Genomic DNA, 60139 nt, shown 5'->3' on the forward strand with positions numbered 1-60139 from the left:
AATCACTGCATGTAACTTTAATAAAACTGTAACATGATAAGTGTGCAAAATACTGTGAAGGAAAAGTACAGGGTTCTTCAGGAAATTTCAGCAGGAGAATATGCCCCATTAGCCTAGGTGAAAAGAATTTTTCTCCTAAATTTTCTCTAAGTTTAAGAGAGTAAATTGAGCACAGAACAGAGCTTGGGAGAGCCAGTGGCCCCCATCGGGTCAACAGTGGAATGAAAAACAGAATTAGGGGCACCAGGAGCCATGTGTTCCGTCACATAGTGTGCTTATTCCTTTGGATTTCTGCTTGGTTTATGCCTTAGGAGTTCCTGTGTGGTTCGGCTACAGAAAGCAAAGTGAGAATTGTTGAATTGCTCTTCACCATAGTAAGGGATTCTGGAATTAGGTTTATCTTCTACTTGGTCAAAGACTATAGCAAACACCCTAACACGTCCATGGTGCCAGGAAGCTGCTGGAGACATGGGGCCTGAGATCATTAAACAAAGCAATTATACAACTGACCCACTGTAAGAACAAGTCCACCAACTGAGGTCGTTGATTCCCAGCAGAGAGAAGATAGAAGCCAAGAGAATACAGAGAGCTGATGAGAAATACGTGTGTCCTGCAGACAAAACCTGTTGCTCCTACAATGATAACACATTCTGGAAACAAATAAAAACCAAAGCATCATTGTACCACACATACTTTAGTGGGGACAAGCTAATCTGCTGGAGTCTGAACTACTCACCTCTGAATCAAAAGGGGGCTGGGCTATGCTTAAAGAACTGCCATTTTCCAGCACTAGCAGCAGACATAAACAGGTGCATAATCAATACTAGTTGAATCATTACAGGTTTGTTTCCATTTGTTGCCTGATTCCCCGAAGGATAAGAAAGATACAGAAATATCTAGTGATGAGCAAAAGTAATGTACAAATGATAAGTTAATTTCGAGCTGTGTTAGGATCCAGCCAAAAGGCCAAAAGTGAGTTCTGTGTAGTTCAGCTTCTGCCTATACAAGCAAGAACTCGTTTCTCTGTCCAGAGGAACGACTAGGACCAAAGCTGTATTTCATGTCATCTTCTTAAGTTCAAGAAGGGCTGAAAGTGACGGAAACCGAGAAAATCAGAGAAGGACAAGGCTGGGAGGTTGGGATATAGGCAAGTTATGGCATTAGACCACCTGGCTTCCTGGTCTCAGCTCTGCCACTGACTAGCTGTGATATTTGAGGCAAGTCACTTTGCCTCCATTTTCTGCTCTGTAATATGGGTACATGCCTCACAAGTTGGTTTTTTTTTTTTCCCCCAAAAATGAATCATTTGGTAAGACCTTTATAGAAATATATTCACAAATGAGGAAAAAAAAAATCTTCCTTCTCAGGCCCTGCTTTTGTTTCCGATTGGACGGCACCAGAGCCACACCATGGTCCATTCACTCCGGACGCTCAGAACTGGAAATGCCCTCCTCCTACAATCAGGCTGGCAGGCGTCCATTTCGACAGAAGATTCAGGGTTGGTTCCTTCCTTAAAGACAGCTATGCGTAAATAAACTGCGATACTTTGCTGTAACCCCAGGGTACAAAAAGTCCAAAGAACCTGGGCATTCTGACTTTGCGTATACTTGGTCTCAGGCCTTGATTTGTCTGACAGGCCTTGGAGAGGGAGAGTATATACCGCACTCACCTAGGGCAAAATCAGGTTGAAACAATGAAGATGTTTCATGCTTTGTTGAATTTGCTAAGTGTCACTGCTCTTGGAATAACCGTCTTGCTGAAAAATTGACACACTTTTCCTTCTGGTATGTCTTTGCCTAAATTGTTCCTCCCTGTGCAAGATTAACTAATACCATCTGTGAGTATTCGGGGCCCTCACTCTCAGCCTGGGCTTGAATCTGCCTGATTCTTTTCTGTGCCTCTTTTCAAAGGTGCAGGAATACAAGAGCTACACCTCCCCCACCCCCCCACCCACGCCCCCAGCTAAGGGCCAAACACTGTCAGAGCTCCGGTTCCCAAGCCTGGAAATCCTTTGCTTCCAGCTCTGCATCTGAAGGCAAAAAACAATCCTCCGGAGATTCGGCCCTCCCACTGCCTGTGATAGGCTGCTTGGAATAGCAAGAGCCTGTGTCACCGAAAAGGGCAAAGCTTTCGGAAATAGAAACAAAGTTGGTCACAAATCACATTGGCTTTGCCCGAAGTTTTTTTTTTCACCTTTCTTTAGCATGCGACCATGGGGAAAGTGACCGCTCGTGTCAGTGGGGGAAGTCAGGGTGGTTTAGTGCCCAGGGAACGGCTGTAACTTCTACGTGACCATGGTACCTGTTGAAAACGCAGAGGGCCCCAGTCTGCTGAAACCGAAGGGGCCAGCAGCCGAGACTGATGGCAGCGACAGAGCCAGCGGCGGCCGGCATCCTCCCTGGGCGAGAGGTAAAGCGAGGCTGCAGGGCTCGGGGACCGCGAGAGGAGCGAGCTGGGCGCGTGTCTCACTCGTGTGTGTGTGTGTGTGTGTGTGTGTACACGTGAGCGTGCTAGGTGCCTGGAGGCGAGGGGACAGGATCTGCTGGGAGGAGCGACAAGGAGCTCTAATGTGAAGGTTGAAGTCCCACTACTCATAAGCCGGGCGCCCTCCGCTGTGTTGACGGTATGATGTATAAATCTTTTTCATTTGGAGAAATTGACTGGCAAGATAATCACACGTGTAAACACACCCACACACACCCCCGCATACACACACTTTTTCATTTATTGTCACAAATGGATAATCTGTAACAACTGGACATTATAACCACCATTTCAAAAATGAGCATTTTAAGGAAGCTTCATAAAATTATTAGTTATGTAATCAATAAATACAACTTTCTTTTTAAGTTCCCAGCATCTGTTTGTAATGAATTTGAGCGTTATTTACAGCCTAAAACCTCTGCTTGGTTGCTCCTGCTTTCTTTAAAACTGGCCTTTCAGACTGAGGTTTGTTTAATACTTTTCCTTCCAGAGGTGAAATTTGGAAAAGTTTTAATTCATTTCAGTTATCTTTGCTAAACCAAATGCCTTTCTTCACTCCCGCATTTACAATTTTCACAAACACATTGCACACTTTTAGTTGCCTTTTCCTCTTCAGTTAGTTTATTCTCAAAGGAATAGGAACTAATCGTAATATGAAATGAAATCAAACACAAATAATGCCCTTCTTCCCACTGCTTCCCTCAGCTCTGCTCCCTCTAATCATATAATACATTCCCACGCCATATATTGGAATTTCATACATAACCAAAAACACTAAATGATACGAAAGGCATTTTACATTTCACCTTGGGATGGATCTGTATACTTATGTTTGCATGGCGGGTTTGATGATCTTGGAATTGAATCCACAACCCCTCTCCAGGAGGAACTGAGCGGCCCCTCCTTGGGAACTGAGAAGCTCTCCTTATCCCCTGCCCTCTCCCTGCTCAGCCTTCCTTTGCTTCCCTCCTTCTAGTCAAGAATGAATATCTGGGGTCACCTTACACTATGCCTCAGCCCTCTCTTCAGCAGAGCTGTTCCTTTGTCTAAGTGTGATCTTTGGTTCCTAAGTCTAAGAGCAGACAAAGGAAACTTGTATTCGGGGGTAAAGAGAAAGAGTGGCAAAGTTCTTCACTCTGAATTCTGGCAAGATTGAGCTCTAGGGTGAGCTGAGGTGGTGATATTGACAAAAGGGTTAACTAGATAGAGTCACTGATAAATGTCACAAAGAAGATGAAAAGAAACTTTGTCCTGGAGGGACCTCCATGGTAACACTCAAAAATGGACTATTTAGTTTTGATATGTCTTTGAAAGCACAGTGTACTACTCTTAATAGGTTAAATTGCCCAAGTTCACAGTGATCCCAAAGGAAGGTAACATGTATATGTGCTTGTAAAGGTTGAATACACACACAAAATTCAATTTATAGTGCAACTGTTTATGCCATTGAAAAGAAATGATAAATGAACAAATACCATAAATTATCTTTTACATTTAATTTTAAATGAACCTTTATCATGTAGAAGAGGAAACCTAAATGTTTTTCTTAAATCCTTAATTAATGCAGCTTTGATGGGTGCTATATGTAGTTTATATTTAGACAAATACAAACCTTTTATTATTACTTTTGTAAATTTTCATAAATTGTCTTAAACATTCTTGATACCCAAAGGCAATTATACAGATCTGTGTGTATAATGAATCCATAATACGGACTTGCTCTATGGTTTTGACAAGTTACTTCACCTCTCCAACTTGGATTGTATTTTTGTATGATTTACGAAGATGTTGAGGTTTAATGAAATATTTGACAGATACTCCTTTCAACTTCTTTATTTTTTAAACTTCCATAGTTTCATCCAGGAAATTCTGAGTATTTAAAACATGCTTAAATTATCCTACTTTTCCTGCATTTGAAGGTGGCAAGTTGTTCTATATTCCTAGATGAAAAAATTAACGTGCAAAGAGGAATGAGTTATACAACCCAGGACAAGGTCATTAAAACATTTGAGATATTGAAAAATGAAACAAAACAAAAACCTTAATCTCTTTGATTGCACCCCCTTAATGCTATTGTGTGTAATGAAAAGTGTTGGCAGGTTTTCCTTGGCTAACCCCTCTAAACTGGAAAGAATGCTCTGTTTCAATGGCTAGAAGCTAATGAATTTAAGTTCATTTTCAAAAAGCTATGGCTCGGACTTCCCTGGTGGCACAGTGGTTAAGAATCCGCCTGCCAATGCAGGGTACACGGGTTCGAGCCCTGGTCTGGGAAGATCCCACATGCCGCAGAGCAACTAAACCCATGCGCCACAGCTACTGAGCCTGCGCTCTAGGGCCTGCAAGCCACAACTACTGAGCCCACGTGCCACAACTACTGAAGCCTGTGCGCCTAGAGCCCGTGCTCCGCAACAAAAGAAGCCACCACAATGAGAAGCCCGCACACCGCAATGAAGAGTAGCCCCCGCTCACTGCAACTAGAGGAAGCCTGCGCGCAGCAACGAAGACCCAACGCAGCCAAAAATAAATAAGTAAATAAATAAATAAATTAAAAAAAAAAAAAAAAAAAAAGCTATGGCTCAGGGCTTCCCTGGTGGCGCAGTGGTTGAGAATCTGCCTGCCAACGCAGGGGACACGGGTTTGAGCCCTGGTCTGGGAAGCTCCCACATGCCGCGGAGCAACTAGGCCCGTGAGCCACTATTACTGAGCCTGTGCTCCACAACAAGAGAGGCTGCGACAGTGAGAGGCCCGCGCACCGCGATGAAGAATGGCCCCCGCTCTCCGCAACTAGAGAAAACCCTCACGCACAGAAACGAAGACCCAACACAGCCATAAATTAAATAAATAAATAAAATTAAAAAAAAAAATTTATGGCTCAAAGTGGGTACATTTTAGTAAACCTTTCAGTGTTCATAGACACATTATAATTGACCTTGTAGGGCAGGTTGAGCTCAATTTGAAATCTCGGTACCTTGAGCCAACAACAGATATAGGTGAGGTGAGGAACATGGACTGCTGGGGCATCTTACACAAGGAGAGCATGAGTCCAGAAGATGTGTGGTTGGCCCACGTTCACGCGGTGGCTGATCAAAGCTGACCCTGACGACCTGTGGCCCAGGGGGCCTGCTCCTTCATCTCAGGAGCGGGGTTTCCCAGGCTCTTCTAATTCATGATTCAAACAGCTGGCTAGGAGGAGGGTTTCCTTAAGTCCCCCATTACCCCACCAGCACTGCATTTTCCTCTCAGATCTGCCCAAAAGTCAGAAACCAAGAACAATATTCACGGTATGAGTGTAGGTTCTCCGTGCTGCAGATCCAGCTGCCGAAAGCAGTGGAACCCAGATCGCTAGAACTAGACTCCGAACCAGCTGAAAGGGCTGCGCTTCATCCCCTCCAAGACCCTTCTAAACCTGAGTTGCCACAGTCTGAGATTTAAGAAATGCACACTTCTGCTAATGAGGTGAATACCCTATGGCAGTTGTTCTCAAACTTGTTTAAAGCTGTGAACTCCTTTTTGCAAATGGAAGCTGAGTAGGTGGTCAGTATGTTAAGACAAGTAAACATGGCGCCTCTTTAGTGGAAAGGGGAGAGGTGGGGAAAGAAAGACCTGAAGCCTGGCCGCTTCCCTGCTCCTCTCTCATCCCTGGTGGCCCTGAGCCGGCTCCTGGGTCGGCATCACATTAGCAAACCTCAAGTCCATCACCACTCCGGTTATGCAGGCCATGTTTTTGAGGTTGGGGCATATTTACTGTGCTGCTGCTGTGAGCCTTGGGCTCTCAGGATTAGCCTAAAACAGACCCCCTTGAACTGAGTCAGGTCTGGCTCTCTCAGGCTTCCTCAGGCAGCCCAAGGGGACGTCTGCTTGTAAGACAGACTGAGGAGACTTTGGGGAACAAACTTATCACCGGGGAAGAGAAGGTCAGACTGACCAGCTTGACCTGATAACAGAGCTTTGGCTGTGAGACCAACAGACTGGTCACTTTGGGAAGACCCAGGCCTTGGCCATTCCCATTTTTCCAGGCTTTCCATATATTAAAAAGTGACATCTGAAACTAATATAATATTGTATAAATTGTATAAATCAACTATACCTTAAAAAAAAAAAGCAGAGATAAAATTTTTAATAAAATACATACGGTATGTATCGAAAGAAAAAGTGACAAAACCCTTGACAAAAATTGTGTTCTTAAAAACATGTGTATTTAACAAATTGATGGCAATTACAACAGCAAAAAAAAATGTCGTGTAGCTTGATATTCCCAAGGAAATGACAGAATTTATAGACATTTGAATTTATGAGGGACTATAGACTTTTTTTGACTGGAAATAAGACCAGATTTAAAGATAACCATCTCCCCTTTCTCTTCAGTCAGCTTATCTCTGGGGCTGTACGTTTAACCTCACTTGGAAATCATATCCAAAGTCTAAATTTGAGGCTTTTTGTGACAGTGAGGCATGGGCAAATGGCTTCTCTGGGATCTTAGAAGGGAGAAGGCTCTAAATAAACATGGCGGGAGCTGTTTCACCGCCAACTCTGGGTGGTGTTTGGCTCACGCAGCAGGGCTCTTTTCCCCTTTAATAGCACATCACAGAGAGAGCAGAGAGATTGCCGCTTGTCGCAGACCACCTCTAGGCTGCTGCAGCGGCAGGCATGTATTGTGAGTGCTTGTGTTGGCAGGGCCTGGCACACGAGGCCAGGCCAAGGAGCCACCAACAGTGCCATTGACCCAGAGGGCCTGAAATTAGCCAGCAAACACCAGCATGCCTGAACAGGTTTTATAGCCAACGTCTATTCCGATAGGTCAGTGCCTCTGTCCAGTTGTTAAATACTTTAAACATTACCCTTCTGTCTGGTAACATTGCCAGCAGGACCTGAGCGGCTGCGTTCTTAGGAAACAGACTGGTGGTAGCTGGTAGGAGCCTACCGTGATCCCTCAGGTATGTTTTTTGTGAATTCTCAAGGAGGTACTTTTCAGTGGTCTAGACCTTGTAGAAGCTGATAAAAACAGAACTCAAAATACAGTGAGTCCACCCTGGAACTGCCTGCAGAAACTCCAATTTACATGTATGTATCAGAGGTGAATGTTAAAATGCAGTTTTTAATTGCTGTAGATGTGTGGGATGGTATTTTTCATTCAAGAATATTTAGTTCTTGAATCTGTTTTCATAGCATCATGTCACTAGGAGGAACTGAAGTATAATACTATTTAGCCTCAGGGTTCAAAAAGCTCTAAAAGCTCCAAACAGGCCTCCATGAGTGTGGAATTAGCTTTGGGCTTTTAAAGGTTTGAAGCAGCTTTTTATTCAGATTGTATGAGCAAGAACTGGCTTTATAAGACTCTTAAATTGAACGGAGTTGGGACTCCCAAGTTCAATTTTTTTCTCATGAAGTCTTCCCCAAGAGGATGAGTTAGCGAATAAAATAAGGCAATGAAAGCCACTTAAAAGTACACCAAGTCACGGTGGTAAGAAAGGAGAAAAGCTGAAATGTGCTTCTTCCCAAGGAGCTATTTCACCAAATACCAAATGATGATAATTTCCCATCCCATCTTCCCTCAAAAAGTACCCAATCTCTGGGACTTCCCTGGTGGTCCAGTGGTTAGGACTCTGCGCTTTCACTGCTGAGGGCTTGAGTTCAATCCCTGGTCAGGAAACTAAGATCCCACAAGCTGCGTGGAACAGCCGGAAAAAAAAAAAAAAAAAAAAAAAAAGTCCCGAACCTGAAACCCCTCCAAGTATTTCCCAGCTGAAATGTTAAGTCAAATATATTACTTCCATATTAAATCATAAATTCACATGAGTTTTTTTTCTATTTTATTTTGTTCTGTTTTGGCTCCTTGGTATCATTTTTCTTCCTGCATCGCAGCACATTCATTTATGCATTTGCAAAATGGCTATGCTTCAGTGATATACTAATTTTTCTATACAATTTAAGTAGAAGTAATAAGACTAAAATAATTTATCACATTATTCTCATTTTAGGAGTTTTCATTCTTTTTGAGCATGACTCACTTTATACTGTTGTACCAAAATATCAGGGAGAAAAGCAGTCCTTTGTTTGACTTATAGGAGTATTTTTTTTCTCTTAAGTAAATCAAGTGTTATTAAACTTTAAACTGGTAAATTGTGCTTCCTTTGGAAGTAATTGTTTCTCAGAAACATTCATGACACAGGTCTGCCTGGCATTACTAGGCTCTGGGGCTGTTAGCTACAACCATATTATTTTATTTATATTATTATTATTATTATTTTTATAATGTGTGGCTCCTGCATGCACCTGTTTCCCACACTTTGTGGAATTTGGGAGACATGTGCAATGCTAATTTAGATATGACATCTCAGCCTCAGATGTGCAAGGTTTTTTAAGAATAGGGGAGGGAATTCCCTGGCAGTCCAGTGGTTAAGACTCCGCCCTTCCACTGCAGGGGCAAGGGTTCGATCCCTGGTCGGGGAACTAAAAATCCTGCATGCTGCGTGACGTGGCCAAAAAATAAAAATAAAATAAATAAAATAAAATAGAGAAGTGAAGAAAAAAGAATAGGGGAAAAAGTTGTAATTTTAATCAGTTGGTATCGTGAAAGAACATCCCTAAGCTAATGAATGTTTCATTTCTATTGGGAAACAAAATTGTGGAAAGCCCAAGGCAAAATCACAGGAAGAATTTTTAATGATATAAGCCCAGTTGTGTAGGTATTGCCAAAAACAAAGGAATTCAAGAATTTATGAAAAGGCAGAATTGTTATGCTGGAAACAAGGTATCATTTTACTTCCTTTGCTATCAGTAAGAGACTGTTACAAAGTTTTACTTCAGTGTTATGGAGATTTTCCCCCATAGATTCAGACTAAACAGATCTTTGCTGAATGATTTTTGTGGGCAACCCAATGAGGTAATATTACCCCAAGTTCACAGATAAGCGAACTGAGGCTAAGAGAGCAACAGTTAACATTTACCAAGCACTTACTAGTGTGCACCAGCCACTCGTCTATCTCATTTATTCTCATAACAACTTTATGAGTTATGTAATATTATCTTTATTTTAGGAATGAGGATGCAGAGGAACAGAAAGATTAAGGGACATGTCAGGGTCTAGCTGGTAACTAACCAGACGCTCTGATTCCAGATTGTACCTTCAGCATTAAGACAAGGTACCTCTGGGAGAGAAGCAAAGTGACTTGCTCCATGTAACATGGATAATAGCCCAGAGATCCAAACCTCAGTATCCTAAATCCAAGCCAGGGTTTTGCCCACTTGAATGATAATACCATCCAGCACCAATGTTTCTACTTCCTGGTCTGTTCCGTGATCTGATCTGTGAATTTGGGTACCCAGTATATGCCTTTCAGAACTTTATTGCATTCTGTTTTAGCTATTCTCTAATTTTCCATGTGACATGTCTTTTTCTATAAGATTATAAATTCCCAGATAAAATATATATTCTTGTACCTATCAGAGCTCTGAGCTAACTGCAAGTGTTTAGAAAGTACTGTGTAGCTCATAAGAGGGAGGAGTTATGCCTTTTCCTCTGTATTTCCATCAGGGATCACATGCAAACGGCACAAGTACAGCCATCTTGTAACCTAGGAAATGTGTCCGCACTGTGCTTGGATTGACCACCGTGCTGATTGCACTGTCCATATAGTTGAAACTGTCTGCCATCTGTGTCCAAGACGGTACTGCCATGGAGTACGTGCTTAATTGTTAAATCAGTGAGTGAGTGAAGAAGTGTTTGTTGAGCTGAACTGAAGAGCATTTAATTCTGCAATACTTATTGACCACCTACTGTGTGAGAGGCACAGTGCCGGATACTTCACAGTAAAAAAAAAAAGATATCTAAGACATTATCCAGGTCCATAAGTTTTACCAACTCATCAGAGAGATAAGAGTCTAAATAATGACAAGACAATCATTTAGCAAATATTGAGTGTCACCTAGATGCATCAGACATGATGCTAGACCCTGGGTCCAATGGTGAACCAGTGACATTCATGTGATGCAAATACTTATTAACAGTTGGTGATGAGAGAGAAGAGATCAGGAAACCTACAACGGAGGAGGTGGCCAGACACATAACGCCACAGTAGTGCACAGGGGGCAGCTCAGCCAGTTTTTGAAGGATCCTGGAAGACAGTATGGCTAAGCTGAGTCAAGAAAGTATCACTGAGGCCAATAGATTTACAGAGAGAATTCTAAGCAGAGAAGATAGCTTGTATACAAGTTTGGAAAGGAGAGAATGGCACATTCAGGGAACTACGAATATTTTTGTCTGATGAAAGCACAGAGTTCAAAGCAGGAGAAAGAGGGTTATGAAAGAATCTGAAGGTGTAAGTAGGGACGATGTTATGAAACCTTTGTGTGATAAGTATCATGAGAGGAGGAATTCTTAGGAAGAGATCCTACTGGTTTATAGAAATCCAGAAAAGTTTCTGAAAGTGATGATAGTGGTGAAAGAATTAGGGGGTCTTGGAAAGCTCCACTTGCATGGCTGTAAGTCCTTCAGCTCTATGGGATCACCATTCTTTTAATATTTAAACAAAAGTAGCTCCAGCCCCCATAAAGTTGAATCCACATGCCCTCCACCTTGTTCAAACCCTGCCCTTGCTCCTCTGCCCTCCGCCCATCCTCAAGCACACCCGGTATACCGGTACACCTTAGGAGTCTTGTGGTTTCTGATCACTTTTTGCACCAACTTCCTGTTTCCCCTGGATTTTTGCCCTTCAGTTCCTGCAGCTGGTCTTTTCTCTTATCCCTGCTCCAATCCACGCATGGATTACAGCCCTTTTCCTTCATATACTCAAATCCCATTCACGCAAGTTCTTTGTCGATTCTTACCGACAATTTGAAGAGAGCTGTAGTGCAATTAAATATTAGGTGGGCCCATTCATAAAATTCTCCTGTCAAATCCACCCTAGGGAATTTCTTGTAAACCAACTTTTCTAAAAGCTACAGGCCTCTTGCACTATTGTTCCCTTGTCTTCCCCATCCCCATCCCCCAGAACTTGACAAACTCTCCTGACCTTTTCTTTCATTTCTCTCATTTCTGGGTTCTGTTGGCCATTCTTTCTTGATATCTCTCTCTCTCTCTCTCTCACACACACACACACACACACACACACACACGAAAATTCTTGCTTCTTGGCCTTTTCTCCTGTTCTTCCTCTCTTTCCCATAGCCCACCACTGTATTACCAACATGACCCATGGGCTTTCCCCTTAACCCTGAGGTGGCCGTCTAGGTATTCATTTTTAGTAAATAAAGTGCTCTTCCTAAGAACTTTACATCCACAGGCTTTACAATATTATTTTTTCTGCATTTCATTTCCTTAACTAAAGAATTTTTAAAGCACTGAGGGTGATTCTCAACCATTTTTGAGTACCTGGACTCCGTTTTTAAATTGAAAAACCTGGACTCCTTTATTTATTTATTTATTTATTTATTTATTTATTTATTTTAATTAATTAATTAATTTTTATTTTTGGCTGCGTTGGGTCTTCGTTGCTGCACGCAGGCTTTCTCTAGTTGCGGCGAGCGGGGGCTACTCTTCGTTGCAGTGCGCGGGCTTCTCATTGCGGTGGCTTCTCTTGTTGAGGAGCACCGGCTCTAGGCGCGCGGGCTTCAGTAGTTGTGGCTCGCGGGCTCTAGAGCGCAGGCTCAGCCGTTGTGGCACACGGGCTTAGTTGCTCTGTGGCATGTGGGATCTTCCCAGACCAGGGCTTGAACCCGTGTCCCCTGCATTGGTAGGTGGATCCTTAACCACTGTGGCACCAGGGAAGTCCTGGACTCCTTTTTAAATAGAAAAACAACTTCAAATTCTCACGTAATAGTTTTCACAGTTTTATATTTATTGATTAGAAAATATAGAATGACAGAAAGCTACTCTGCATTCACTGGCACTTTGAATTAAAACCTTTTTTTTCAATCACATCTACATATGTATGAAATCTTGAAGTACAGATATATATGTTACTATTTTTCCCAATGTTTAATAATCATTGATGGGATGAGGATCCTTTTTGAAGACTTTGCCAATTTTCAAAAGTCCCTCGCTCACCACAACTCATACACGTTGAGAATCTCTGGAGACAGCAGAGGCCTCTTGGTAAAATGGCTGCTGGTTTGTTCTCCAGATTCACCCCCTCTTAACTATCTATTGAAAATCCCCTTGAAAAGATGAAAAGAGATGCAAAATTACAATAGTATTAAAGCCAGATATATTCATCAATGAGTTAGAACTTACCCCTAAATAAAATGCAAATATGGGCCTAATGTATAAACAAGGGCAGTAGTATTTTAGCTCTCCACAAAAATCTCACTCAGCACCCCTAATGAGAGAATTTTCATCAGTCAAAGGATGACATCTCCACAGACCCCCACCCCCGGAGCTGCTTTTTTGGAGGGTCAGAAGGTTTTGCTCCATAGTCCAATTCTTCCCACCCTACCCTGTCACCATCACTTCTCTTTCTATATCTCTTAAGGGCTACAATTTTCAAGATTTCAGCAACTCTGGCTGGCTCGTTGCATTCTAGAATGTGAAATCAGTGTTAAGAAGAGACAAAGTCCAAATGAGCCACTGGAATGGTACATTCTAGAAGTTGTAATTTTGCATGTATTGTTTTTGTTTTTTTTTTAAATTTATTTATATTTGGCTGCGTTGGGTCTTCGTTTCTGTGCGAGGGCTTTCTCCAGCTGTGGCAAGCGGGGGCCACTCTTCATCGCGGTGCGCGGGCCTCTCACTGTCGCGGCCTCTCCCGTTGCGGAGCACAGGCTCCAGACGCGCAGGCTCAGCAACTGTGGCTCACGGGCCTAGTTGCTCTGCGGCATGTGGGATCCTCCCAGACCAGGGCTCGAACTCGTGTCCCCTGCATTGGCAGGCAGACTCTCAACCACTGCGCCACCAGGGAAGCCCTGCATGTATTGTTTTTGACAAGCAAAAAATGACAGTCTGTTCATAGTCAGCGTACCAAAAAGTGGAAGAAAAAGAATTCCTTTCTCAGTCCAGTGGGGTCACTCCACAAAAATAACTTCCAGACATCAGAAATTTGGCTAGCAGCTGTGCACATCAACTGCTCCTTCAAGTCTAACTACGAGAGTTTCCAACTGCAACTGGGTGGCTAGACTGAGGTGTGGCAGACACTGAAAACCCAACAGCTTTTCCAACTTCCTTCTTATTTCTTGGTCTTTTCCATCTGGGGAACTAGAAGATTCAGATACTCACTTAGTCTCTCTTGCAGCCAAGTTTGGCTGTGGAACTCTCTAGTTCTGGTCAACGAGACATTAGGGCAAGTCTTTGTAGGGGAGGAAAAAAGTTTTCCTCAACCTTTTTAGGGCCTGTGGCTGAGTCCGAAAATTAAACTGACAAAGACTAACAGAAAAGCATCCATGTTTATTTAATATAAGTCTTATGTGACATGGAAACCTTCATAAGGAAATAAAGACCCAAAGACATGACTAAGCCTGAGTATTTTTATGCTAGATTTGATGAACAGTGGACAGTCATGAAAATATGACAGGTCAAGGAGTATGAGCTAAGTGTAGTGAGCCAGGGGAAACTTAGCAAGGCTGTTTGTTTGAATTCTTCTTGGTGCCCCTTTGTCTTCTGAGATAAGGATGTTCTTTTCCTCTGGGTATAACAGACAGCACCTCTCACATGAGGGTTTTATGACCTGTTTCGGGGGTGGGGGGGAAGGGCAGGGGGAAGGCTAGAGCCACCTTCCTGTATCTGGCATTTTCTCAAATTCCTTCAGCTTAAAATATTCAATATGCCAAGGGGTTGTATTTTGGTGTAGCACGTCCTGAACCCCATCATCTTCCAAGGTGCTTCTGAAAAGTTCCTTCCCTGATAAAAGGAAAGAGGCACATGGGGTTAACCCCTTGCCCTAAGCCTTCTTCCATTGTCTGCTGCCTTTGAGTCTGGTTGTGAAAGCATCTAATATCGAGAGCTGTGACAGCCACCTTGCACATATGGTGACAGATTGGGGACAAAAGCCAACCCTCTGAGGAGGCAGGAACAGAAGGATGCACAGAGTGTGAATCCTTGGAGACACCAAATGCAACTTGGTCTTCTCACAGAGTAAACAATAAATGCCCTTGTTTTTCAGGTTTTTGGTTTCCTGCCGTCAAAAATATCGTAAATGATTTGGGGGCTGGGTAAAGAGAATGTGGCAATCTGGTTATTGTCAAGCACATTTTAAATACAAAGGCAAAGCATGCATTTTAAGATTTCTCTTTACAGGAAACAAATACATTTTGGACAGCATCTGATTTCTGTTCTCTATAATTTAAAAAAAATGGACTCTGTGGAAAAAAGAGATGCAGGACAACATCTGGTGATAAGAGTAGATTGAGGTGAAGATGGAACTAGCTGAGATCAGAGATGCTAATAGACCTAATATGAGATGTGTAAAGTGTCAGAGTCTAAAACTGCAAGAGCAGAATTATTATCTGAAATCTGTGATGCAGAGGAAAATAAGAGAAGCTATTCTAGGAGGCACATAAAAAGAACAATAAGATAGAGATGAGAGGGGAAATGAATATATTTAGCTAACATATAAATAATTATTCCAAAACAAATGGGAAGGAAAAAAACCCCAAAATACTAGAGGAAATCTTTTCTGAGTAGGAGAACTCAACCAGTAGCAAAAAAAATTTAGAAGGAACAAGTACTCTGACTTGTCCTGGTGAAAGTTTCAAATTGAAGGAAAGACGAAAGAGAGGAAGGAAAGAAAGAAAAGAATGAAAGTCCTACAAGGGATCAGGCAGAAAAGAAGTGTTAACAACAGAGCAAAATGCAGGGAAGTGCTCTTATGCCCCCTCTTTATACCTCCCCAGACAATAGAATTTGGAGAAGATTAGTTTCAGAAAAGTGTATCTGTGAAAGTACTACCTGGGCTTGGAAAAATAAAAGGAAGGAAAGTAAAGTTCCTATCTTTTTGTCCTAGAAAGTCCAAACAATAGTAGGTATAGAGGAAGGCCACATTTTCTGTTGTTCTGAGTTTCATTGCATGTTAAAGAGAGGATGGGGGTACGGGGAGAGGTGGGGGGAGAGTGGTTAGATAAAGGATAGTGCCCAATATTTACCATCACAGGGAGCACCACACATGGTCCAAGGCCAAGAGGCAGCATCTGGAACTTTTGACAGCTGTTGGAAACACCATACCACAATACCACACTCTCCTCACACCCTCCATACAAGAGAGCTATCTGATTAAGCCAGCGCTTTCCTTCCTGGGCATCCAATAGCCTCTGCAGAGCTCTGGCATCAGGTCCTGTGTGGGCCCCCCATACAGACTCTACTCTCAAGGAGCTCCCAATCTAAGCAGGAGACAGACTAATCCAGAGCGCTGTAAGGCCCTGGACACAAAGGCAGAAGAGAGAAGAGAGATTAATGCTAACCACAGAGAGGGAGTCTGGAAGATTTTGTAGAGGGGGGATATTTGAGCCGGATCTTCAAAGACTCATGTTTCCCTAGGCTGTGAAGGAGGGAGGCCAGATGTGCCATGTGCCGTAAGTGAGGGACAACAGCATGAAGAGAAGCACAAGTCTGGGAAAGGGCAGGCATTTTCCAGAAACAGCCAGTGGTGCAGAAGGGCTGGAGAATTGTGCCTGGAGACTGTTGTTGGGACCTGAAAACCTGGTCCCCAGAAAGGAGACTGCTAAACATGGAATCTGAGTGACTAGTGAACAAGCCTGTGCATGGGGCTGACATTAAATAAAACATAAATATACGAGTGACAGCGGAACAATTTAGAGTCCCTGCAATGGTGCCATATTAACTGGCTAATAACAGTGCTGAAAGCGCTATAGAAATACTGATTGCATGTTGTTCAGATGCTAAGCATTTATGTAAATATAAAGTTCCAGGTGCTAACCCTTAAGTAATACTAGGTATTAACCTTAGTCTGTTGACCAACCGTGGGGAAGAGAGGACCAAGGATTGGCATTTGCAGTGCTGTTACCATGCATTCATTTATTTATTCACTCAACAGATATTTATTGAGGATTGACCTTGTGCCAAAGACTAGAGGTAAGAATACAGATGTAAAGAAAGCAGGGTTTGGGGACTTCCCTGGTGGTGCAGTGGTTAAAACTCCATGCTCCCAATACAGGGGGCCTGGGTTCGATCCCTGGTCAGGGAACTAGATCCCACGTGCATGCTGCAATTAAGAGTTTGCATGCCACAACTAAGGAGCCCTCGAGCTGCAACTAAGGAGCCCGCCTGCCACAACTAAGGAGCCCGCCTGCAGCAGCTAAGACCCAGCGCAACCAAATAAATAAATAAAAATAAATTAAAAAAAAAAAAAGAAAGTGGGGTTCTTGCCTTCAAGGTCTTTCTGTGTAAGAGGGGAAGACAAACAGGTCAATAAATGAGTGACAGAAGTATGCCTTCATATATCTGAAACCCTGCATTCTGTGCATAGCGGGAGTGCAGAGGGGCTGGGGTGGGACAGCAGAAGGTGGCAGAGCAGCGTAGTCATCATGGGGGAGGTGGCACTTGAAATGACTCTTGCATGATGGGTTGGGATTAAAGGTATTCAGAGGGAAGGAGCAGAGAAAGAGGAGAACACAAATGCAAGGCCATTTGGGGGCCACTGCAAGGTTTTCTTGAGCAAAACATGAAGTAGGAGGTCTTTTAAATGTGTGAAGCCTTCACAGTTGGTCAAGCTGTATAATGACCTGGCTGCCTGCCAGAAAAAGACCTGCGTGTGCACGCTGCTTTCCAGTCTGTTGTAGGATTCAGTCCTCTGGCAAGTGTTTGCTGTGTGTCCATTATGTACCTACGCTATAATAGGCACATGGGGGAGAAAGGAAAGAAGAAAGCGGGCAGAAACTCAAATATTGTGAAAAATGGAGTGTTTCATGTGCTTGCCAGTTAAAGTTGTGGTTCCGTCTGAGTCACCGTGAGCAGGAGACAATGCAGCTATTGTGAAAGCGGCTGCAGCCTCCTAGCCTGTGGGGCTTGCCTGTCCTTTGTGCCCTGGATGTGGGTCTCAGTGCTCATTTGCATAAAGCCTCTGAGTTGTGATCACATCTTCAATGGGAACAGTTTTTCTTTATTATCTTACTAAGGAATTATCATCGCATCAAAAGGAACACGGCTGGTCTAACAAAGCAGCCAGACCCAGAGGGTAGGCATGACCCAGGAGCCTGTGGGTACCAGTTGCAAGTTTCTAGATAGTTTCTACTTCTGTGATGTCCACAAAAGGCTGAGAATTCCCTATGGCATCTTTGGGGGGACACTGGGATGTAAAGAAGGGCCCTCGTGGATCAAGACCCTGAGCCAAATGGCCAGGAATGCTAAACTTCACCATGAACTTTAAGTGCGGACTGACTTCAGGGCTGGATGTCTATTGAAAAGGCTCTAATTATGATTTCTCACCCTCCTCTCTCCTGTAGTGCTGGCTGATTATCCTCAGTCCACCCAGCTGCCCCGACTCTGCCATTCGTGTTTAGGCAGACATTCTCTCTCTTTCCTCCCGTTCTCTGTCAGCTTTCTTGGAAAAGTCATCTCTACTTTCTGGCATCCATAGGATAGCATCCTGCTTCTAACATCATCAACCAAAAAGTAGACACAGAAAAAGAAAAGCCCACTCTATGTCTTTCTTCATTTTATTTGTATGGTAAAATAGCACCAGGAAAATTTCCCATGGTGGAAGTCCTAAGGTGTCACAGGGTTGAGATCCTGGAAGCGCTAGGGTCTAGCCTTCCACACTGAATTAGAATTCCAGATCCTGAATGGGCAGCCTGAGGACTGTAATGGAACCTCAGCAGTAACAAACAGCAGTCATGAGATGAGTGGGGAAGCTAGTTTGGGTCAGTAGCCCTTAAAGCATATAATGGGGAAGATATAACCTTCAAATAAAATTCAAACAGTAAAGACCATAGCTTACTTCTGTAGCATATAACCTGTGTTGGTATCCTCCCCCCAACCTATGTGAGTATAGGGTCATAGAATGTCCTAGTGCAACTGTATAAGCTTTTGAAGGCAAATTGCCTAGATAGGTGACAGATAGATAGATAGGTAGATAATACTGTGATATATAATTTTTAAAAACTTGTAATTTTGCAATGAGAATTTTTTATTAATTCATATGGAGACAATTTTATTATATCTCTAAAGAATTATACTCAGTGCTAGCTGCTGGGTCTGAAGAGGGACACTGACAAACCAGGATGGTTTCCAGACCCTTTGCACACATCCCAGTCTGTCAGTGTCCTGTGAACCCTGAATAAAAGAACTAGGCATATGAAGCTAAGTCCAGAAAGCAGAAGAAAAAGCTGGGTCTCTTTTGTCAGGGGATATCTCCCCAAGACCACAAGAAGCTGGCTTTGGGACATGCACCCCCTCCCCCCATCCCCTTTCCTCCTTAACCCACTGCCTCGACTCTCTCCAGAGTAGGATAATAGAGGGCTTCCCTGGTGGTGCAATGGCTAAGAATCCACCTGCCAATGCAGGGGACACGGGTTCGAGCCCTGGTCTGGGAAGATCCCACATGCCGCAGAGCAACTAAGCCCGTGAGCCACAACTACCGAGCCTGCGCGCCACAACTACTGAAGCCTGCGCGCCTAGAGCCCATGCTCCGCAACAAGAGAAGCCACAGCAATGAGAAGCCCGTGCACCGGAACGAAGAATAGCCCCCACTCACCTCAACTAGAGAAAGCCACGCACAGCAACAAAGACCCAACATAGCCAAAAATAAATAAATAAATAAATTTATTTTAAAAAAGTAAAAATAAAAATAAAGTAGGATAATAGAGCATCAAAGGAAGGAACTCTTGTATCTCAAGGGGTCTTTCTTTTTCTAAGGAAGCACTATTTCCCATCCAACAAAACGGGGAAACTAAGGAAGGCGAAGGAGAAGGGCAAGGTGGCAAAGACCGTCTTCTGCTACTCACACAGCTCTGGCATCTCTTCCCCCGTGTCCTTGACTCAGTACCCCATGCCGCCCTCTGTCCCTCTAAATCTGCTTCTGGGGTGCCTCACTAAACCTGCCTCTCAAGTGCCTCATTCTCCAGAGTCACTTATTTCTCCAACCTGAATACTGGAGACCAACTGCCAGAGCACACACCCTAATCAGCACATCAAACTTAGATATAAAGAACAATGACAAGAAGAGATAAGGAGCAATGTGATATTCTTATCCAAATGTGAGAATCTGACTCAGATCGCCTGTGGTAGAAGAATTTGTTGTTGAGGATTTTAAGATCACGTGGGAAAAAAGAATATGTGGAAATTGAGGGCATGAGAGTACTTCAAAGTCATTTTGCATGTGAAAATTAAAAGAGTACATAATAAATAATAGAAAATAGAGATATCACTAGAATGTTAAGTTTCTTGGGGGGCAAGAACCACATCTGTTTTGTTTCATTGTGATACATATAGAGATATATCTGTACATATACATAGATATCTCCCAGTACCTAGGAAGATGCCTGCTGTGTAATGATGTTAAATATTTGTTTTCTGATTAGCTGGTTAAATTGCTGATGTAATTTCAATTTAATGGTTTGTATTCGCAATGCTCATACATCAACTTTATTTTATTGTGGATTATTGCATTTTTATTTGCTCCTCCATCTAAATATTTGATGCTTTTTAAATTTTATTTTTGGAGTCTCCCATTTTCCACATGCCATCAGGATCCCAGAGATGTAAAATACCTTGGATACTTGTGGGAAGCGATGTCAGATCACCTTTATCTGACCTGCTCCTTTCACCAAAGCTAAATGGCATTTTGAAACCACACCTCCTACTCCAGCAACGGCATAGTTGAGCAGCCTCAGCTCAGCCTGTGATAATTGTGTGTCCAAGCACACGTTTCTAGTCCATTTCACACACATCTCAATCTGCTGCTTCTCCATCGCCTTTGCTTTTGCCTCCTCTTCTAAATGTTGACATTCCCTAGGTCCTCATCCTCGTCTTGCTTCTCTTGTTCCTCTATTCTGTCTCCCTAAGTGATCTCTCCCATCCCTGTGGCTGTAAATACCAAATACACACTGCTGGATCCCAAATACATCTCCCCAGCCTTGACTTACCTCTTCAATTCCAAATCTGTATGCTCAATCCACTGCCTGATATTTTAATCGGAACAGCTTACAGGTAAAACAAGTAAACCGTTTTAGTAAATCTAATGTGGAACTTCTGATTTCCACTTCTCCTTTCACCTCCACCCATAGCCAGGTCCCTTCTGCTTCTTCCCTAGGTCAACCTGTGGCCCATATAGTACATAAGCCTGCAGACCGGGTACTGAATATTGTAAAGCCACCCAACCAACTGCTCAAACCAGGGAGCCATCTTGGGTTCTGACCCACTTCCTTACCCTCCAACACTAATTCATGAGCAAGTGTCATCGTTTTTACCTCCAAATTAACTCTTGAATCTGTCTGCTTGTCATCAGTTCCACTCCTCACACCCAGATGCAAGCTGGCACCGTCTCTTGTCAAGACTAAGGCGACAAACTAGCCCCTACTACCAGCCTTGCCTTTTGACAACTAGTCTCCACACAGCAGCAAGAAGCTCAGAGTGTCTTCCCTCTTACTGGTCAGTGGGCATGGACCCCACTGTATTGCGAATACAATAAAAAGTTGTCACTGTGACCTGCCAGGTCTTGCATGAAGTGTCCCCTCTCTACCTACCCACTTTCACTGATGCCCCCTCCCACCTCCCTCCCCAAGCTCATGCTGTGCCCCCATACATGACATGACGTCCTGGCATTTCACAGTTCCTAAAACAGGACGAGCGATTTTCTGTGCTCCGGCCTTGGAAACTACTGCTTCCTGGACCTGTGATACTCTTCCCTAAGCTTTTGTCTTTTTGTTTTGTCTCCTTTCTGTTATGACAAGTTACAGACATGTAACACACACTTATGTACCTACCACCGAAAATTAATGACTTTTAACATTTCACCATTTTCCCTCAGCTGTTAACCCTAAAAGAATGGAACAATATAAAGCCCCTTTTGTTCTTCTTCCCCCTGTCCCATGCCCCTTCCTCCTTCCTCAGAGTGAGTGATGGATGCTGTCGGGTCCTTTCCCTGCACCTACTTCCGCCTCCTTCTTTCTGACCCAGCCCTGAATTCGTGGAGGCGCTCACATCCTGGCCTCCCCCAACACCCTCAATGTGTTTCAGCAAAAGCCAGCAGTGGCCCAATTGTGGCCAAGGAGACCGGAGGGCAGGTTTCCTGGAGGCTGTGCTTCATTTTGCCCCAGGTTCCACGCTGGGAAGACTGGGGCCCTTCCAGAGGCTGCTTCGCTCTCTGTCCTGCCCTCAAGGGCTTGCCTTAGACAGCGGGACCCGAGGAGCCACGCTCTCTGAACTTCTCATCCAACACCAAGGCAGGAATGAAACCGTGTTCTTTTTTGTTCAGTCCTCGTCATCTGTCATCTGCTTATCTCGCATGTCTGTCTGCTCAAAACGAAAACCAACATCACATCACAAATAGAAGAAATAACTTTCTAAATGTCTCCACCCCTCTCCTCCCCAAAAATGAAAGAAAAAGGATTTTTCCTTTTTTAATCATGTCTTGGTTAGTGTATTATTGGACTATGATTCTATGTGTTTATACTCAGTGCTATGAAAAACGTACTTAGACAAGCTTAAGTCTCCATCAGACACAATTCAGAACTGACCTGTTTCTTCTCTCTGCTCGTAGGTTGCGGTATGTTTACTCTCCTGTCATCTGTCACGGCTGCTGTCAGCGGCTTCCTGGTGGGGTATGAACTTGGCCTCATCTCTGGGGCTCTTCTGCAGATAAGAACCTTGTTAGCCCTGACCTGCCACGAGCAGGAAATGGTTGTGAGCTCCCTCCTCATCGGGGCCCTACTGGCCTCTCTCATCGGAGGAGTCCTGATTGACAGGTGCGGAAGAAGGGCCGCCATCATCCTGTCGTCCTGCCTCCTTGGACTTGGGAGCCTGGTCTTGATCATCAGTTTATCTTATGCGGCTCTCATAGCGGGACGCATTGCTATTGGGGTTTCCATTTCACTCTCTTCCATCGCCACGTGTGTCTACATCGCAGAAATTGCTCCGCAACACAAGAGAGGCCTTCTTGTGTCGCTGAACGAGCTGATGATTGTCATCGGCATCCTTTTTGCCTACATCTCAAATTACGCGTTTGCCAATGTTTCCCACGGCTGGAAATACATGTTCGGCCTTGTTATTCCCTTGGGAGTTTTGCAAGCGATTGCGATGTACTTTCTTCCTCCAAGTCCTCGGTTTCTGGTGATGAAGGGACACGAGGAAGCTGCTAGCAAGGTTCTCGGAAAGCTGAGAGCCATCTCCGATACAACGGAGGAACTCACTGCGATAAAATCTTCCCTGAAAGATGAATATCAGTACAGTTTTGGGGATCTCTTTCGTTCAAAGGACAACATGAGGACCCGAATCATGATAGGCTTAACATTGGTATTTTTTGTACAAATCACTGGCCAGCCAAACATATTATTCTATGCATCCACTGTTTTGAAGTCCGTTGGCTTCCAAAGCAACGAGGCAGCTAGCCTCGCCTCCACAGGGGTTGGGGTTGTCAAGGTCATCAGCACCATCCCGGCCACCCTTCTTGTAGACCATGTCGGGAGCAAAACCCTCCTCTGTGTCGGCTCCTCTGTGATGGCAGCTTCACTGGTAACCATGGGCATCGTGAACCTCAACATCCATATGAACTTCACCAATATCTGCAGAAACCATAGTCCTATCAACCAGTCTTTGGATGAGTCTGTGTTTTATGGACCAGCTAACCTGTCAGCCAGCAATGACACTCTTAGAGAATCCTTTAAAGGGATGGCTTCCCACAGCAGAAGCTCACTAAGGCCCATGAGAAATGACATGGATAAGAGAGGAGAAACGACCTTGGCATCCTTATCGAATGCTGGACTAAGCCAAACTGAATACCAGATCATCACAGACCCTGCGGACGTCCCAGCTTTTTTGAAATGGCTGTCCTTAGCCAGCTTGCTTGTTTATGTTGCTGCATTTTCAATTGGTCTAGGACCAAGTAAGTATCTTATTTTGTATTCCTTCCCTCTCTCCCCTTATGAATGTTATATATTATCTTTGACCTGTCAGAGCATCCTACTGCTATAGTACCTCATACACGGAACTACTAGAAGCAAGATGGGGATGATATTGACCACCTGATGTTTCTGCTAATGAGGAAAGTATGGTTGGCTTATATCTGCCGTGTGAAATGTGCAGGGCTAGTATTCAACCAAGGATTAGTTTCCCATTATCTGTCACATGAGGATACTTTAATATCAGTTGATTAGGAATGAATCAGACCTTGAAAGATATTTGTTGCTCAAGAGAATATATTGTTTTATGAAAACAAAGTTTACTGGGACATTGTCTTCTACATCATTCTCTACTTTCTTCATAGGTGCAAGGAAAAAAAATTGTGTTTAGATTTTCTTAAAGACACAATAGTAGATGCATTCCAGTAATAAAGAAGAAGAAGGGAATTAAGAAGGAATTATTATGGAAAGGATAATGCATTACTGAAGTATATTTGATCGCTAGAGTAACATCCTGGGGCACTTTACTCTGTCTGTTAAACAGGAGAATGGGAGTCAATGCATTCCCATTGAACATAGTACAAACAATCTACAGGGAGGTAGCTACAAGGTTGTTTTATTTGATATAGTCAGTCTATTGCAGTGACAAAGTTTAATCACTTCTCTTGAGCAAACTCTGGAGTTTGCTAGAATAGGTTGTTTGTTACAGTTCTTTCATCTTTTAGCCTCACATCCAAAGTCTAAACCTCTCTGTAGGGAAGTTGTGAAGGATCTTTTTTATGCCTCACTAGAAAATGATGTGCTTAAAAATCAAGGGTAGTCTGTCTCTACCACCATCACCTCCTACCTGTCACCTCTCCCTCCCACTCTCATTCCTCTCCATCTCTCTCCCTTTCTTCCTCCTTCCTTTCCTCTCTTACAGAGTTGATGTTGAAACTTTTGTTTACAATGATCAAGGAGCAGACAAATTTTCTCCCATAAAGGCAAGTGCTGGAGGTTCAAGAATAATGAGAAGACATAGGCTGTGTTGAAGGAGAAGGAATCTCACGAACACGTGCAGGTTTCTGGTGCCAGACGCTGGACAGTGTTTCTGGAGAGGGCTTGTCCTAGTGATCCACTCTTAAGTCTTCATTCAAATGATATGTACTGAGTGACTAATTGTTTTAATAGCCAGGAACTATGCTCAATATTAGGGAAACAGTAATGAACAAGGCAGATACTGTCCCTGTCTTCAAGGAGATTTTGGTTGAATGGATTGAGCTATGCTCCCTGTGTCTGCTTCTTTCTGGTCAGCAACCAGCAGGTTTGGCCTGCTTAATCTCAGTTAATTAATAACTGGACTTGCACATGGCCCATACGGCCTCTCCTTCAACTCTGCTTCCTCATCTTTTAGTTTCTACTCTTACGTCTATGCGAGATCAGTCTCTAGATACTGATTCATTCAGATTCCATAGAGGGAATCTGATGTACACTGCCCTTTGCTGTGCCAGGTCATAAGGGGTTGTTTTAGTCTAAGCAGCTATGGCTAGATTGGACTACATGATCTAAAGCACTGATGTCCAGAAGATGGCCCTTCCTTTCACACTATGAGTAGACAGATTTCCCCATAAGGGACTGTGCATGGGCAGATAGAGGAAATGCTACAATACCATCAACCTCTGCTCTCTCTGACCTGTTCCTGGACCCTGACCCTGCTTCTTAAGACTGAAAATGATAAACATCATTAACGAATAGTTTCCGGGAAACAAGTTTCTACCATTCTTTCAAGATTCAATTATCTTGGGTGTGCACCTGTGAGACACTTGTTTTAATCAGTTTGGGTTGCCATGGCTTAGAGAACAAACATTTATTTCTCACAGTCTGGAGGCTGGGAAGTTCAAGATCAAGGTGCTAAGAGATTCAGTTCTTGGTAGGGCTCTCTTCCTGGTTTATAGAGGCAGACTTTTTGCTGTATGGGACAGAGAGAGAGAGAGAGAGAGAGAGAGAGGAGAAAAGTAACTAGATCTTTTGTGTCTCTTCTCAGAAGGGCACTAATTCCACCATGGAGGCTTCACCCTCATGACCTAATTACTTCCCAAAGGCCCCATCTCTAAATGTCATCACATTGGGTATTAGGGTTTCAACATATGAATTTTGGGGAGCCATAACATGCAGCAATAACAATACTTATGTGGCCACTCTATACATAAAGCTAATAAAATTTGAGTAAGCACCTTTTTAAAGTTGTTATTTTCAGAAACTCTTCAAAGTCTATTAGAAGAGCAAGATATGAGTGCTACCTTGTACCAAGGAATCAACTTAACCTTGTCTGTGAACCTTTCTATATCAATAAGGTTTGCTTACTTGATAAACTTCAGGTGGTATTTATTGTTCCTTTGATTCCCTTTGCTGGCATCTTTTTTTCCCTATATATTCATCATAAAACTAAAAATATTTCTTTTTTGCATCAGTTTTCTTGATCCAATCTCTTGAAATATCACAGATCAATTAAGAAAAGGATGCCCTCTTTGTTTTCATTCAGAGAACCTCTCAGGTTGGCAGAGGTTATGACATGACACACATTATAATAGAGACGTTGATCTTAAACTTCCAGAGCCAAACTATTCATGGTAAGAGTCCTCCCGAGCTCATGATACTCTTCTTCTCTTTAGTTTTTGGGTAACTTTGAAAAGTACAGTAAACCCTCAGTCACTCACATATCATTTGGTACTTTATTATATTAGAGCAAGAGTTCCCCTTTTCAGGAAGCTCAATCTGATTTTGGAAAAAAAATATTGGAGGCTATTTGTTATTTACCTTCTAGAATTCCTTAAATAGTATTCTATACTAATTTTTAAAAATACATAATTTAAGCTTTAGATTCAGCTAATATTTATTGGCACCTATTATGTCAAACACTGCTCTAGGAAGTTTTTACATATTTTGGAATACTTCATTTTACCTTCACAACAAGCCTGGGAAGAAAAGTATTCACCAAATTTTATAAATGAAGACACTGACTCTCAGAGAAGTTAAGTGACTTGCTCTCATGAAAACATCTCTTATCTTCTGAAATGGCCAAGACAAGAATAGGCAGAACTGTGTTGGTCTTGATAGTAACTGTTAATTGTCAGTTCAGTCCTCTCCTTGAAGATATATTAGAAATAAGAATGAATGAAAATAGCATATCATTGTCCATCACATGAGGCTATTAAATGGGCCACTGCATTTTATGCAGGATAGAGACAGTCTCTCTTTTTCTGAAGCTCTGCTAGCTAAGCGAGCGTGTACATTTTTTATAAGGCTGAGCTACAGGATAAAAGAGAAGGAAGATAATGATGAGAATGCAGAAGTTTTTGATGTGCATTTACTTGAATAACTAAACTTGATTAAGATAATGTTTAGTGTGTATATTGGTTGGAATTCAAGCTCAGCTATAACAAAGACCAAAATGACAGTGGCTTAAACAAGATAGCAGTTTCTTTCTTTCTGTTAACAGCTGGAGCTGGGTAGCTCTGGGTGCTGTGAAGGCTTCCAGCCCAGGCACCAGAAGCCTATAGATAGTGTCCCCAGACGCCATGGTTTAATATTGGTTCCCAGTCTATCGTGATGCCTATTTAGAGATATTAAGATCAAGTTTAAAATTTCATCACCCTTTTCTGATAGCTAATGATCCCTTGAGAATAAGTGAAATGCACAAAGTACAGTCAATTAAAGGGAGGCTAGGCATTGAAAGGCCTGGATGAGAAGACAGTGTGAGTAATTCTACCAGAAAAGCAGAACTGCTGTGAGTGATATGAGATAAGGAATTTTCTACAGGGATTAGACATTGCATAATTGTGAGAGCTGCTGAGCAAGCAAAGGTCTGGTAGGGGACGGTTAGAGGCAAAGGAGAAAGTCACTAATCAGGGCCGCAAAGAAAAGCTGGTGGAGTCCGTGAAGCCTGTGGTTTCTGCATCTGGTTGCAGCCTGAAGTCTCTGCAGGTCAGCAGGGCAGGTGGGAGGAAAAGCTGGACGCAGAGCCAGGGGAGCAAAGACAAGGGACCCTGCTGGGGCAAACTGGAATCCATAAGAAGAACCTGGAACCCACATCTGTCTCTCACCATGTCAACTCTGATGACGCAGGCCACCTGCAGAAAAACTGATGTCCTTCTCCACAGAGCCCTGCCCATGTGCCTGGCCTGGTACTTGGAGAAGTTGGAGGAGGAGATCTGGGTGCACTGTCTGCTCCCCATGCCAACAAGGAGAACCAGCAGATCACAACAATGTGTACAACCTGCACTGATGTCCAGGGCACCAACCCCCCAAGCACAGGGCTGAGTGTCACTTTGGCCTTCCAAGTCTCAGGCAAATTTCTCTTCTGGGCAACCCTTACCCAGAACTACACAGGGAAGGAAATGTAGTTCCAGCTTAGCTAAACTGACACAGTACAAAATGGCCAGAGTGATAAACTCGACTAAGGGAATAGATGTGAATCTGGAAAGAAATATTTCAGAAGGTCAAAGGCTCTGTATTCTGTCTTCAGTTTCTGTGATAGACATTTATTTCTTTTAATTAAAACATTACTTGTTAAACTATATGACTAGCTTCCATTCCATCTAGTTCTAAAGAAGCCATGAGGTCATTTCATTACTTTCTCTTGGCTTTTGTTTCTTTAGCTATAAAACCAAAAAACACTCTTTTGCTAATGCATTATAAAAGCTTTCATATTTATTTTCTCAGGAACGTTAATTGTCTCCCTTGAGCTGACGACTGTCACGTAGCTCCAGTTCCATTGCCTCACATGACTTCTTGTTCCCTTTTTCCCAATGAGTGCTGGACTTTTCCATTTTGATGCTTCACTGTCAGCTGAACACAAAGAAGCTGAGGCTGAATTCTTATTCCCCTCACGTCAAGGGGACTTGTCTTTCTTTTCCATGGGGTAGTGACTCTGCTAGTCACTCAGGTCTGACGTTCTGGGCCCGTTTCCCAATCCAGTCAATGAGCAAATGCTCTTGGATTTTCCCTCACAAAGGGTTCCTGTGTTCATTTTTTCCTTCCCATTTCTGCCATCCTAGTCTACCCCTTTCGATCTCATCCCTAGATTACTGGGAGACCCTTCCTGTGGTTCTTTCCCCTTCTAGGCCTTTCCCACACCCAATCATCCTCCATACCAGTATCCCCTAAATAATCATGTTCCCCATGTCACCACAGCTCACAAATCTTCCATGGCTTCCCACTTTCTTCCATATCAGAAGAATCAAATGCCTTTCAAGGTGAAAAGAAGATTAGAAATGATCTAGTCCTACATTTTCCTTTTAGAGAAAAGAAACAAGAAACTCTCAGAGATTGAGATCACACAGATTTAGGACTAGAACTCTGGACATCTGAAGCCTAATTCCATGCTCTTTCTATGACTATATCACTCATCCTAGAGGGAAAAGATGTGTGATTTTCAAGGTTCTCCATCATCCCACCCAACTCCATGAGAGTGTCTGCACAACTCCAAGGGGCACCATTTACATCGTAGTCTGTGGAGTTTTCTTTCAGGGCTACCATTCATATAGAAACACATATAGATTTCACATGGGATATAAAGAGAATGATGCCCCCCTGGCGTTGTGACATGAGGCAATGCTTTGCCTCTCTGGGCATTTTTATTTCCCATTGCTCCCCACCCAGGTCAAGAGACAGAAAGCATTTGTTGTGGCCTCTTTTCCTTCCCCCTGCCTACTCTACCCAAGTCCCTCCTATCTTGAAAGCTCAGTGAAAAGTCTTATGAATTCACTCCATTTCTTCAAGGTCTTTATTTGTATGAACTACTAGTTATTTCTAGTGTAGACTAGTTCAGTTCTGGGCTACAAAGAGCCTGAATTTAAAATCACAAAACCTAGGTTCTAATCTCAGTTCTTCTGCCTACTAGTTATATGTTTTTAAGTCATTTATTTTCTCTGAAGCTCTCTCTAAATCCATGAATTGGGCATAATAATACTTGTCCTATCTCACAGAGTATAGGTGAGCATCAAGGGAACTAATGCATGTGCAAGTGTTTTGGATGTTATAGTGTATGATGTAAATGGAAGTTACCACGCAATAATACAACTTAGTTCTTAATGATATAGTGTACTGCTTTTGTATGCTTGTTTGGTTTATTAACCAGAATGTGGTTACTGGATTTCTTTGAGGGAAGACACGACACCTCACATTTTTTCCTTCTGTCCCTTTAAGTGAACACTGTATATATCTGTTTGAAAACCATTCAGGGGTACATTCATGTTTCTAAGGAGGAGAAGGAAAGAAGAACTTTAAAACTAAGGTGAATATACAGGAAAAATCTCGAAGTGTGCTTCTTTATCTGTGTCAAGCTATCTAGTGGGTAGGCTAAGTACCAGGAAAGCTGGGAACACTAGGTTGCCACAGAAGCTCCTGTTCCTCCTGAAACCATCATGTTTTTGCAAAACAATCCATCACTTTGAAACCACACACCTCAGTTTGGGACTCGAACCCACAATCTTCTAATCTCACTCCTTCAGGTGGGACTTGAATCCAGCTGCACTTCAGTTGGGACTTGAACCCAAAATTTCTGGTTCAGGCGGGGACTTGAACCCACAGTCTCCCAGCTGAAACCACACACCTGGTCACAGGATTTAATGGACCTCAGGTTCTTTACGTCTCAGCACAGAAGGAATTCAGTGAGACGTGAAGTGATAGGCAAGTAGATTTATTAATATAAGACGCTTGTGAAGGATACAAGAGGGCAGGCAAGAGGACTCTGCCCTGAAAGTTAAGTGGGAAAGCAGGTTTATTTAGAGAGATACACACTCCATAGACAGAGCATGGGCCATCTCAGAAGGCGAGAGGCCCCGAAATATGGGGTAGTTAGTTTTTATGAGCTGGGTAATTTCATAGGCTAACAAGTGGGAGGATTATTCCAACTATTTTGGGGAAGGGGCAGAGATTTCCAGGAATTGGGCCACAGCCCACTTTTTGGCCTTTAATGGTTGGCTTTGGAACTGTCATGGTACCTGTGTGTATGTCATTTAGCATATGCTAATGTATTATAATGAGCTTATAATGAGGCTCAAGGTCCTCTGGAAGTCAAATCTTCCACCATCTTGGGCATAATCTGTTCTAACTAGTTTTTGTCATATCCTCAACAGCTTTGTCATTCTTTTAAAGGTTGTGCCTTGCCGCCTTCCCTCCTGTCTCAACTGTGGTGTGAGTTTTAAAAATCTCTTTCTGTTTTTGCCTCTAAGAAAAGATGCAGGAGAGTTAGCAGTGCTCAGAAATAAGTAGTTGGAGGCATTTAGGGCATTTCTTTGTCAGGTCATAAAGAGTTATTTGGGAATTTCACTAATTCCTACTTTTAGACACAGAGTATCTAAAAGTAGTCCCAGATTTTTTTTTGGACACCTTTGCTTTTTGCTTTCACATGGAGAAGAGAGTCTTTTTGAGCATTTCTTAGAACAAAAGCAATGCTAATGAGATGGAGAATCTCAGTTTGAAGGAGGTTTGGGTTTGGGAAAGGGAAATAACCCTTCATCTCACGGTTTCTTCAACTTGTAATTGCTGTTCCAAGCACTGATCCGGATATTCACGCCTGAGGGTAGAAGGCAAGCAGTCAGAGACAGAATCCCAAACATTCCCTCTAAGGAAAACAAGCAGTTAATTCACATGGGTGGCTTGAGACTGTCAATTCTCTTAGGGTTTTTAGAAGAGATCTGAATAATTGTCCTTTTTTTTTTCTTGCTAAGAGTTAGTCATTTCTGTTTATATTCATGCTGCAGTTCATTTTTTCTTTTCTAAAGAAAACATACCATAAGAATTCCAATTCAATCACCAAAATTGTATTCTAGAGCATTAGCACGAACCATTTGGAATTTAAAGAAGATTTTTATTAAGAGCAAATTTTCATACCAGATCATGAATGCATTATAAAACTTATTAACCTGATGTGATTATTGCTCAGGTATTTCATTTAGAGAGTTTATTACTTATAATAGAAGCAAATCCTTTGTGTAAATAGGGGCATAAAGGGAAAAGCACTTGCTGTTCCAAAGCAAAATCAAAGCAAGATTAAATCATCTTTATTAAATCTTTTAAAATATGTGTTGGCTTAGAACAACATTCCTTCATTGTATTAGATCACAACATAGTTTCTCTTGTCAAAAAGTATTTCTATTTTTAGGTTAAAGTGTATGCCCTACATCATTTTACTTTCTGGTCATCTGTTTCCTTGATTTTAGAGTAATAGGTGTACGCTGGAATCTAGAATTCAGGAGGGGGCATAAATTTGGTACCAAGTAATCTCATATATTTTATTTTATACATTTAAAATATTATTCTATGCAGGAATCTGTAAGCTTCACTAGCCTGCTGAAGGGTTTCGTAGCCTGAGGTTAAGAATCTCTGCCCTCCATTTCTCTGTAACTAATACTAAAACTCTTCCATCAAATAAAAATCACAATACATACCCCACTGCTTTTATTGGAGATTTTTATGAAACATTCCGTTTTCCACACCTCATCTCTCACTTTAAAGTATGTTCGAAATCTTAACTTGACTTTCCAGTCTTTCTGGGGTGGTCCTGATCATTTTAGCTCCTTCTAATAACTGAACACTTTTTTATTGTGGTTCAAGCTTCAGGGTAGAACCAAAAAGTCCTGACATTGTGAGGACATAGAGCCACATAACGATTTCTCTTCTTCTTGGGCTTCAAAAGTAAAGCAGAGATGAGCCCAAGCCCAAGCCCAAGGCGTAAAGTTATTATTTCATGAGTTCATCTGAGGTAATACTTGTGTAGCTGCCCTCCTTAGAACAGTCTCTGTAACTCAGAAAAATGTGTGTGACTGTTCTTTTCACGACAATTATTAGGGCTTTTATAAAAGGGAACGAAATTGGGTCCTTTGTAGAGACGTGGATGGACCTAGAGACTGTCATACAGAGTGAAGTAAGTCAGAAAGAGAAAAACAAATACGTATATTAACGCATATATGTGGAATCTAGAAAAATGGTACAGATGACCCGGTTTGCAAGGCAGAAATAGAGACACAGATGTAGAGAACAAACGTATGGACACCAAGGGGGGAAAGCAGGGGAGTGGGGTGGTGGAGGGATGAATTGGGAGATTGGGATTGACATGTATACACTAATATGTATAAAATAGATAAGAACCTGCTGCATAAAAAATAAATAATAAAAATAAAAATAAATTAATTAATTTTAAAAAACAATTATTAGGGCTTTTTTTAAATCCAAAAATTCCTCTGTCCATAAATTAATTAAACTCCTCTTCCATCTCATGACTAATATCTTTTCATTAGAGCAGATGGAAAGAATTTGTCCAAGGTCATATATTAAGTTCCGTAATGAGGCTATGACTGTCATCCTTTAACTGCCTTTGTATTCACAAGTTCAAGCGGAACTTTACACTGAAGACTGAATGACAGGTGACAGCAAATCACCTCCCCCAATCTCTTCTACCAAATAGGCAGGAGTTCCAGCAAGAAAGCATCTTGGAGTGACCAGGAAGAGAGGAGAGAGGAAGAAAGTGGTGGGGATTCATCTGCTCACTTACTTGTCCAGCACGTGTGGATTGCTCACCACAACCCACTGGACATGGTACCCATTGCTGGTGATTCAGGGATGGATGAGTGGGAGCCACACCTCGCCCCAGTGGAGCTAGTGGTGGGGACAGGCAATAAGCCAGAAAATGAAGGCATGTATAATACAACTTCAGGAGGAGAGAAGTGTCACCATTTAGGTGGAGGTAAGAGTGATGAAGAAAAATAAAGAAGGATCAGGGATAACATCAAGTGGCCTTAAGGGGGACCTGAGCTTGGAGGTTTAGGAGAAGAGCAGAAAGCCTTTGGAGGCTATACAACAGAGTGTGTGAATTCAGACTACACTTTGGCATTAGGCTGCCTGACCTTGAACCACAGTTCTACAGTGTAGGACCCCAGGCAGGTCAATCCATCTCCCTAAGCTTCAGCTTCCTGATCCACCTCACAGTGTAACTGTGGGGTTGAACAAAGCCATTTGTATGACGTGTACCTAGTGCAGTGCCTGGTGTGTGGCATGGACTCAATACACTCAGTAATTAGTGCTATTTAAAAATATCTGGCCATGGTCTAGACAAGAGATGTATAGTTTTGGTAAGGCCAGCACTGACCCCAGCAGTCATTTTGCTTAAGGCACATCAGGAGACACAGCAGATGCTCCATAGCCCCATATTGAATTATGATGCCATGGTCCTCCTCACCTCCCTTCTATGCACCATTCCAGTTAGGTCAAGACTAAAGAAAATACATGTGTTGCTTGAAATATGGTTCATTTCTGCATTACCTACAGTCAAGAGAGCTTTCTAGGTTATCAGACAGGTGTTACAGAAAATTCTGAGTCTTTGGTGAAAGGTGAAAGGTGTGATTTAGGTTGAGAAACACCCAACTGTCCATTCTTCTAAGTTGGTGCAACTAATTTAGACTCTGTGTCCTGTGTGCACACAAACTTTGGCTTGTTCATTGTTGTTTCCTTGAGCCTAACCTAGGGCCTGGCCCACAATAGGGGCTCAAGAAATATTTGTTAGATGAGTCAAAAATAGTTTCTGGAACTCTCTCAGCTTCTGTGATGAAGGGGAGCTATCTCTCTAGTCTGGGGTTGACATATCCTGATCTCCTCTAGTATGAATCTGTGTCAGTATCTAGGCCATCAGAAATAAAAGTGGTTTGTGGGGAACCCCATGCACATTTGACCAAAAGTTATATCTGAGTAAAACTACTCAATTGAGGATGTGTGGCCACCTCTAATTCATTTGATGACTAAAGAAGTTTCATGTAAATTTACTAAAATTAAGGCCATTTAAAAAAATGTATGGTGTTAGCCAAAATATTCATTTCCAAATTTCCATATTTGCTCCAAATACAAGATTCAACGTTCCCCCTGGAGTGGGGGAAAAAAAAAAAAAGAGAGAGATTGAGATTAGTCATATCATGGGATAATAATTCCTACCTTGGTTTAGTAATTGAATGTTTTAGAACTTAACTCTTTCCAAAAAAGATTTGAGACAATTCCTTCCTGGTTTTCCTAAGAGAAATATGTAGAAGTCTGAGCCTGGAATTTGTTTACTTAATTAGTGTTAGAGCTTATAGAAATATTTCAATGGATTATCTCAGGCTTAACAATCACATTAAATTTCTCAGATGTAAGCTGGAAGTCTAAAGTTAATAATAGTAATAAAAGATCTTTGTAGAAAAATCATACCATAGCCACACGTTATCAAACTCTCAAGAACTGTAAACTGGCTGATATTTGAGCCCATTTGCAAGCTTACAAGTTAGCCTCAGTTTCATGGATTTTGGCAAAAGACACAAGACTCCTTGGTCAGAGACAAAGGACAGTTTATTATTCATAGCAATAGCAATAGCCAGACTATCAGCATTTGCACAAATTCCCCAAGCCCCAATACCCACAGGGCATCATGAACCAGGCCAGGTGACACCTATACATAGACCAGGTTATTTTAGAGGAGAGGAACCCCAAGCTTAGGGAACCCAAATCTTTTATAATAGACAGTAAGCCAGCCTGATTTTTCCCCTGGAGGGAGACATTATCTTTAACTTACTGGAGAGTAAACAAAACTTTGCTCTAGAGGGGACACTTTATCTTCCAAGGTTGTTTCTTATATGAACATCCTTAGAAAGACAGCCTGGAACAAAATCAGTGCCTTTTCTCATGAGACATGCTGAAATGCGAGACCCATGAAAAATTGTCTTTCAACTCAAATATTCTAAAAAGGCCACCTTTCTGTTTAAAACAAGAAATTAGAACTTTTTAAGGTACAAAGATTGTAGAGCCTAGCTTTTTGTTTTGTTTGGTTTTATGGAGTTTAACCAGTCTTTTGGAGGATGGGTATCAGTAGGAAGCATATGACTCATCTGCCATAACATTTAAATTTAGATTTTATACCTAAATAACTCTAGCTCTTCCAAAAGTAATTGTTTATGTGATGTTTGCACAGCTAAAAATTATGACAATTCCAGAGGTGTGGAACAGCAGGTTCTAATTTGGAAGTTTACTCAGCTGCTTCACTCTAAGATATACAGGGTTTAGAACAAAGGCTTGCAGACCAGAATTATATCAAATGTTTTCAAAGATATTTTGATATTCTTCATATTTCCTCCTAGACACCAGGCCTCTAATATTCCAAACCATCACCGTCAAAGACTTTTTTAGTGCTCATCTTCTTTTTCTACCATTCTTCTTGGATAATCACATACTCTTAGAGAAAAGGCATATTGATTAAATTATTATTCTTTAAACAGGAGAATTTTATTATCAAATGTAGCCATTATACAATCGTATTCACACAATGGGTTTGTGTTAATTGTGTCTACCTTTAAGATCTTTCAAATCTTTTTTTTTCTTTTAAATCTTACATTTCAGTTATCGTCAATATTCACACCAATACTATTCTTTTTTTTTCCAGTTAATTAAGTTAAAACTTATTTTGCTTGATTAAAGTGGTGATTTATATGGTCCTCTGGTGTTAGTCGTTGCAATAATGCCAAGTAAACAAATAATAGGATCTGAATGGTTTTATACTAAATTTGCACCCAAGCAAAAGAGGAAAAACTTAAAGAGATATGTGCCTTAGCTAATTAAATCTCACTTTCCTCCTCGGAGTTAAATGATGCACAGTGGTACCTAATAGAGCCAAAGAGTCTAAAACTACATTTTTGTAGCATGAGCACAGCTAAACAAAGAGAAGTAACACCATTTACTACATTACCGTCAGCAACTCTTCACATAATATAATGCATCGGTGTTTAACTTTCCTCTCCCTCCCACGCTATGATCACAGTTCCATGCCCTTGAAAATTATGAATATCAGACAGTAAAGACATTAAAGAAACAGACTAAGGTTCTAACGCTATCTTAATAAACACAGCATTCACCTGTTACTTTATTGTTTTTCAGAACACAATATTAAGCATTTTTCCAAGGAACACCTGTAATATTAAAAACTATTAATACTTTTCTCATTGAAGTCTGAAGCATCATTCATGAAAAAAGCACAGCATAAAATGTTACATGTGAAGCACGACATTCAAGTTATAGTGTAAACCAGAAAAGACTAATTTCTTGTATCTCCTTCCCTTTTTTGTTTTGCCTTTTGAACTCTAGTTCAGTGATCTGCAAATTGGGATAAGCATAATCCTGGGGGCTACATTCTGCAATATTCCTTCAATGATACATCAAAGGAAATCAATTTTTGGATTTTTAGGAAAAGTCTGTTTCCTAAAATTTCTTCTTCCCTGTCTTCCCAGTAATAACTATTCTTCCACTTAAAAGAAAGCACACCTGTTACCCACCAGAAATCTTATTATGATATATGTCCCCAATTATAAAAACCTTAGGAACACTAATCAAAAGGGCAGTTGGAAATATTGGTGTAGGTGTGGTATGGAAAAATGACTCTAATGACTAGATAATAATTCTCTCATAAGCCTAGATATTTCCAATAATTTGCTTTCAACAAAACTGTAGGATGACCTAATCAAGTTATCAGCTGATATATCATGACAACAAACTTTTGTTGTTAATTTAAAGAATGTAGTGACACTCCTATTAAAAAACTTTTTCAACTCCCCATCTATTTTTATTATTCTTGAGAACAGTACATTTCATCTCCTTTTTTTTTTTTTTGCCTGTGCCACGCGGCATGTGGGATCCTAGTTCCCTGACCAGGAACCAAACCCGCGTCCCCTGCATTGAAAGCGCAGAGTCTTAACCACTGGACCACCAAGGAAGTCCCCCACATTTCATCTATTTGAAAACAATGTCAACTTTATGTTAAATGCCTTATTGTTATATTTTTTAAATGGATGAAGATGAGTATCAAATGGGTATTGTATTTAAATTCCACTGGAAATACTTGAGTGGTATAACTATTCTCTACTCTAAATATAGAGTTTAAAAATACCATAGAAATTGCATCTTTTGCTGTCATTTAAATTTATGGTAAAAAAATGTTAGATGTTGATTTATAAATGAAAGAAAGTACTTAGTTTTTCTAATTATTTTAAAGGCTACACAAGCAAGAAAGTTTGGAGACCACTGCCACCGTTCTTATTCCCAATTAGTACCTGATCACAAAAGGGCTCCATTTTTAACTCTGGCATTTTTTATTAAGGGTTATTTCATTTAATCCAATTTTCCCCAAAATATTTTAAGAAATCATTTCGGTTGATTCTGGCTAGAAATCATTAAGATAGAAAGATTAGGAACATTGAGGTTTTATTTCATTGTTTTCCTTGGTTTGTTAAGTATATGTAATCCAAGATCATATTCTTGAAAAAAGTATTTTAAAAGAGGCCAGGAGTAAACAAAACTCAGAGAGACTGAGAAAAGGGAGAATACAAAAAATAAAAATAAAAATAAAGCTACAGTACCACTGCTGATATTGGAGATGGTGGCCTACGGTGGAGTATATTTTTAAAGGACAAGACTTTCCCACTCAAGGAACTTATAAGGCCATAATTTCATTGGCTTCACTCCTACAAAGTATAGGACACTGGCTCCATCAGGTTGTTGAGAACTCTGCAGCCTAAGTGTGGAACTTCCTCCAAAGTTGCTACGAGTTCCCTGGTAAGAGTTTCAAGCCCTCCATGAATCTTTCAAACCTGAGGCTGCCATGCCAGGTGGTTCAGAAGATGCTCAAGCCAAATGGAAAACATGCCCGAAATGCTGCGGGGTTTGAATCTGAAAGTACAGGGAGAGAAATGACAACCTCAGTGGAAAAAAATGTTCAGCAGTGGCTGAAATATGGAGGAGGGAGGAGCTAAGTGTGGCTGTTGATATGTGATAGAGCTCAGCCATTTCCACTGACTGGCCCTATTCATTCAAGTTCATGTCCTCCATTGCAAACAAAGACATTTCAACGTATTTGTCCTTCATGGTCTTTTTATGACACTCTGTGCAGCCATAAACGCTGCAGATTTCATCTGGATCAAGCAAGTTCTAATGGGCAGCCCCGGTGATTTAATGCCATGTGAAATATGAGTTTCAATATTTGTGGACAATTATCTCCCAGCAAGACCAAAATTTCCTCAACCCTTGTAACCTAGAGGACACGTGCAGACTCTGACATTTATAGAAGTACATATTGCTGAGGTGGGCCTGGAATAATGGGGTTAAAGGTGAAATAATAGGCATCGAGGAGAATTGTTGCAGGGCCTGCTAACCTGCAGTGAGTGACTTCACTCACTGTGGAAGAGTTATTATATCTCTGACTACTCTGTGGATTCCTCACAAGCAGATATCACAAAGCACCCCCTGTGGGCCTATCATCAGGGAAGGGGATAATGAGGACAGCCAGAGAGAGCCACCATTTTACTGTGGCATGTGACAGTAGCTTGATTTTTGTTGGAGAGAAATTAGGCCATCTCATTGGAAAAACATTAGGGATCCAAACAAACAAACAAACAAACAATGAGAAAAAATCTTCCACCTGTTATTATTAAATACCAATATATATCCCCATGTGATGATTTATACCTCTTTGCTCTTTACTTATGAATTGAAAGAGCTTCTCCATTCCTTCTGCTTTGGGTACTCACAGCCCTTTTTCAGGCAACATGGAGGCCTATAAGATTCTGGCACCATCTTGCTCCTAAGTCTTCCATGGAAAGACTTTACCCTCTTAGTAAGTTCTATCTTGCTGCAAGTTCCACTTTCAGGTTTTTATTTCACGCTCTCTGGATCTGAAAACCTGCGATTTTTATGGTTCTGAGATCACGGTTAAAATTATTTTAACATTATTATGAATTAATTAATTATTTAAATTAATTTACAAATATTTATTACTTATTTACTCTCCTTATTTTGACCTGACAGGTTCCATATTGGGGGTGTTGAACCATCCTTGTCAAAACCTTTGTCAATTGCTGCAACATCCAGTTTGTCAGTATTACATAAACCAAGGCATCAATTCTTGAATTTTCTCCACTAGATCAAAAAAGAAGTAGTCGCTTTCGGCAATGATATATTACTTTTGGAAATGTCAGGTGTAAGTTTTGCCTGACAACAAGGGCCCATCAGAGACTGACGGAAGTCTGTTTTTCAGTATTCAGTTCATTGCTCACTGACTGGTTAAACTGCCCAAGAGCTTGGCTCAGCTGCTGCACTGAACGCATGCCTAGGACAGGCCTCAGTGTGGTTGCTGGGTTGTTTTAGGTGAGCCCTTGACTGTTCAGACTGAGCACTTATAACTAGTGCTTTGTGCAACTGTCCCATCTTCTTGTTGGTAAGATCCATCACTCTCTGTAACAGCAGGATCAACTCATTCTCATCTGAGGACAGCGTGGAAAGGATTTTCCCCAAACCCCACCAAATAATTCCAAGAAGCCATCGTGATGCAAGGTGGGGAGGGGAAGTGGGGTAGATCAGAGGTGATGAAGGGGGGATGGAAGTAGATCAAGAAAACCAGTGCTAACTCTTATCCTCAAAGAAAATCAGTGTGTCCATTCCCCCACCTTTTCCTCATGGCTGCTAGAGCAAAAGACCCTAAGGTACTCTCTGCTCCACCCCTCCCCTCACCAAATACTCAAGGCAGGAAGGAGCCTGGGGGATTGGCCTGCGGCATGGATTATTTATCTTCAACAGAGTAGATTTACATACTTTCATCTTGTATTTGCCCAAGGACAGGTCATTACAAAGGCTTCACCAGAATTATGCAGCTGTCATTCTACTCAGATCCAGATCCCCAGTCTTGCAAAGCTCAAGGCAAGGTTACCTGAGCTTTGCACTGGTCTCCAAGGATATAATCTGCAAGAATCTACTGAAGGTCTTCTGGGGGAAAGAGTGGAGGGGAGGGATCTGGAATGTTATTTTTGAATTCCCTCTTAATTAGAACAATAATAATCATGTTCCTTTGGTTGCAGTTCTCACCCATGCCGGAGAAGATAATAGAGAAAAAAAATGTGTTTCCAGTCCTCTTGTATAATTTAAATATTTTTCTTACTTTAAAACAGCACATTTACTCCGAGCAGGTGTTTTCTCTACAGAGCATGATCTTGTCGTGAGAGGTGACTTCAATCAGGGACACAGGTGACTGCTCCATGATTCTGGCATTGGCAGCCCAGGTGGTTGCTGGCGGGGGCCCGCTCCCTGGCCTCTCGCTCCTTCCCTCACACCGCCTCATCTCGGGCAAGGCGATGCATCTGGTCTGTATCTAAACACCGGCTTTGCAACACAATGTGACTTAGCCAGCAGGGAGCAGGGCTGGGACAGCTCCTAAGCCCTTCTTTCCTCAGAATCAGAGGTGCTTATACTCCACATTTATGTATTCATTAATGAATATTTATTGAGCCACCCCCAAGAGAGCACCAAGATGAAAAAGCATGAGTTCCAGAGGCTGCCCAGGCTCAACGCCACCTCTGCTGCCACCTCTGAGCTCTGGGACCTTGGCAAATTATGAACTCCTTTAAGCCTCAATTTCCCCTTCTATAAAAGAGGGAGAGTAATATAGTTCCTATCTGGTAGGAATTCAGCGAGGATCAAATGAGATAAGGTTTGTAAAAGTCTCAGCCCATTGGAAGAACTGGTAGCTATTAGGCAAACTGGATTTGATAGGCTGTGAGCAGAAGACAAGTTAATTTGCTCCTCTGCTGCCCTTTCTAATCCCTTCAGGCAGGTCCTATAATGTTCTGTGTCACGCTCAGATCATAAAAAGTCCTCTCATCAGTTTTCGTGCCAAGAAGAGTCTCCTTTCAGAAAGTCAAATGTTTTGTCTGGCATAACATCGAATCCTGGAGCTCTGTCTAATTGAGAGTTGCTCTCCACCCAGCTTGCCACGGGCCAGGAAGCCCAAGTGAGGGAGGGGAGGGGAGCCAGCCTCCTTCCTCCGCCCTCCTGGCTCTATCTCCTACCCACTCAGTAGCTATGATGTTGGACTTGGCAAAGGTCGGGGGCAGAGGAGATTACAGGAAAGGGCCCAGAGGAAAGCAGATAGAGCCGGGCTCTGGCACTGAGGCTCTGCGCTTGGCAGGAGGCTCACAGCTGCCCCTTGTCATGGGTAGGTGGCCCTAGCCACTGCCCTTTCTGTTTGCATTTCTCAGGCCAGTGTCCCCTACCAGCCCTTTATGTCCCTCCTCCTACTTCCAGGGACCATTGTCAAGCTCTCTCAGTGTTTCTCCTGAATCCCTTCTCACTTGGTTGGAGGTGAAGAGAAAGCACACTCTCTCCTCCCTCGTCCTGTAAAAGGACATGGCCCTGCTCTCCAACCACAGATCACGTGGGACTAGGGCAGAGGTCAGCGGGCTGGCCCTCAGCTTCAATGGCTTTTTGTTCATTTTGCTGTCCCCCACCCACTCTTCCTTGTCTTCCAGTGCCCTGGCTGGTGCTGAGTGAGATTTTTCCTGGTGGAATTCGAGGACGAGCCATGGCTCTAACTTCTAGCATGAACTGGGGCATCAATCTCCTCATCTCTCTGACCTTTTTGACTGTGACAGGTAAGAACTCGCTTTCCTCTAACGCCTTTTGTGCTCTTAGGACAAATCTTAGGGAAGCACACTCGCCTGAAAAACATTTTCTTGTCAACATTTTCAAACACACTCAAAAAGTAAAGAGAATGGCAGTGAACCTGATGTACTGACCACCCAATTTAAAAATTTATCAGCCTTCATTTATGACCCCACCTGCTCTGCCCCCCAAATTATTTTGAGTCATTGTCCAAACATGTCATTTTGTCTCTAAAATTTCAGCAGGGACCTCTAAAAGATAAGACATTTAAACACTATGACTTCAATATCATTATCACACCTAAAAATATTATACTATTAATAGTCTCTTGGTATCAAGTATCCAGTCTGTGTTCACATCCTTCCAATTGTCTCATAATTATTTTTTATACTTTGTTTGAATCACAGTCCAAATAATTTACGGTTGATTGATATGTCTCATAATTTGTAGGTTTCGTCTCCATTTTTCCTCCCCCTACACTTTATATTTTTAATGAAGAAACTGGGTCGTTTGTTTCATAGAGTTTTCCCCCGGGGTTGGATCCCGGGGTTGGATTTGCTGTTTTCCCCGGGGGTTGGATTTAGTCACATCACATGACCCTCTGTCCTTTGTGTTTCCTGTAGACTGCTATTTAGATGTAGAGGCTGAAAAAGATTTAGATTTTCTTGTTTATTTGCAGACTCCTTCCCAGGTGATGGCCTGTGTCTTGCCATCAGAGGCACATCCTGTGTGCTTGTCTCCCACTTTGTCATGCCTGCATCCTTTGAGGATCATTTCCCAGATCCGTTATCTTCATTTCATCATTCCTACTAAGTTTTTTATCAGCAATACTTCTCTTAAGGAGAAATTTCTTCTCATTAGTTATTTGCCTGCCCTGAAGTATGAATCATATAAGAAAGCCAAGATGAATGTTTGAAACTTTCTCTTTATTTTCTGCTTTTCAAAATAATGAGGTAGTTCCCCAGCATCCTCCAAAACTGACCAATGAGTTGAGTTTTCGTCCCTTCCTTTATTTTATATGTATATGTATATATATAAAATGCATAAATATTAAATAGTATCTATAATACAGAGATAATATATATTGATACCATTTCAAAAGTGGATGTATAGTCAAAAAAGTATATATCTATATGTAGTACTTCTGAATCTTGTTGACTTTTTTTTGAGTATACCTACTTTTGGAAATGAACTTCTAGAGTTATTAATTAAGCACAGTTTGGGTTTTTACATAAAATTTTAAAATATTTATGTCCTACATTTTTGGAAGTAGCCCAAGAGGAAAGGAAACACAGGAACTGGTCATTTGCACTAACCGTACGTCTCCTGCTCAGATTACACACATAGACCCGTGCCCTTCACCTTCTCACTCACACACACACACACACACACAGACACACACACACACACACACACACACACACAGACTTACCTACTGTTTATACGGAGAAAGAGAAATATAAAAGAATGGAAATGATGAAGGATGAATAAAGATGACACGAATTTCTGGGAAGGATAGCTAATCCACAGGATGAGCTTGATGAAGATTCAGAAGTTCTGCATGGGCTCTTAGAACAAATGTTGGGAAAGCATACTCATTTAAAAAAAAAATTCTGGAATGAGCTCAAACCTGTAAATGACATTTCATTGGACTAAGTTTGAAGTTCTATACTTCTTTTCAAAAATCAATTTTCCAAGTAAAAGATATAAGGGTTCTGCTTGGTGGCAAGCCCTTGGACACCAACTTTTAGCGCAATTTCAGCTGTATCAATAAGAACAGAGTGTACCGGAGACACAGACATACTCTGCTGTGGTCATAATACAGCTGCGGTATTGCTCTCAGCTCTGGGTAAAATATTTGAAGAGGGTTGCAGTGTGCCCACCAAGGGAGGACAACCTGGATAACATGGGCAGGTGACCCATGGTCTGTGAAGAACGGTTGCAAGAGTTTGGGAGTTTGACTTGGACAATAGGATGCTCAACAAGGGATGGAGGTGCATTCAAATATTTGCGCCGCTTTCGTGAAGAAGGGATGAGGAAAGCTGATCCAGAGGGCAAAGCAGAACCTCTGAACCCAAGTTCCCGGAAGGTAGACTTGGGCTTAGGAACGAGTGGGGAATATGTTTGAAACAGACAGGGCTGACTCACAACGCAGTGTGCATTTTTTTTTTTTTTTCTGCAGTGTGCATTTTTGATAAGTGATGAGCTCCCTGTTACTGAAAGTACTCAAACAGAAGAGCAGAGAAGTTTGCTGAGATAACCTTTTGGGTTTTTTTTTTTTTTTTCCACTTTTTATTTTCTGGTTTTATGCCCCAGAGAGGAAAGAAGGACCAATTCTCCAAGCACTTTATTAAGCACTCACTTGGGCAAAACCCTGTGTCAGCAGCAAGAAAAGCACAGAGGGAGAGGACTTCAATTAAAATTGCCAGAAGGACTGCAGAGCTGTTCCTTCTCCCTGCTTCTCCCCACCTCAGCACAGCTGACCTATGAGTGGTTAATATGCATAGATCTTCCACTTTGCATTACCAAATGCCTTCCGCATAACTGCTCAGTCAATGTTCCCGACTGACCAGTTGTGATTTGTGGCCGCTAAGGGCTATTTGCATTGTTTCAGTCTGTGGCTGGTCTGAGCCTGTGTTCAAAAAAATCCAGCTTCCTCCTCCCTGCTCCTGGCCGCACTGGCCTTTCCGCTGAGCCCGGGATGCCGCAGTGCAAGGGCAGACTCAAGTGCATTGGGGGCCACCTCTCACCAGCTAACATACCTTGACCTTGGTCAGTACTACAAAGGGACTGTACCTCTGGCTAGAAGCGCTCAGAGGGAAAACTAGGTTGGCGGGTGAGATCCATCAAAACTGGAGGGTCCTGCTTCTTGCTGATGCATCTTAGCAAGTTAATGCCTTTCAGTCGAACCATTATCACTTTTTTTCTCTGAATCCAGGAAGCAGTATTACAAATAATGCCAGCTACTAAAATGATGAAATATTGCCAACATGAAACAATTCATTCAAATCAGAGTAAAGAAGGGGGAGCTCATTCCAAGAAGAGTCCATCTGTATAAATATGTCTTTAAAAATGTCTACCAAGTAGAAACCAAACTGCTATGGCGGGGATTGCCACGAGAGGAATGGTAGAGGGTGAGGAGAGAGGAGATAGTTTACCTTCTGTTTTATGTGTTTCTGTGTTGTTTGAGTTTTTTTTTTTTTTTTGGCAATGAGCATTTCTATTACCATTTTGAAAACGAGAAGTATTATGTTCACCAAGAAGGTGGCATTGGGTTTAAATTGTGATATTTACAAGATTGTTATTCACTTTACCAGAGAAAGCTGGGGTTGTTTGTGAAAATGAAACTTTCAGAGGCTGGCTATATTTTTAATTTGTGATTGCTATTTCCCTGGATACTACTGGCATGTTTGAAAATACATATGTTTTCATATATGCTCTAAGAAACAGCTGTCCACAAATGGGATGAAAGCAACACAAAATGCATCTCTAACCAATTTCTTTTGTCCTCTCTAGATCTCATTGGCCTGCCATGTGTGTGCTTTATATATACAATTATGAGTCTAGCATCTCTGGTTTTTGTTGTTGTGTTTATACCCGAAACAAAGGGATGCTCTTTGGAACAAATATCAATGGAGCTGGCAAAAGAGTGAGTATTATGTGCATTGCTCTCCAAACAGCACTCTTTGGTCAAAAATTCAGCTTTTATATACAGTGGAATAATAATAATATCTGAAATTTTTTAGGATATTCCCTTTGGTGGAGAAACCATATCTCAAAGCATAATTTGAGTTTCTCTGCCATGCGTTTAATTTGGCTAATTCAGCTAAGGAATTAGAATAAGCAGAGCTTTCTAACAAGTGAAACTTTCAAAGCTCTTTTCAGTAATGATTGAAGAACCTCGCCCATCTCTGGTTTCCCACACAGGGGGTGGGAGTTGCTTGGGGTTTCAGGTGGTCCTGGAATGTCATGCTTGCCTTGTGCTAGCACCGTGGGCTTCAGCCTTCCACCTCTATCACACTTGTAGGTCTCTAAGCCCTAAATACTTGTTACGGCTAAGGTTACCAGGAAAACTCTTGGGCTTAAATGTCTACAATTATTCCAAATATGGCACAAAGTGAACTAAGAAAGATAAAGAGTTTCCTACATGAATAGGCAGTTAGAACACTGGTTAAATAAAATTCATATGGAGAGACTGCTTGAACAATTTGACATAGCAGTGGCCTGTAGAATACTCCCCTTTTCTTTAGGAGCAGGTCTCACAGCTCTTGACTGTTGAAACTGTGGCCTGGGGGAGGAGAGGATGCAGAGGGGCCAGGAATGAAGGGGAACTTGTTGCTCTTCCTAGGATTTAATCATTCTGCCCAAAAATGTAGGGATACGTGTTCATGGACTTTAATATAACAGGAGGAAACTACATATTTACAGTTTGTGCCTTTATTCTAAAAAAACTTGCCTTACACTAGAGAGAAATGTATGATGGCTACAGAAACTGTGGGCATAGTGATTCTTCAGCTTTTGTCTGAAGGAAGAATAAACTTGATAGGTGAATTGATGGTAGGTATATGTGTACAAATATATAGACCGAGCTCTTAATCCTGGTTCATTAGTATTATATAATAATTTATTATTATTATTAGGGTATGAAGTAAGTAGGAGTATGGATGAGTTTTACTTTGTACCTTATATACTTTAAAATGGTTTACAGGGAATTCCCTGGCGGTCCAGTGGTTAGGACTTGGCACTCTCACTGCCAGGACCCGGGTTCAATACCTGGTCAGGGAACTAAGATCTCACAAGCCGAGTGGGGTGGCCAAAAAAAAAAAAAAAAAGGTTTACATTTTAAAGACATTTCATTTTAGTAAGCAGAAAAACTTTTCTCTTAATTGAAGGTAAATGTCAACTGTAGGGCTGATTTTTGATGCAGATAAGGCCCTATTTTTAAAGCCTTCAATGAAAATGAAAAGTATTCATTTACAAAGAGAAATATAATTGTCAGGAAAGCCAGCTATCTCCTTGGCCTGGCCAGAGCATTGCCTGGCTCTATTCAAGTTGAAGTCAAATAATTGGATTTCTTGGCGAGCACAGAATCTGAACGACAATTAATTACACATACATGATTCAAATAACTAATAGCCTCAGACCTTGATAACGCAGTGCATTCATCTGTAAACTGGAAACATGTCTGACCGATGCAGGCCTTTTCCAGAACTTAGATGCCACGACACCAGTGATGTCCACATCTGTTGGTCACCCTTCATTTCTCATCTTCCCTAGAGCTTGTTTCACATCAGTGGTCTATTTAGATATAAAACACTCTCCCCTAATGTAGTGGCTTAAAATACACCATTTACTATTTTCCGTGATCCTTTGGTTTGGCTAGGTGGGGCCTTCGCTTATGTCACCCAGGCTCCCCCAACATCAGCAGGAGGGTCAGTTGGATTGGAAGGTGCTGACACGGCGGGGAGCTTCAGTTCTCTTCAGGTGGCCTCATCCTCCAGAAGGCTAACGTGGCTTCCCCACCTGTCAGACATCAACAATGTCTGCCTCTGGGCAGCATTCCAAGGTAGTGGAGGCATAAGCTGCAAGGTTCCATGAGGTTTCCCTTCTGGAAGTCACACTACATCACTTCCATTACTTTCTATTGTCAGTACAAGTCCCAAGGCCAGCCCAGGTTCAAGGGGTGTAGGGATTGACTTATGTCTTGATGAAACGAAGGGCAAAGTTTTTTGTTTTTGTTTTTTACCACATTTAATCTACCACACCTACTCTTTCTTGAAATTCTTTTACCTCCTAAGAAACAATTTTTTTCCCCTGGGTTTTCTCCTGACTCACTAACTCTTACTTCCTTATTTCTGCTTCTATTCCTACATGAGAGTTATCTTTGAAGAGTTAGCCCTATAGCCTTATGCCTTAAGGGCCAATGCAAATCCTCATCTTCAAAGCCTTGAGTAACCCTAGCCCCTAGCCCTGATAATATTCCTTTCACCAGGATCATCAATATTTTCTAGTCCCATTTTTTTTTTTTTTTTTTTTTTGGTCACGCCACAGGGCATGCGGGATCTTAGTTTCCTGACCAGGGATCGAACCTGTGCCCCTTGCAGTGGACATGGGGAGCCCTAACCACTGGACCGCCAGGGAATTCCCCCCATTTTCTTTTTATATTGCCTTAGCTAAAACTCTAGTGATTTCACTTCCTTAATTAGGTAGGTTATAAAGTTTTGGCATCCAGGAATGGTCTTGGCCCATTATCTTTCGTGTGTAACCTCTACAGTGCCTAGCTTAAAACTGATTCCTAGAAGATGATTAAAAAGTATCCACTGTTCAGTTGGATACCTTGTGGTCAATCCAATGCTGAATTCATTGTGTGGGGGGATTAGATTATGGGTACCAATATAAACCACAACAAGTTTTGATCTGTGGATCACAGATGAGATTTAATCTTATGATCTAACAATCTGTGCAACAGGAAGAGGTATGTGTTCAGAAAAGGGAGACATATGGCCTCCAGCATACCACTCCCTGCCCGCAACTTCAGAGGTTGTTCATTCAACTCTTTGTTGATTTTCTACTATGGAGTAGACACTATATTAGGAAAGGACTGAAAATATGGGAGACAAAGAATCCATAGCTCCTTTACTTGGAGAGGCAGACCAGAAAACAGACCATTGCAATACACTGTGTTGGCAAGTGCAAAGGAAGGGCACATGTTTTGGGGTAGAGAATGCCTTTAAAAATAAAGGTTTGTTACAATTCTTGTGAGCAATACTAACTAAAAAATTGAAGCAGGGAGAAAGCAGTAATGAATTAATTGAACGAAACTAAGAATCACTCCCCATTGCCCTCTTTTTTAAAGAGTCTAACTTGAAAGCAGAATGTTCTCAACGAATTAAGGTTAAGAAACTTTTAGATCTTTTTTTTTTTTTTTAATATGGGGCTGTCAGAATGGATCAAATTTCAAACCGAATGAAAATTTGAAGACAAAACTTAAGCCAATCTTTCCATCCAGTAGGCCTCCAGAATAAGACATTCTGTAAGAACATAGTGATTTGGGTGTCTAAAACTCAACAAAACATATTCATTCAGAATTCGGGGTGGGGAAGAAATCTGTCTAAATTAACCAAACTCTGCATTATGAAATGTTTTTGAATTACTCAAACTTAAATCCAGACCCTCTCCAAGAAAGTTTTAAATTGCAAATTAGGAGAGATCCAAAAGCCCAAGTACTCCCCACCCCTAGACAGATTCCACAAGTACCAGGAGGTTGGTGTAGAAGAACAAATAGAGATAAGGGCACAGGTGCCAATTATGAAAGACGAGGTGGCAAAACAATTCTGCATTTCAAATTCATTTCTAGGAGCAGCAAGCAGCAGTGTCTACCAGGGATGCATTCTTGTGGGGAAAGCCCAGTACCTGAGGGCAGAAAGGAAACAGTTGCCTTCAGAAATCTTGGCTAACTCTGATTTCTGCAACATCAAAGAGCCTGGGACATGTCTTAGCTTGAAGCAGTAGGTTGGCAAATGCTTTAAAAATGAAAATGTAAGCAGCCTGAATGGTTTGACCAAAGTTATGTATGAAGTATGTGTGTTAAACAAGGTTCCCTGGAAGGAAATGGCAGAGACAAGAATAGAAATAAAATACATAATGGTATTGAAAAGTGATCGAACTAGCTAAGTGAACGTGGGGCGGTGGAAAGCCCCCGGGGACTTTTGAGGACACGAAAGTTGACGTAAACTGGAAGATGGAGGACGGCTACTGCTGAGCTAAGGGAGTCTTCATGAACTTCGGAGTTAATGAAACAGTGAATCAACTTTTGTCCCCAGGGAAAGAGAGTCCAAATGTATATGTCCCAATGATTTTCTAAGCAGCAAGAAAGGAAACTATTTATAATACCAAATTAACTTCGAATTTGATACTCCATACCTCTTGATATTTTCCTTTCTCATATTTGGAGTTGGCTTCTTTTCCTTCTATTTCTACAAGGCTGAGAAAACAAATATTCTTCCAAAGTTGTTAAGTTTCTTGTAAGATAAACAATGACTCAGTGGAGAGGTCAGAAAAGATTTCAGCAATAATGTAATTTGAAAGGATTTCATTTTGAACTTGTGCCCTGCCAGCTACAAACACAAACACAAAATGGGACATTTGCCATATGTGCTATTTCAGCTGTGACTTTCATTCTTTTCCCCAGTTTAAGTGGAAACAATTAGAGAAAACTAACAAGTTAATGTTTTGTAAATATTTTAGTTCTGAGACTTAGGTTACTTTTCACTTTTAGCAGCTCATTTTATGTGGTCATTCCTTCATTCATTCACCCAAATTCATTTATTCGCTAAATACTTACTGAGCACCTGTTCCGTGCCACGCACTGTTCTAGGTGCTATGACATTAATCAGTGAGCAAAAATGCCATGAGAATTAAGATAGTAAGCGTGTGTGGGGGGGTACTTTTGTTCTCTGGGGTTTTTGTTTCGTTGTACATTTTTATTAGAGTAGTTGATTTACAATGTTGTGTTAGTGTTCGCTGTACAGTAAAGTGAATCAGTTATACATATACATATATCCACTCTTTTTTAGATTCTTTTCCCATATAGATCATTACAGAGTATTGAGTAGAGTTCCCTGTGCTGTACAGTAGGCCCATATTCGTTATCTATTTTATGTATAGTAGTGCAACACTTGTTATTTTCTACTTTTTTTTTTTTTTTTTGGTAGTGGCCAACCTAATGGCTTGAGGTGGTATCTTATTGTAGGGGGTACTTTATTTATTTGTTTATTTATTTATGGCTGCGTTGGGTCTTTGTTACTGTGCGTGGGCTCTCTCTAGTTGCGGCGAGCGGGGGCTACTCTTCATTGCAGTGCGTGGGCTTCTCATTGCGGTGGCTTCTCTTGTTGCAGAGCATGGGCTCTAGGCACGCAGGCTTCAGTAGTTGTGGCACGTGGGCTCAGTAGTTGTGGCACACGGGCTTAGTTGCTCCGCAGCATGTGGGATCTTCCCGGACCAGGGCTTGAACCCGTGTCCCCTGCACTGGCAGGCGGATTCTTAACCACTGCACCACCAGGGGAAGCCCAGGGGGGTACTTTTGATTGGTGATCTGAGATGGTTACCCTGAGAGCTAACATTTAAGATAAAATCTGAGTAGTAATGAAGAGCCAACCCTGCAAAGGTAGGGGGAAAGAGAATTCAGGCAGAGAACAGCTAGTGCAAAGACTAAATCAGAAACACACTGGACCTGTTCCAGGAATCAAAAGGTGCTCAGGAGGCTGCAATCTTTGAGATCCAGTGAGAAAGTCGGTGGAGACTGACGTGTGGGGCTTTACAGACTGAGTTTGGATTTCATTCTAAGTGCAATGGGAAGCTACTAAAGTATTTTCAGCAGGGGAGTGACATGACCTCATTTACTTTAAGGCGTGCCAAGCCTGCGTCTGCAGGCACACAGCTGAACATAGCTGAGAAAGCACACGAGCACAGGGCTGGGGCCCAGGTTCAATCATCCTCACTGACCTCAAGAGGCCCCCTCCATGCTACCTGGCAATCACCCATGTCCCTTGTCCATGAACTGTCTCTCCTAGACAACTGCTCAATACCAGCCTCTCTCTGGAAACCTCCCACCTCCTTAGCCGTCCTCACTCCCGCCAACAGCCTTGCTCCTGACTTCATGGAAGAAATGAACACAATCAGAAAGGGAACTTCCTTAACCTTCCACCTCAACCCACACATCAGTATTTGTATCCAAATACACCACCATCCCTCTGGGTTCTATCTTTTAACTCATTCCTATGTGAAGCCAACCACTTCATGCCCTCTGCCCTTCCCTTCTCCAGAACATTCCCCAATAGTCCTCCCTGATCACCCCTGCATCATCCATATCTTCCCTCTCTCCTAGATCTCTATTTTGCATCAGCAGAGCAAACTTGTGTGATTTTTTTCCCCATCTTAAAAAAAAAAAAAACTTTTGATCCCATTTTCCTCCCTAGGTTTTGCTCTGCTATCATTTTTTAAATTAGATTTATTTATTTTTATTTATTCATTTTTGGCTGTATTGGGTCTTCGTTGCTGCTCGCGGGCTTTCTCTAGTTGCGGCGAGCGGAGGCTACTCTTGGTTGCAGTGTGCGGGCTTCTCATTGCAGTGCTTCTCTTGTTGCGGAGCACGGGCTCTAGGCACACGGGCTTCAGTAGTCGTGGCATGTGGGCTCAGTAGTCGTGGCATGTGGGCTCAGTAGTTGTGGCTCGCGGGCTCTAGAGCTCAGGCTCAGCAGTTGTGGTGCACGGGCTTAGTTGCTCCGTGGCATGTGGGATCTTCCCGGACGAGGGATCGAACCTGTGTCCCCTGCATTGGCAGGCGGATTCTTAACCACTGTGCCACCAGGGAAGTCCTGCTCTGCTATCATTTATTTTCACCTGTATTCTTTGCCGTCATTTATAGCAAAGTTCTTTCAGAGTTGTCTCTATTCACTGTCAGCAATTCCTCTCTTCCTATTCTCTCATGAACCTGCTCTGATGAGACTTTTATGGCCATTACTCTACTGTCATTGCTCCTTTGAACATCCTGGTTACCTCCATGTTGCTAAACCCAGTGATCAATTCTCATTCGTCGTCTTAATGGCTCATGTAGTGACCATCCCCAGCATTGACTGGGGTGAGCATGCCCTCCTTCCCAAAATACTTGCTTCGCTGCCGTCAGGGACCGGCCTCCTGGTTGTTTCCTACCAGTCACTCCTCCTCAGCATCCTCTGCTGGTTCCATCTCATCTGTCACTATCTTAAAGTTGGTGTGCCCTAGGGCTTCGTCCTCTGACCCCTTCTCTATCCCCTCACTGGCTCGTTGATCTCAAAGTTATGGTCTTTACACCATCCATATGCCACTGAATCCAACATTTACATCTCCAGCTTCAATATCTCTCCTGAACACAAGGCTTGTCTATTCAACTGTTTGCTCTCCAACTCTTTTCAAATGTCTAACAAATATTACAAACATGATCTGAATTGAACCCCAATATTCCCCAAACCTACTCCACTCACAGACTTTTCCACCTCAGTTGATGTCAACCTTATCCTTCTACTTGCTCTGGTCACAAACCTTGGCGTCTCCCCTGACTCTTTCCCTCCCACCCCATGTTCAGTCTTTCAGAAAACAGTGTTGGCTCTAATTTAAAAATAGATCCAGGGACTTCCCTGGAAGCACAGTGGTTAAGAATCTGCCTGCCAATGCAGGGGACACGGGTTTGAGTCCTGGTCTGGGAAGATCCCACATGCCTTGGAGCAACTAAGCCCGTGCGCCACAACTACTGAGCCTGTGCTCTAGAGCTTGTGAGCCACAACTACTGAGCCCCTGTGCTGCAACTACTGAAGCCTGTGCGCCTAGAGCCCGTGCTCCACAACAAGAGCAGCCACTGCAATAAGAATTCTGTGCACCACAACGAAGAGCAGCCCCCGCTCGCTGCAACTAGAGAAAGCCTGTGCGCAGCAATGAAGACCCAACACAGCCAAAAATAATAAATTTATTAAAAAAAAAATAGATCCAGAGCCTGCCACCTGCACTGCCCCTCCTTTGATCTGAGTCGCCGTGCTCTCTCCTGCGTTACTGTAGTAACCACCTGCCTGGTCCTGTTTTCAGCCTCCATCCCCTCCGATCTGCTTTCAGCACAGCAGCCAGTGATCCCTTTAAATATGATCAAGCTATTCCTTTGCTCAAATCCTCCAGCGGCTTTGATGGCCCGTACAGCCCTACATATCCTACTACTCTCCCCCTCTTTCACTCTCATCAGCTGCACTGGCCATTTTGCTGCATCCCAAACACACCACGCAATGCTCAAGACTCAGGGTCTCTGCCCTGGTTTCCTCTGTCTAGAATTCCCTTCCCTTAGATATCCACTTGTCTCACCACTTTATCTCCTTCTGAATTGTCCTGTTACTCTATTTAAAGTCACAATCGTGTCCCAACTCTGCATCCACTCTCTTTTTGCAGTTTTTCCCCCAAAGCTGGTACCTTCTATATTTCACTTGGTTTCTTGTCTATCTCCTCTCGCTCCATTAAGTTCCTTGAAGGCAGGGAATTTTGTATACTTTGTTCACTGTTGTTTCCCAGCACCTGGAATAATTTCTTCACATATAATTGAAGCTCATTATTGAAAATGAAGAAATTAATGAATTAACTGGATATAGGAGTAAGGCAATGATGTAGTCAGGATGGTACCTAAATTTTTAGCTTGAGAAAGTGCATGGACGGTAAAACAGGGGAGCCCTTTCAGAACTAGGTTTCAGGGCTGGAAAGATTACAGAGATGTCCATTAGACATCAGATGGATATAGTACTGGTTGGCAGCTGGATATGTAAGTATGAAATTCTGGAGATACTCAGAGTCAGGGTCAGATTTGGGTAAGTGGTATTCAGGTTCTGGAACCAGATGAGATCATCTAGTCAGAGAGCAGAGAGAAGAGAATGAGGTGCAGGACCAAGCCCTAGATTACGCCAACACTTAGAGAACAGGCAGAGGAGAGTGAGTATCGAAAGGACTGAAAAGGAGCCAACGGGGAGGCTGGAGAGGAGCCAGGAGAATATGGTGTCACTGAAGCCAAGAGGAGTGTTGTCAGAAGGACGTACTGGATGGTGCTGGGAAGGGGAGCAAACAGGGTGATCATAACCTCGACTGTCTTTACCCATCGCTGCTCCTTTCACAAGCATCCCACTCACCCTCGGACCACTCTGCGTTTCAGCTCTCTCTCAAGCACCTACCAGGACTGGGAATCCACTGAAGAGTCATCACCTGTGTCCTCACTTCCTTTCTTACCTTCCTTAGATCCCATGCACCACCCCTCCCTTTACCCTGCCCTCTCTCCCTCCATTCAGGCAAACCTTAATTCTGATTAAGCCAGTTCTTAGCTTGTCTTATCCCTGCGTCCGAGGAACTTGGCTTGAGATACACCCAACTATACTGACAAGTCCAGTTTTAAATTGATGAACATAAGTCTCAAGTAGGTCTTCAGGAATGTCCTGCAACTTACCACACGGCCCTGGTCAGTTGATTTTCCTACTGTCCAAGATGGTGGCCTCACATCCTGTCCCCTCTCAAGCCTCCAGCACTCCCTCCCACTTCCTCGCTCTCTGCTGATGCTCTTGGGTTTTTAGTTCACCGAGAAAACAGAAAGAAAGAGCCCAGTTCATCCTCCACACCATCTACTCAACTACCTACATCTATGCCCACCTTCTCTCTCTTGGTGCAAAGGCCAATTCTTTCATTTGTCCTGAGCATGTCATCAATTTCCCCCTTCTATGGGATTATCATCACACACACACACACACACACACACACACACACACACACACAGAGCTGCAGTACTCCCCATCCTAAACAACATACCTCCCTAGACCTCAAATCTCAAATTACCCCCGGGTACCCACTCACCCCCTGCCCACTTTTCAGTTCCAGAGTGCTCTGCTTGTTGTCTCCAGGTCCTCACCTCTCATTCTTTCTTGAGCTTACTCTTCTCAGGCTTGCTTTCCTGCTTTCTGACTCCCCAGGCTACTCATGACTTCTGCCGAGTTACCAAACCTCAGGGTCAGTTCCCGCGTTGTGACTTTCCAGCAGCACGTGCCCAGGCCCTCATGCTCCCTATCTTTAAACTTTTTTTTTTTCTTTTCACTGTCTTCTGGAATGTTAGTTTCCTGGTTTTCCTCCTACCTCATTAGTCATTCCTTGGTCTCCGCTGCTTCCCCTTCCTCCCTCCCTCCCTTCAAATACCATAATGCCCAGGGCTCAATCCTTAGATCTCCATCTACACTCACTTCTTGGATGTACTCCCCTGGCTTTATCAGCCATCCATAAATTGATGACTCCCAAATGGTTATCTCTAATCTCAGACCTTTTACCTGATTTTCGAATTCCGAAATCCAAGTGTCCACTTGACATCTTTGGTTGGAATGTCCAAAAGGCATCTCTAATCTAATATGACAGAACTCTTGATTCCCAGTCCCCTTGATCACCCAGTCACATTTCCTCCACTGGTCTTCTGCTTGGGGGGAACTTCTGAGGCCAGGGGTGCTTTGAGGCCAGAGGCTTAGGATTCATCCACGCTACTCCTTACACCCCACAGCTACACTATCAGTAAGTCTTGTTAGCTGTTAACAAAACATATGAATATACATTTTCCACCAGTACTGTTCTAAATCCAAGCCACCGTCTTTTATTTGGACTTACTAACCTCCAAACTAGTCTTTCTCTTTCAACTCCTGCGCTCTGCACGCTATTCTCCATACAGCAGTTAGATGGATCTTTTATTTTTTGTGATAAACATTTATTATTTCACACAGTGTCTGTGGGTCTGGAGTTTAGGAGTGGTTTGGCAGGATGGCTCTGGTTCTGGAAGTTGCAATCTAGCTGTTGGTCAAGGCTGCAATCATCTGAGGACTTTACTGAGGCTCAAGGATTAAATTTTTTAAAAAATATTTATTTGGTTGTGCTGGGTCTTACTTGCGGCAGGCGGGCTCCTTAGTTGTGGCATGAGAACTCTTAGTTGCAGCATGCATGTGGGATCTAGTTCCCTGATGGGGATCGAACCCGGGCCCCCTGCATTGGGAGCACGGAGTCTTATCCACTGCGCCACCAGGAAGTCCCTAGATGGATCTTAAGAACGTCATTCCTCAGCTCAAGATCCCATGGCTCCTACTACATTTTGAATAAAATTCAAGCTTCTTAACTATGGCTGCTACCCTCCCCTCCAACCTCACGTCTGTCATTCACGCACTCGCCATGCTCTAGCCATATCGGACTTTCCGCAACACAGCACTTAGCTGCAATCCTTCACGTGGTTCCCTCCCTAACTTCACTCCAGTTTCTGATCAGATGTCACCTAACCTTTAGAGATGCCAGCAGTATGATACAGTCCCCCACACCCCAACCAAGTCATTCTTTTTCCCTTTCTTGGTTTACTTTTCTCCTTAGCACTCTTACTACTTGAAATTATATGCTTACGTGCTTGGCTCCTGTTAAGGCGTAAGCTCCTTGAAAGCCAGAGTCTTTATCTCTTCCATCCATAGCACCTGGCATGTTGTAGCCACTCGATGAACTGGTTAAATTATAGGACAGGATATTTGAAAGGGGAGAGAGAGGTTCAAAGGTGTTTATTTAAATAAACATAAAATACTAGAGCATGTTTTTACGCTGATGGGAATAATGTTGCAGAAATGAATTTGTTAATGCAGGGGCAAGGGGATAATGCAGAAAGCAGAATATGTAGATATAAATATAGGCATAGTGGTAAGCAGAGTTTGACAAAAGGGAAGACATTAAAGAGGATCTGGGATGTAATCTCCAGTAGTTCTATGTTAGACTATCCTTGGAATCCTTCCCTGCAGACAGGAATGCCATGATTATGTTCTGAGAAGAAGGCACCCCACCTTACCCTTGGCATGAGATTGATCAAAGGTCTGTGGTGCACTGAATTTCATGACACGTGGAAACTTTGCAATAAACCTTGGTCTTTTTTTGCAGAGCTAAAACATTAAAGCCCCAGGGTGATTTAAAAAATTATAGCCTGCACATTTTCAAATACCGTAAATTAAGAATGACATTTTCATTAGTGCCTCTTTCTCTTTCAGGAACTATGTGAAAAACAATATTTGTTTTATGAGTCATCACCAAGAGGAATTAGTGCCAAAACAGCTTCAAAAAAGAAAACCCCAAGAACAGTTCTTGGAGTCTAAAAAGCTACGGGGTAGGGGACAGCCAAGGCAGCTTTCTCCAGAGACCTAATGGCCTCAAAACCTTACAAATGTTCATACAGTATGAGAACATTTAGGGTGTCTTCCTACCAATACGTATTGGCCACTCCCATGTTTTCTCTTCAGTTTCACAGAGCTAGTTCAAAAGGGACACCCTGAAATTATAGAGACAATCTTTAATCTCTACCCCCCCAAAAAGGAACCATGAAAGGTAGGTGAGGAACAAGGTCCCAAGTGACCCCTTTCTTACTCTGAGCAGAATACCAGGTTAAAAAATAATACCGGTTGGTTCTCTTCCACCTTCTTCACAGAGCAGCCTTTGAAAGACTATGAACTAGTGACGAGAACAACTTTGACCTTAAGGTTTGTATGCATAGAGGCCAGTTGCGGCTTTATTATTAAGACACAGAAGTTGTCTGAACATAAGCTTATGGTTTTTTGCCTACCAAGACACTACCTGCACTGGGTCTTGTGTAAAAAAGAACCAGGACACAATGTGGAAAATTGCAAACATGTTCTAGGTTAGGATAAGGTCCTGGTTAGGATTTTAGTGATAATTTCTAATTACAGTTCAACAAGTATAAAGATTATACAGCCTATTTTATGAATTATGAACTACAATGTAATTCAAAATATCCTTTTATGAATTTGGTATTAGTATTATAAAATATTAAGAGAAACAACTCTGCAATGGTTGAGAAAAATAAGCACTTTTCCATCCATTTTTAAAAAATACGAATAGAAAGGACAATTTCAAAATCCTGGGACCATATTTATTTAGAGGTAGCTGTTAGTAAAACACGAGAAAAGGAGTCAGGCCATTAGGTTATTTATCCAAATCTGTAAGTAATTAGGTTTGAGTTACTAAGTCAAGCTTATACAGTTCTCTCTTTGTAAGGCTTTCATGATACCTTAATAGCGATCCATAGTTTCCTGTGATTCTTCGCACTCCTCAGGATTATCACTACCTCAGGTTATGGCCTACAGGCTATAACTGATGCTGACTTTCAGATGCCTGCAAACATAATAAATGACATCCAAACATCGGGACGATTCCCTCAGTATGGTCTTCTCTATGATGAAACAGAGATCACCGACTGTACCAGAAACTTGGGTTTTCACCCACACAACAATGGATTGCTCTCTTCTGTATTTCACCAGCTGAATTTTAAGACGTGGGGAGGCATTTTACCAATAGAATTTGGATACGATGATAGAAAATCTACAATAAAGAATCTCAAACCACTTATGCAGTAACCCATTAAATGACTAATATTATAAGCTATGGGAGACACACACAAAAAGTACTGAACAACCTAACTTGAAAAAGAATACAAAAATATGATTAACCTGAAGAAAGGAGAATCCTAAGAGTCAAAAGCCCTTTTTATTCAGCTTGAAATTTTTCTATTGGCCCATAACAAACTGTCCCAGTTTGATATAAGGAATATGATCTACTGCATTCCCTTATAATGAAGTGATCTGACTACAACCTATGTAAGCAATAGTAAAACTGTATTATCAGGAACTCAGGAGAATGACTAAAAGTCCTGGTGCTGAAACATACTATCTAAATTAAAATTGGCAGGGGAAGTTATGAGGAAGGGAGATTTGCAGTCTTCATTCTGCATGGTACATTTCATATGCAAGTTGGAACATGCATTGTTCACTTGTTTTGGAAGAAGGGAAAGTGTGTTCTGTAGAGGATCAATTTAAGAAATTTATTATGAACCTTCAGTGCAATTATACGCTGAGATTAAAAAAGGTCAAGACAAGTAATCAATATGAATTTCTTTTTTTCTTTGCCAAGCATCACAGATTGTCAGATATTTAACAAAACTGTTACATATTTCGCTGTGCAGTTCAAACACTGTATATACTTTAGCTATCTCTTGGCTTAGCCATACATTGTAAATGGGCAGGAAACTGTTTATAAACCTAGTAGGTTTATCACTAAGTGACTTCAACTTCAGTATCTTAAACACTCTCTTGTATTTTTCTTTTATTATCCAGAATCTATAATGAAACAGTTCTGTTTTCAAACTAAATTTTACCCAATACGCACCCAATTAGAGTTTTTTGACTTTCAAAAATAAAAAAGGGGGAATACTTATAATTTATATGTATATATTCACAGTTTTTATTTATAAAAAAAATGTACAGCACTTGTGAAAAGCCAGAAGACATCAGACACACTCATTTCTTACCAGCTTTGTTAAGTATAGTGGGTCACCCATGACACTTTGCCAGGCGATACTCAAGCAAGCAGCCCTGAAACCAGACCCGGTCAGATTGTCTTTCTCCCTCTTTTCTGAGAAAGCATTTTGATGAGCTACTGATCTACATAGTTTTCAAGTCACTCGAATACTGAAAAATATTACAACAAACATCTGGATCTGCACCTTGGCTATATAATCATTTCCCCCCCCCTTTTCACTATTTCTTTTTTGTGAACACTG

At 42.1% G+C, this 60139-nt stretch overlaps 1 protein-coding gene across 1 annotated transcript; it reads left to right on the top strand.

The window, feature by feature from the left end:
- The first annotated feature begins 2149 nt into the window (after nucleotides 1-2149).
- SLC2A12 (solute carrier family 2 member 12) lies at nucleotides 2150-58925 on the top strand. The gene is made up of 5 exons (XM_036871772.1): nucleotides 2150-2409; nucleotides 22128-23468; nucleotides 41829-41951; nucleotides 45478-45610; nucleotides 57558-58925. Exons 1-5 carry the CDS (start codon nucleotides 2295-2297, stop codon nucleotides 57709-57711), a joined length of 1866 nt encoding a protein of 621 aa, XP_036727667.1. The 5' UTR covers nucleotides 2150-2294; the 3' UTR covers nucleotides 57712-58925.
- Nucleotides 58926-60139: the final 1214 nt, after the last annotated feature.

Source organism: Balaenoptera musculus, chromosome 12 (assembly GCF_009873245.2).
Source record: "Balaenoptera musculus isolate JJ_BM4_2016_0621 chromosome 12, mBalMus1.pri.v3, whole genome shotgun sequence".
Taxonomy (NCBI): Eukaryota; Metazoa; Chordata; class Mammalia; order Artiodactyla; family Balaenopteridae; genus Balaenoptera; species Balaenoptera musculus.

Bases quoted from the DNA above. Each gene is read 5' to 3' on its own strand.
- SLC2A12 (XM_036871772.1), top strand. From the start codon at position 2,295: ATGGTACCTGTTGAAAACGCAGAGGGCCCCAGTCTGCTGAAACCGAAG. The intron at 2,410-22,127 runs GTAAAGCGAGGC...CTCTGCTCGTAG, and splicing joins GCATCCTCCCTGGGCGAGAG to GTTGCGGTATGTTTACTCTC. The intron at 41,952-45,477 runs GTAAGAACTCGC...TGTCCTCTCTAG, and splicing joins GACCTTTTTGACTGTGACAG to ATCTCATTGGCCTGCCATGT.